The 72,089-nt window shown below is 44.9% G+C and overlaps 1 protein-coding gene across 3 annotated transcripts; it reads right to left on the bottom strand.

Annotated features, from left to right (window-relative positions):
• Positions 1-2,825: 2,825 nt before the first annotated feature.
• On the bottom strand, positions 2,826-37,843 carry PUF60 (poly(U) binding splicing factor 60). 3 transcript variants are annotated; one of them, XM_063450951.1, is made up of 11 exons: positions 37,736-37,843; positions 24,516-24,611; positions 21,265-21,354; positions 20,529-20,579; positions 14,777-14,938; positions 12,845-12,937; positions 12,306-12,519; positions 10,907-11,097; positions 5,588-5,723; positions 5,020-5,255; positions 2,826-3,511 (listed from the first exon to the last, which is right to left on the bottom strand). In XM_063450951.1, the coding sequence occupies exons 1-11, from the start codon at positions 37,754-37,756 to the stop codon at positions 3,212-3,214; spliced, it is 1,590 nt and encodes a 529-aa protein (XP_063307021.1). In that variant the 5' UTR covers positions 37,757-37,843; the 3' UTR covers positions 2,826-3,211. The 3 variants fall into 3 exon arrangements, with proteins under 3 accessions (XP_063307021.1, XP_063307023.1, XP_063307024.1); XM_063450953.1 differs by lacking the exon at positions 20,529-20,579; XM_063450954.1 differs by lacking the exons at positions 20,529-20,579; positions 21,265-21,354; positions 24,516-24,611; positions 37,736-37,843 and adding an exon at positions 15,848-15,999 and having other exon boundaries at positions 14,777-15,582.
• Positions 37,844-72,089: the final 34,246 nt, after the last annotated feature.

Raw genomic sequence — 72,089 nt, forward strand, 5'->3', positions numbered from 1 at the left:
CCTGACACTGGGAATACAGGCAGATGCACTCTGACTGAGTACTGTACTGCGAGAGTCTGCAGCAGCCACAGCAATAACCCTGCACCGGTCCCACGTAGCAGTCCTGACACTGGGAATACAGGCAGATGCACTCTGACTGAGTACTGTACTGAGAGAGTCTGCAGCAGCCACAGCAATAACCCTGCACCTGTCCCACGTAGCAGTCCTGACACTGGGAATACAGGCAGATGCACTCTGACTGAGTACTGTACTGCGAGAGTCTGCAGCAGCCACAGCAATAACCCTGCACCGGTCCCACGTAGCAGTCCTGACACTGGGAATACAGGCAGATGCACTCTGACTGAGTACTGTACTGAGAGTCTGCAGCAGCCACAGCAATAACCCTGCACCTGTCCCACGTAGCAGTCCTGACACTGGGAATACAGGCAGATGCACTCTGACTGAGTACTGTACTGAGAGAGTCTGCAGCAGCCACAGCAATAACCCTGCACCTGTCCCACGTAGCAGTCCTGACACTGGGAATACAGGCAGATGCACTCTGACTGAGTACTGTACTGCGAGAGTCTGCAGCAGCCACAGCAATAACCCTGCACCTGTCCCACGTAGCAGTCCTGACACTGGGAATACAGGCAGATGCACTCTGACTGAGTACTGTACTGCGAGAGTCTGCAGCAGCCACAGCAATAACCCTGCACCGGTCCCACGTAGCAGTCCTGACACTGGGAATACAGGCAGATGCACTCTGACTGAGTACTGTACTGAGAGAGTCTGCAGCAGCCACAGCAATAACCCTGCACCTGTCCCACGTAGCAGTCCTGACACTGGGAATACAGGCAGATGCACTCTGACTGAGTACTGTACTGCGAGAGTCTGCAGCAGCCACAGCAATAACCCTGCACCGGTCCCACGTAGCAGTCCTGACACTGGGAATACAGGCAGATGCACTCTGACTGAGTACTGTACTGAGAGAGTCTGCAGCAGCCACAGCAATAACCCTGCACCTGTCCCACGTAGCAGTCCTGACACTGGGAATACAGGCAGATGCACTCTGACTGAGTACTGTACTGAGAGAGTCTGCAGCAGCCACAGCAATAACCCTGCACCTGTCCCACGTAGCAGTCCTGACACTGGGAATACAGGCAGATGCACTCTGACTGAGTACTGTACTGCGAGAGTCTGCAGCAGCCACAGCAATAACCCTGCACCTGTCCCACGTAGCAGTCCTGACACTGGGAATACAGGCAGATGCACTCTGACTGAGTACTGTACTGCGAGAGTCTGCAGCAGCCACAGCAATAACCCTGCACCGGTCCCACGTAGCAGTCCTGACACTGGGAATACAGGCAGATGCACTCTGACTGAGTACTGTACTGAGAGAGTCTGCAGCAGCCACAGCAATAACCCTGCACCTGTCCCACGTAGCAGTCCTGACACTGGGAATACAGGCAGATGCACTCTGACTGAGTACTGTACTGCGAGAGTCTGCAGCAGCCACAGCAATAACCCTGCACCGGTCCCACGTAGCAGTCCTGACACTGGGAATACAGGCAGATGCACTCTGACTGAGTACTGTACTGAGAGTCTGCAGCAGCCACAGCAATAACCCTGCACCTGTCCCACGTAGCAGTCCTGACACTGGGAATACAGGCAGATGCACTCTGACTGAGTACTGTACTGAGAGAGTCTGCAGCAGCCACAGCAATAACCCTGCACCTGTCCCACGTAGCAGTCCTGACACTGGGAATACAGGCAGATGCACTCTGACTGAGTACTGTACTGCGAGAGTCTGCAGCAGCCACAGCAATAACCCTGCACCTGTCCCACGTAGCAGTCCTGACACTGGGAATACAGGCAGATGCACTCTGACTGAGTACTGTACTGCGAGAGTCTGCAGCAGCCACAGCAATAACCCTGCACCGGTCCCACGTAGCAGTCCTGACACTGGGAATACAGGCAGATGCACTCTGACTGAGTACTGTACTGAGAGAGTCTGCAGCAGCCACAGCAATAACCCTGCACCTGTCCCACGTAGCAGTCCTGACACTGGGAATACAGGCAGATGCACTCTGACTGAGTACTGTACTGCGAGAGTCTGCAGCAGCCACAGCAATAACCCTGCACCTGTCCCACGTAGCAGTCCTGACACTGGGAATACAGGCAGATGCACTCTGACTGAGTACTGTACTGAGAGAGTCTGCAGCAGCCACAGCAATAACCCTGCACCTGTCCCACGTAGCAGTCCTGACACTGGGAATACAGGCAGATGCACTCTGACTGAGTACTGTACTGAGAGAGTCTGCAGCAGCCACAGCAATAACCCTGCACCTGTCCCACGTAGCAGTCCACTGCCATGCAACTGGGCTATAGCCATTAAAATCTCTGCTTGCCTAAAATGGCATTCCCTGAGCAATGACAATTCCATATCCCAGGTATATTCAGACATCAAACAGGAACAGCCAGGAAAGTTTCACCAACAGAAAATCATCTTCCTATGCAAACTAGGGATTATAATAGGATCTTCTACCACTCCAAATCGAGAGATTTCAAAGCTTGTTATATGCGGTCAGAGTCAACACATTCTCTGAACAAACACCATTCTGATACAGATATAGAGTATAAGCAAACCAGTAAAATGATAATAGTTTTATGTAAAAGTCCCTACCTGAGACAAGCAGAGATCAAATATGTTCAATAGATCCCCACTGTGCTCTCTTCTAACAAAAATTGCCTTTTAAAATAATCCATATCAGCAATGGAACAAAAAATATTAAAATATACAATACAAGGTAAAATAACAAACACCTTGGAAACAAAGCAAATAATCAAACATTTAAATAAATTATTTTAATTGTTATATACTCAACCTTTTAGAGATGTAAGTGAGTGAGTTCATATCCTACCCCAGCCCAATTACAGCATGTCAAGTCTCAAATCCATTCATTGCCTTATAAAACAATCTTCTGTCCTTAGCAGTGTGCACCCATTAGTACACAGAGAGTTTAAACTACATCTCTGTGAAAGACCTCAGGAACTCGCACGCAAAAATAATGGCACATTCATCCAAAATAGAAAAAAAACAAAAAACAAAAATCACTTTATTGACCAGTTTCTACTTTGAGACAACGACAATAAGACAAATAATATAAAAGAAATAAAACTGAAATAAACAGTACAAGGACAAATGGGGAGGGAGTAAGAGTCTTGAGAGGTTTCATGCCGAAAGGTCGCTATTGTCAAACCTCTCCTGGTCATACACTTCAGCAACTACTTTCCGTCCGGCAAACCAACGACCATTCAATGCTTGAATAGCTTTGTGTGTTTCACTGGCCATTGAGAATTCCACAAAGATTTTAACAATAATTTCTGCATCTTCTTCTTCTCCTTGTTTTTCCTGGTATATGACCACTCTGTTCACTGCACCAAATTTGCCACACTCCTCTGTCACTTCGCCCTCAAGATCATCATCGATATCACGAGGGTCCACCATATTACGAAGAACCATCACAGTAGACTGAAAAAGAATATAAACATGAGGATAAAGAAGCTAAGGTCACAATTCGTGCAGTAATGAACATAAAACCCACCCTATTACACCAGTGGTTCTTAACCTTTTGATATACAGACCCAATGTTTGTGTCCCAATGCCATTTTAGTGGGGCCCTTCTTTTTAAATTATCTCAAATTAAGCACAAGCCAGGCTTCTGGGCACCGCAGTGATTACTGTAGAACCATCACCTTTGTTGTTCTTGGAAGCATTCAGTAAAGAGGTTCACAGAATTTGTTTCAGTATTGATATTACAATTGAAGGATGGGGTACTTATTTTGAACAAACTGATTTATATGTCTATTTGTATTCTGAAAAATAATCTATAACAATTCATTAGAATTGCCTGCTGTCTCCCAGCAAATTTCAGTTTAACCAAATTTACAGAATTCTCAAACAATGGTGAATTGGAACACAAGCTGAAATACTGCAAAACTCAGGCATTAGCACCATTTATGTATAATCCATAGAGGGATATGTTAACTCCAAAATTAAAACAAACGGTTTAGACTGTGGAATGCATTATAAATAACATTTTTACGCTTTGCTTACGGTTTGTGCTGCCACTGGGCAAATGTAAGATTTCTGTAGGATTGTTGTTGCATTAAAAGAGTCAAAATACCCCAAGTTTAATACCTTAGGTTGTCTTCTTTAAAAAAAAAAAAAAATATATAGATACATGTGAAGGGTTATTCAGGGATTCCTGACATATCAGTGTTACGATGTAACTTGCGTTAATTTAGAAGGAAAAAAAATGGTTTGGAAATAGCAAAGTGCTACTTGTACGTAGAGCCCTATAACTTTCAAAAAAAAAAAAAAGCTAAGAACATGTTAACATTGGGTATTTCTAAACTCAGGACAAACTTTAGCAGGGGTGTTTTTTGGCAGTTGTGTTTGCATAACAGATTTTGGGGGTCAAAGTTAGAAAAAGTGTTTTTTTGGGTTTTTTTTAAATGTAATTTTATAATTTTTTTTTAATAGTATGATGAAAATAATGGTATCTTTAGAAAGAACATTTTAATGGCGAGAAAACGGTATATAATTTGTGTGAGTACAGTAAATGAGTAAGAGGAAAATGACAGCTAAACACAAACACAGCAGAAATGTAAAAACAGCCATGGTCCCAAACAGTAAGAAATTTGAAAAGTGGTCTGGTCACTAAGGGGGAAAAAAAATAATTTGTAATTGACTCCTCAAACTCCACTCTGCATTTTGGCCCACACTGTAGAAGAATTGAAATTTAGTTATTTTAACCAAATTTTACTCATATAAAATTGTAACCACATTTGTTCTGAAATTCAGCCCTCTGAATAACTCTGAAAACTGTTAATAGAATGAAAAACCCCACATTCATCATGTAGCAAATCGAGAACACTGCTGTTCAACCAGAAGAGGGCAGTAGACAATCGCTGTCCTTGTAACACTACAGAGGGCCCCAACTAACTGCCATGTGAACCTGCTGGGGTTCTTCTCACCTCCTGCTTGCGCATGAGTTTCTGCATGACCATGTGCCTGGCACTGCTTCCAGATATGCTCATGTGTTCCTGCTCGCTCAGCATTTCTGGCCTTTCAGATTCTGGCAAGAGTTCCTCCTCTTCTTTCTCTTTCTTTACTTCCAGCTGAGCAAGTGCAGGAGGGCTTGAGAGGATGGGATTCACCAGGCCGACTTGTGGGATGGTCACTGGAAGAGGTGGGCGCACAGGAGTCACACCTGAGGAAAAAGAACCAACAGCGATCAGGTTGTATTAAGTAATCTCTACCTGCTGCAGGATTGATAGCCTTGAGTGAGTGGGAAATATTCCTCTTTTTAGCTTCAACTTAAAGTGGTGAATGTTCATGCTCTGTAAGGGTCTGGATGTTGCATAAAGATTACAGACAAAGTATATTTCAATCCTGACCCACATGAATATTATAGTGGGATTCTGTGCACATTAACTAGGAAGGATGTGCAGTATGAGATACATCAGTCACTCTGGTAAAGGGCAGATATATCTGTATGCATTTCACTAGTTATATAGGAGAATGAAGTTTAATGATCTTTACCTGTAATAACTCCTGGGGCCTGAGCTGCCATCACAGCTTGGGGCAAAGCACCCAAAGGCTGTGCCAGCGTCAGGGCTGGAGACACCAGGCCAGGGCTGCCGAGGGTCCCAAGGACAGCAGCTCCCGCTACGGCTTCCTGTAGGAAAGGGTGAGAGAAAATGTGGTCAAATTCCAAATAAACATTACACAAATAAATGAAGCAAGCCTCTGATCAGGTAGTGGACTGAAGCACATAGGCAGAATTCACATACTTATTACATCCATCAAGGCGTATAAGACTTGCATAGATGCTCACCAATAAACCTCCAAAATGTGTTCTAAGGAAGTCCCATACTAAGTAACAGTACAATATCCATACTTGTACTAGTACCAATCATTTATACCACTGATAAACGTACCTGAGACACAACAAGAATCAACTTAGCAACCAGGATAAATGCAGATTGTTTACTGCCGGCCTGTGTTGCCGTCCTGGCAAATGGGGATTTTGAAAACATAATGTTTAACGTGGGGGCTTCCTTATGCACCCCTAGTCCAGAAACATAGAATGTGATGGCAGATAAGAACCATTCGGCCCATCTAATCTGCCCAGTTTTCTAAATACTTTCATTAGTCCCTGGCCTTATCATAGAGTTAGGATAGCCTTATGCCTATCCCACGCATGCTTAAACTCCCTCACTGTGTTAACCTCTACCACTTCACCTGGAAGGCTATTCCATGCTTCCACTATCCTCTCAGTGAAGTAATACTTCCTGATATTTTTTTTCCGCTCCAATTTGTTGTGGCGAGGTCAAGAGCCTGGTATGGAAGGAGACGTGGCTAGAGGACGCATGCCAGGCGCTGTGGTGGTATACGATTCGCCATGCCCCCTGGATGTCTGAGCATGACAGGCCAGAGCATGATTATTATGATGGCCCTGGTCTACTTTGGGATGCCATAGAGGAGGACAGTGATTTCAGCCGCACGGATGAGTCTAGATTTTGGGACATCTATGACTACAGGGAGGGCATGCATGATTGGGCTGACGCCAATGAGGTTAGACGAGACCTGACCTCCCTGGTAACAATGGAGTGGGAGCTGGAGCAGGACTACCAACACCTCGTTGGCGTCAGCCCAATCATGCATGCCCTCCCTGTAGTTGGTAGCTCAGCTCAATTAGACCCTAATCTACCCAGCAGGCAGACCCAGATCTGCCACCCTACAGCTGGGAACACCTGGCTGAGGTACCCCCTGCTTCACTACCAGCTACAGAAGTAGGGGACCTCATAGACTGGTCCTAGGAAGATCTCCAGACAGCAGGTGGAGATGGGATCGAGGTCTCTCCACCGGTCCTACAGGGATGCTGTGCAACCGGCCCAGATCTCCAGCTACAGCCGAAGTTACCATAAGTAGGGACAGTCGGTCCTACTCCCCACCGTCCGATTATGTTATTGGGAGAAGATACAGTCGGTCTCTATCCCCAGTGGAAGTTTGCAGTACAGGGAGCAGAAGGTGTTGTTCTACCACCTCAATGGCAGAGCAAGTTACCGGGAGTGGGGACAACCGGTCTCTCTCCCCAGCGGCAGTATGCATTACAGGGAGAGGAGCATATGGTCCTTTATCCCCAGCGGCAGCCAGATATACCGGAGGAGGAGACAGCTGGTCGCATGGATTAAAACAAATAGATTTCAGGGGGACTTTGCCGCAAATACCCTGGAACTATTTTCGGCATGAAAACTTTGCGGCTCCCGGTCGGTTCCGCAGCGGCACTTAGCCGCGATTCTATGGAACTAATTTCAGGCCTGAAGACTTGGCGTTTCCCGGTCGGTCCTCCAGCGGCACTTAGCCGCGATTCTATGGAACTATTTTCAGCTATGGGACAATGCCTGCGGTCGGTAAAAACAATGACTTTCATAAAATGTCTGAACCCCTGAACTGATCTGGGTGATTTTTGGATATGTTGGTCACCCAGATCAGGATTATCAGGGGATGTAACTTTTGTGGGGATTTTGTGTGTATTTTGTGGGTTTTGTAAAAATGTCAGTTTTTTGTGTTTGGTGATAATCGAGTTCAGTAGAATGGTTGACTCAATTATCTCCTAAGTAAAAAAAGAAGGCACATTGTATTGTATGTGGGAGTGTCATGCATTGTAACTCTGTTATTATTGGTTTGTAAGTTTGTGTCCCTGTCCCCAACAAGGTCCATGTGGGCGTACCCGTTGCATGGGGCCTGTCATAAAAGGCCAGTGTGGCACCATTAAAATTGAGTTCCTGCTCACCCTCTGTGACGGGCCGCCTGGCACTCTTAGTGCTCACCGAGGAATTCCAGCACTCCACCAGACACCATAAGCTCTGCAGACCCCACTTCCAGCAATGCAGCTGCGCCGGGGTCTCGCAGTCCTTCACCCACCCTGGACCCAAGACCGGGATCCAGCTTCCAGTGGGCAGACCTCTCCTACTCCCAGTAAGTATATCAGGAACAACTCTTGGGGAATTCCTGGGGAGTATAGTGATATAGCAATCCCCAGGGTTGATACAGCCATTTCCCCCACACATGAGATGAGACTTTATGTTGAGGGTAAGCAGGAACAGAATTTCAATGGAGGCACACTGGCCTTTTATGCAAGTTTCCCAACAAGGGAGACACCCAAGTGGACCTTTTTGGGCACAGGGACACAAAGTGACTAAACCAATAAAAACAGAGTCATACAGTGAGACACTCCCATACACAAACAATAGAATCACTCCTCTGTGCTTGGGAGATAATTGAATCAGGAACTGTACTAATATAACCTAATTATCTCCAAGCACAGAAAAAAAAAACATACAATTTTATTAAACCCCAGAAAGTACCTTAACAACACACAAAACCCCATAAAAGTTACAGGGGTTCAGGAATTTCCTGGAAGTCATAGTTTTGACCGACCGTGCACGTGGGACTATGTCCAAAACAGTTCCAGGGAAATCAGTGCTAACCGTCGGTCAAGTTCAGTTGTCTTTTACAGGTTTCCCTGCAGGGCCCATAGTCTGTGGGCAGGAGAATGGCAAGCAGACCCCTACAAGTACAAGTGGCGAGCTTACTTTCGCCACACCCTCAACATAGAGTCTAATCTCATGTGTGGGGGAAATAGCTGTATCTACCCTGGGGATTGCTATATCTCTATACTCACTAGCTCTTTTAAGAGCTGTTCCTGCTACGCTCTCTGGAGTAGGAGAGGTTCACCCACTGGAAGCTGGATCCTGACTGTGGGTCCAGGGTAGGTGGAGGACGGCGAGTTCCCAGCCAAGCTGTAACGCTGGACGTGGAGTTTACAGTGCTGAAGGTGTCGGGTGGAGAACTCGGTGAGCACAAGGAGCATCGATTAACAAAGGCACCCAGTCGGGGTGCCAGGCGGTCCGTCACATATGTCCTCTTGTTGTGGTCGTTTTTCTTCTTTTAAATATAATCTCCTCCTTTACTGTGTTGATTCCCTTTATGTATTTAAATGTTTCCATCATATCCCCCCTGTCTCATCTTTCCTCCAAGCTATACATGTTAAGATCCTTTAACCTTTCCTGGTAAGTTTTATCCTGCAATCCATGAACCAGTTTAGTAGCCCTTCTTTGAACTCTCTCTAAAGCATTAATATCCTTCTTGAGATACGGTCTCCAGTACTGCGTACAATACTCCAAGTGAGGGCTCACCAGTGTTCTGTACAATGGCATGAGCACTTCCCTCTTTCTACTGCTAATACCTCTCCCTATACAACCAAGCATTCTGCTAGCATTTCCTGCTGCTCTATTACGTTGTCTGCCTACCTTTAAGTCATCAGAAATAATCACCCCTAAATCCCTTTCCTCAGATGTTGAGGTTAGGACTCTATCAAATATTCTGTACTCTGCCCTTGGGTTTTACGTCCAAGATGCATTATCTTGCACTTATCCACATTAAATGTCAGTTGCCACAACTCTGACCATTTTTCTAGTTTACCTAAATCATTTGCCATTTGGCTTATCCCTCCTGGAACATCAACCCTGTTACATATCTTAGTATCATCAGCAAAAAGACATACCTTACCATCAAGACCTTCTGCAATATCACTAATAAAAATATTAAAGAGAATGGGTCCAAGTACAGATCCCTGAGGTAACCCACTGGTAACAAGCCCAAGCTTGGAATATACTCCATTTACTACAATACCCATTCTACAATATTGGAATCCAAACTTAAATATTGCAGTTTATTGATTAGCCTTCTATGTGCAACAGTGTAAAAAGCCTTACTGAAATCTAGGTCAGAAATATCTACTGCACCCCCCTGATGTATTATTTTAGTTATTTTAGTTACCCAATCAAACAAATCAATAAGATTAGTTTGGCATGATCTCCCTGAAGTAAACCCATGTTGTCTTTGATCTTGAAATCCATGTGATTTTAGATGTTCAACAATCCTATCCTTTAACATGGTTTCCATTACGTTTCCCACTACTGAAGTAAGGCTTACTGGCCTATAGTTGCCCGACTCCTCCCTATTACCTTTCTTGTGAATGGGCACAACATTCGCTAACTTCCAATCTTCTGGGACTACTACTATCAATGATTGGTTAAATAAATCTGTTAATGGTTTTGCTAGTACACCACTAAGCTCTTTTAATAACTTTGGGTGTATTCCATCAGGTCCCATTGACTTATTTGTCTTTACTTTTGACAGTTGCAATAGAACCTCTTCCTCTGTAAACTCACATGTAATAAATGACTCATTTGCCTTTTTTCCTAACTGAGGCCCCTTTCCTTTATTTTCATCTGTAAATACTGATCAAAAATATTTATTGAGGCAGTCAGCTAGACCTTTATCCTCTTCTACATACCTTCCTTCGTTTGTTTCTAATCTAACTAATCCTTGTTTTTCTTTCCGTTTCTCATTATGTATCTAAAAAATGTTTTGTCCACCTTTTTTTTTTTTTTTACTGACTGTGCCATTTTCTCTTCTATGTGTGATTTGGAAGCTCTTAAAACTTGTTTAGCCTCATCCTGTCTTCCTCACTCTGGGATTTTTTATAATTACTAAATGGGAGTCAACTGTAACAGGGCTGTGTGTTCAAAGTCTCCAGAAGGAGAGACGCTAAACTATGCTGGCCGAGACTTTTCAAAACGTGGCTTGAAGTGCTTTTAATAAAACCATAATCACTGAATAATGAAAAACTTCACAGCCAATAGGACAGGAAAAAATGTGAACCAATATGTATCTGACATCATTAGATGTTGGGAAACCATGACCAATATATATGATCGTTCCAAAACAGAATTAAATTAATCAGTCAGCACAACACAGAAGCTGACACATCAGCAGAGGGGCGCTCACCTGGGCAGTGATCTTGGCAGTAGCAGCAGCTGCTGCCACAGCTGCTGCAGGGGGTAATCCTCCAGGCGTGGCAGGTGTGAGTAGAGGCATTGGTGGTGTGACAGCTTTGCCAACACGCAGGTACTGGCCACCGAGGTCAAAAAGATTCATGGAGGAGACAGCATCTTGAGAAGACTGCGCCTTATCATACTCTGCAAGAACAAGAGTGCGTAAAGCGTGATTGAAAACCAGGAAGTCCAATCTTTGACTGCTGATCTTCAGTCATTTTTCCAGCAATTAGACATCACAGAGATTTAAATAAACACGAACCACTCACACACTGAACCCTAGGAAAGCATCACCCAGCCAAAACACTGAAAATCAACATTATGGTTAGATCAACCAACACTTTCTACAATATATTAAATGCACAAATCCAGAGAGAGGTGTCAGAGTGTCACTGAGCAACGTAACAAAAAGGGAACCACCCTCAGCTCAATAACTAGTTTTCAGCCACATACGTAGAAAGGGAGGACAAAAGTCACAGCTGCATGTACTACTAAAATACATTTACAGGATGGAAAGGAGCGTGAGGATAATTACTCCGGAATTAAACAGTACAGCATCCGGTGGGAACCTCATGCCCAGTATCTAAAATACTATCAGCATAAAAAGAAAAGCAAAGAATAAATACCAGGGAAAAATGAATTGAATGTTGCACCAAAACAGAAAAGAAATGGACTGATTGGCTTGTGATGTCAATAGAGATTGTGCATCCCCTTCTAATTATAGGAGACATGGAGCAACTGGTGTGTGTTCTCTAGCGGCGCTACAGAGAATCCAGCCTTTCTACAACACTCACACCAGCAAATGCAGAGAGTAAAACTCCTTCCTCAGTGGAATAGGAAGTCTGATTAATAGCCTGAAATTTGAAAATGGGCATGAGTTCTATAAACACTGCCCTGCAGTTGTTAGAACATGAAAGAGCTCCAGTAATCAATAAGAGTGTTAAGTTAAGCAATCTTTTTTAATTAATCAATTTCTGTAATTTAACGGTTCTACCACCTATCTAGACAAAAGCTAAAATGACTTCAATGTCTGCAAGGCAGAATGACAGACAAGACGAAGGCTACTGTAAATTACACCCGGTAGTCAGCCTAATTGATAAGTATGTTTAAGAGACAATAGGGGTAGCAGATCGAGCCGTCCTTTCCTATAAAGCCATACCCTGGGATTAGTATGTTTAAGAGACAATAGGGGTACCAAATCAAGCAGTCCTTACCTATAAAGCCATACCCTGGGATTAGCATGTTTAAGAGACAATATGGGTACCAGATTGAGCCGTCCTTTCCTATAAAGCCATACCCTGGGATTAGCATGTTTAAGAGACAATAGGGGTACCAAATCGAGCTGTTCTTACCTATAAAGCCATAACCTTTGTGTTTGCCAGTAGTTGGGTCTCGTGCCAGCATACAGGACTTGATCTTTCCGAAGGCCTCAAACACACTCTTGATGTCATCGTCTGACAGATCCTGATGCACAGAAGCCACGTAGATTCTATTGAATGAGCGAGCTTCCTCAGCCAGCTGATCTATAATGGGTTGGGCTTGGCCAATATTACTGGGTCTGCCAACCTTAAAAAAAAAATGATAACTGATTACTACAGAGCTCACACCAGGTATAAACGGAACACAGGATGACATAACTAGAGATACAGTGAGCTCAAATATTGGGAATATTTAGCTAAAATAAATGGCACTTTCCCACCAAGTCAGTCTGCAGGAATAGTTATCGATATCATTATAATACTAGATTAAAAATATAAGACAATATCTTTTCTCAGGCTGTGATCTCATAAAAAACTAGGAGAAATGTGTAAGTGTAATGTATTTATTAATACAAAAACGGTTAATAAAAATAATACACCCAGACACCTACACAGATGGGTATTGTGCTTACCTTAATGTTCCTGCCGCCAAGCATGACAGAGTTCATCTGTTCCAGGGCCAGCTGGGCAGCCTCTGGTACCTCGTACTCCACAAAAGCAAAACCCTGATAAGGAGATAAAAGGTGCAACTGGTTACACGTTATGTTTTGACCTACCTTCTCCATATTGTCGTGCTAGGGCCTTTTTCTATTCGAGAGCAGAGATTGGGTGAGTAAGTGTAATACAGTGTGTCTTGGGTTTGGAATATCAAAATCAGGAAATTACCCAATTCTCGATCTTCTAAGAAAGCGTTTTTGGGATGTGTTATGACATGCTTCTATATGCTCACACTAGCAGGTCATAAAGACACAATTCAAGGGGAAATGTCTGTTACATAGATTGAAAAAAGGACTCGAGTATATAAGTTTCTGATGTTGATTGAATAAAACGCAAAAAAATAATAATCTAATGCAGAGTTTTTTGCAAGAAATAATTAAAATTCATTCTTAGCTGCAGCAATTAGATTTATTCTTCCACCAACAAGCTATCAATACATATTAACTATTAAAGCCCTGAGTGTTCGGGTGTGTAAAATAAAATTAAAGGAAAAAAAAAATCTCTATATATATAAAAAATACACAAGATCCAGCGCATTCACTATCCACTAAAAAGCAACTTCAATGTTGAAAGATTTTATTTTTATTTATTTTAAAAACACCTAATCTAGGCAAAAATAATGGGGGTTTAGTTACACTATATGATCATACATTGCATAAGCCTGCCACAAACGTCAATGTACCCCATCTTTGGCAGGTCCTACTCTCACTGACAACTGTCTACTAAATGAGCTACTCACTTGGGCAGGCTTATGCAATGTATGATCATATAACGTAACTAAACCCCCATTATTTTTGCCTAGATTAGGTGTTTAAAAAAAACGAATGAAATCTTTCAACATTGAAGTTGCTGTTTAGTGGATGGGTGAGTGCGCTGGATCTTGTGTATTGTATAATTTGGCCCCCAGCAGCACCCCATTTAAGCATGTTCAGGTGAGTGCAGCCAGCCCCTTGTTTATATATATATATATATATATATATATATATATATATATAGTTCAAGTAGAAATTGTAGCCGTATTAGTCCAGTGATGTAGATGTAAAAAATAGATAAAATTCGTATCTTGTAATACCTTTTTTAACCCCTATATCACAACTCAACTTTGAATTCTATGTGTCGTCTTGCTCAGAAATGCTTCAGACTTGAGAAAGGGAGGTTATCCCGAAAGCTTGTCACTAAAAAATTCTGTTAGTCCAATAAAAAAGGTATTACAAGATACGAATTTTACACAAATACACACATATACACACACACACACATATACGTATACATATGCAAAGGCACAGACATTGACCCAATAAGTGTTCCTAGACTGGCCTCTGTTCAATTCCTTAGTGATTTCTAATGGATATTACTAAACTGTGTTACATATCATAAATCAATGTTTCAACCCCACCAGGTCTTTTTTAAGATCAAATGCATTAATATAGAAAAAGAAAAGGGAGCACAGGTTACCCTCTCTAGATTAGTGGCAAGAACATCACTAGTGAGTTCACTCTTCAATTTCTATATTAATGTGTTTAAATATGATGCATTTACCTTGAAAAACACCCACCGGGGTCGAAACTCAAGTAGGGTTTGCTGTAACACAGTCTAGTTATACCCATTAGAAATCACAATTTGTCACAAGCTCAACACCGAGTCTATATATAAATTCACTTGCACACTAGTAGCAAATGGAAATTCTGAGCCAAAGGTCAAGCATTTCATAATTAGTATGCACGGTTGTGGATCCAAGAAGGCCCAATTAGACTTAAACGGGTAGTGATACACATTATATTAGGTGGTTACAAATGGGCCTGATTCATTTCATTTAGGAGCAGGGTCAAGGACATTGCAAAACCAACCTTGTGCTTCATGGTAACTGAGTCCCAGGACATATCGATGCTCTTAATGGGCCCAAAGGGAGCAAAGGCTTGGCGTATGGTATCTTCTCCCAGCTCATAGTAAATGGAGCCAACATACACACGGCACATAATGGCAAGAGCTCGCTGTCTCTGAGCCGCCATCTGCAACAAAGAAACCTAGGCTGTTAGAGTCAAGGATGTTGACTGAGCTCTGCCAGTCTCACTACAAAAACAATTCACCTGCCTCAGGCCCCACCACATCCCACACCTAAGGCCACTGCATCCCAATGTTCTCACCACTTCCCAGCTTCAAGCACTGCCAGTGTTGGGCAGCAACTGGCCACATCTAGGCCTCCTGACCTGCAGGGGGAGGAAGCTGGTTACAGTGACAGTGAACAGGATCAATTACCTGCTGGCTCTGGGCTTCTCCAGCTGGACAGTGCTCTATGAAACTCTTACAGGCCGTACACTGCTATTTCAGTCTAAAGAATTTTTCACAATGAGGCAAGGCATACAGATGCAACACTGCGCTGGATAGGCTTCAAGTTCAGAGACTCACACAATGCAGACAGTTCATGTCCCCAGATATGCAGACTCTAAAAAAACAGTCCCATCACCCAAAGTAACTTTTACATGTGGACTGCTATAAGAAGTGAAATCCTGTTTATTACTGCCAAATTTTAAAAGGGCAATGCGTGTATGGATAACCATTCCTTTAGATTACAGTTCTGGAATGTAAACTCCTTACCCCATTTCTGCCCAACGATAGCTCTCCTTACCCTAACCACCAGTATCACAGCATGTCCCTGTAGCCTCCTAGCGAACCACCAGTATCACTGCATGTACCCCTAGCTAACCACCAGTATCACAGCATGTCCCTGTAGCCTCCTAGCTAACCACCAGTATCACAGCATGTCCCTGTAGCCTCCTAGCGAACCACCAGTATCACTGCATGTACCCCTAGCTAACCACCAGTATCACAGCATGTCCCTGTAGCCTCCTAGCTAACCACCAGTATCACAGCATGTCCCTGTAGCCCTGCTAGCTAACCACCAGTATCACAGCATGTACCCCTAGCTAACCACCAGTATCACACCATGTACCCCTAGCCTCCTAGCTAACCACCAGTATCACAGCATGTACCCCTAGCTAACCACCAGTATCACTGCACGTACCCCTAGCTAACCACCAGTATCACAGCACGTACCCCTAACCAACCACCAGTACCCCACCATGTAACCCATAGCCTCCTAGCTAACCACCAGTATCACAGCATGTAACCCTAGCCTCCTAACTAACCACCAGTATCACACCATGTACCCCTAGCCTCCTAGCTAACCACCAGTATCACACCATGTAACCCCTAGCCTCCTAACTAACCACCAGTATCACACCATGTAACCCTAGCCTCCTAGCTAACCACCAGTATCACACCATGTAACCCTAGCCTCCTAGCTAACCACCAGTATCACACCATGTACCCCTAGCCTCCTAGCTAACCACCAGTATCACAGCATGTACCCCTAGCCAACCACCAGTACCCCACCTAGCTAACCACCAGTATCACACCATGTTCCCCCTAGCCTCCTAACTAACCACCAGTATCACACCATGTAACCCTAGCCTCCTAGCTAACCACCAGTATCACAACATGTAACCCTAGCCTCCTAGCTAACCACCAGTATCACACCCTGTACCCCCTAGCCAACCACCAGTATCATTCCATGTACCCCCTAGCCAACCACCAGTATCACACCATGTACCCCTAGCCTCCTGGCTAACCACCAGTATCACAACATGTAACCCTAGCCTCCTAGCTAACCACCAGAATCACACCATGTACCCCCTAGCCAACCACCAGTATCACACCATGTAACCCTAGCCTCCTGGCTAACTACCAATATAACACCATGTAACCCTAGCCACCTGGCTAACCACCAGTATCACACCATGTACCCCTAGCCTCCTGGATAACCACCAGTATCACACCCTGTACCTCCTAGCCAACCACCAGTATCACACCATGTACCCCTAGCCTCCTAGCTAATCACCAGTATAACACCATGTACCCCTAACCTCCTAGCCAACCTGCAGTATCACACCATGTACCCCCTAGCCAACCACCAGTATCACACCATGTACCCCCTAGCCAACCACCAGTATCACACCATGTACCCCTAGCCTCCTAGCTAAGCACCAGTATAACACCATGAACCCCTAACCTCCTAGCTAACCACCAGTATCACACCATGTAACCCTAGCCTCCTGGCTAACCACCAGTATCACACCATGTACCCCCTAGCCAACCACCAGTATCATTCCATGTACCCCCTAGCCTCCTAGCTAATCACCAGTATAACACCATGAACCCCTGGCATCCTAGCTAACCACCAGTATCACACCATGTACCCCCTAGCCAACCACCAGTATCACACCATGTACCCCCTAGCCAACCACCAGTATCATTCCATGTACCCCCTAGCCAACCACCAGTATCACACCATGTAACCCTAGCCTCCTAGCTAAAAACCAGTATAACACCATGTACCCCTAACCTCCTAGCTAACCACCAGTATCACACCATGTAACCCTAGCCTCCTGGCTAACCACCAGTATCACACCATGTACCCCCTAGCCAACCACCAGTATCACACCATGTACCCCTAGCCTCCTAGCTAACCACCAGTATCACACCATGTACCCCCTAGCTCAGGGATAGGCAACCTTCGGCTCTGCAGATGTTTTGGACTACACCTCCCATGATGCTTTGCCAGCATTATGTGTGTAAGAGCATTATGGGGGATGTAGTCCACAACATCTGGAGAGCCGAAGGTTGCCTATCCCTGCCCTAGCTAATCACCAGTATAACACCATGTACCCCTAGCCTCCTAGCTAACCACCAGTATCACACCATGTACCCCTAGCCTCCGAGCTAACCACCAGTATCACAACATGTAACCCTAGCCTCCTAGCTAACCACCAGTATCACACCATGTACCCCCTAGCCAACCACCAGTATCACACCATGTACCCCCTAGCCAACCACCAGTATCACACCATGTACCCCCTAGCCAACCACCAGTATCACTCCATGTACCCCCTAGCCAACCACCAGTATCACTCCATGTACCCCCTAGCCAACCACCAGTATCACACCATGTAACCCTAGCCTCCTGGCTAACCACCAGTATCACACCATGTAACCCTAGCCTCCTGGCTAACCACCAGTATCACACCATGTACCCCTAGCCTCCTGGCTAACCACCAGTATCACACCATGTACCCCATGCCTCCTGGCTAACCACCAGTATCACACCATGTACCCCTAGCCTCCTGGCTAACCACCAGTATCACACCATGTACCCCTAGCCTCCTGGCTAACCACCAGTATCACACCATGTAACCCTAGCCTCCTGGCTAACCACCAGTATCACACCATGTACCCCTAGCCTCCTGGCTAACCACCAGTATCACACCATGTACCCTACCCTTCTAGATAACTTGTATAGGCACCTTTTTTTTGCATTATATACAGAGCCTGATAGGGCTCTGTATCATGTGAGTTTGGTTCCATTTGTATATACAATTGTACTCTCATAACAGTTTAACACTATGCTGGCTCTATATACATTATTTTAGGCTGATCATTGGTTTTTAAGATTCCTGCTATTTAACAACATAAGTATATTAATTTTATGTGTGACACTTATGTTTTATTGGTACCTATCTTTTTACTATTTTAGCTAACCACGAGACCACAAAGTGCATTGCTAATCCCCTAATGAACAACCGCACAATAAGTAACAGTCACTGCATCTTGTCATCAGACTGCTAACAGTTAATCAGTAATGATGGGGTATATACCCAGACTGGGCTGTCCAATCTACCAGAAACATGGTTCAGATGTGGTGACAATGCCATTTCTACTTATATGGTCTTTAATAACTAAGTGGAGGCCCAGTCGCGATCCAAAGCTCAATAAATAAAATCAGATATTCCACCCTTTAAAAACATGCTGTACAGACTGCTGGGATTATGCATACAATAGTAATTTGGAAACCCAAAGTAAAAAAATTAAAATAGAGCAATCAGCGGGGCCTTCCACTGGTTTCCATGGTGACCGCTCCACTTTCAGAGTTTTCTCTCAGAATTACTCTTTATACTTTACCCCATATTTAAGAGAAGATACTGGTGGATAAACAAGAATAGAGCTATCAGTTGGTAAAAGCGAGTCCCAGACACAGGAGAAGATGAATGGGATGCGGAGAAACCTGCACTACCTAGAACTAGTTCAAAATCAGGTAACCGTTACAGCTGGGAGACTTAAATGCCCAATAATCTGCTTTTTTTCCCCTGGGATTCAAATGGATAATTAGGGCAACTGTACGTAGTGATAAAGGCAGCATTTAAAGAGGTAACAGCATAGAAGACTGGATATAGCATATAGTGCTAGTTAATTTACTCGTCTAGTGCACTAATGACGGTAAGATGACTATGGCTCAATCCCTTATACAGCCGAAATCTACTAATGAGACATACTACAGGGTCAGTCTACACATAACAGAGATACCTGTATATGGCTCAGTCTCTCATAGGACTAAAAGGTAAGGATCTGTTAGGAGGAAATAAACTTCAAAACAATTGGAAGCACCATATAAACATATATCCGCCCTCATACCACAGATTAAGTTAAATGGCTTTTTTTTTATAAACATATATCCCTTTTGTCAATGCAAGCAAGTACAAAGAGGATACGTTATATAACATTTTCTGCCATTAAGAAATTAGATTGTAAGCTCACGGCTATCTTTCCAAGTACTTTAAAAATAAATATAAAAGAGCTTCACTGGTTAGATGTCAGCTCACGGACAGGGCCCTCTTTACCGTTTGTATTGGTTTGTGTGTTTTTTTTAATGTCTTTCCCCCCCAATTATACAGCACTGCTAAATATGTTAGAACTTTATAAATGGCAGTAATATAAATAATAAAATAAGAATGTTATTTGGTGAGCAAGTTAGCAACCACAAAGTTTAAGTACAGAGCCCCCTTCAAAAAAAAAAATGTAAAAAAATGAGCCCACAGAATGACAGCAAATCTATATCAATGTGTGGTAATGACAAGGATATGTTCACGGATCAGTGTGGCCAAACAGTTCATATGTAACTTTATTCTAAAAACCCCAATAGTTCTTGCCTTTCTTGGAATGTTTTGAGGATGTAATGACAGTCTTTTATCCCATACCTTCACTGCTCCTATGAAAAGTAGTTGGTATAAAATGCAACCTTTTCATGGAAATATTAAAAAATGTAACATATAAACAGTCACTAAGAAAAAAATATGTCAAATCCCAATTTAGTTTTTTTCTGAACATAATTCCAATTGCTCACTAGCAATAAGTTAGACAGACGTGTTTGGAGGCGTACACAAATTGTGTGTGCTCCGGAGGATGAGCAATATATCATTTGTGGATTTGCACAGCCTGCTGACAACCCTGGTTGAATCACTGGCCACAGAACTGAGGAGAACACAGCAGCCGCAAATCTCCACTTGGGTTTTCACATCACTAACTATATTCTGTCTTTTGGTGGACCTGTACCCATACAGGATGCCCCATCAAGGACCAATGGCTCCCCCCTCCCTCAGCAGGCCTGGGGAAAACAAAAACAGGAAAAAGGTAAACATCCCTCCTCCACCACCCTCCCCTTCCTCCCACACAGGTTGTGCCCCAGAAGAAGTGAATATTTCTATTGACCGATTGTAAAGGTGAGAGAGGGTCTCCAAAGCTCATTGTCACTGCTGCCATCTGAAAGACAGTAAAGACAGAGTTCAGTCTGTTGGAGCTCAGAAAACTCAGCTTTCTTTTCTGTGTGCGATTTAATTGCTCAATATGGTCTCTGTTCAAGATTCAGACAAGAGTAACAGAGTACCTGCAATGAAATAAAGGGAGCAGCTTATCTTCCCACTTGGGTAATGGTTTTACTAACATCCATTGTCACAAAAAAACAAACAAATTTGGTGAAAAACTAGGAAAGGGACATAATGGGGGTAACATTCTTGGGGGCAACCAAAAGTGAGCTCAATATACTTCAAACATGGGAGCTGCAGCCATTAAACTAGTGCTCACAGGGAACAGAATATAATAATGTCTGAATTTCTAAAGGGGCTAGCAGATGTGACAGACACACCAAAAGGGGCGACTGTCAGGGAGGGGAAGGGCACACTTTCTATGGAAAGGACAATCTAGCTCCAGACTTTGACTGTTGAGAAGTTTCAGTTAAAACAGCATTACAATAGAAACATTTTCATTCACAATAAGGAGAGAAAGCACAAAATAAAATAAAAATCACTGTTTTGCTATAAAAAGCTAAATATTGAGTTATAAAGCATGGCACTATCTGAATAGAAGGCAATTCACTGGACACTTGGCACCCAGCAACAAACAAGCCAAACACAGACTCTGGAATGAGCACCAATATCCGCCATCATACCTGTAGGTTGGTGAGCTGTTGGTGTTGATGTGCAATAGTTTGTTTGACCAGCACACTCTTGATGCTCTGTTCCATAGCATATTTCTTGGCCTAGAGAAAAGCCACAAAAGTGAAAGACATGAGACCAATGGAAAATGCTTTTAGGCTGGATCAACATCTGTAAATCACAAGCACAATTCGTCTTACAACATCAAATCTAAACCAAGAACCAGAAGTCAGACAGAACCCATCCAGGGTGAGGAAGAGTGGGTGTGGAGTTAGTCTGTGTCCCCCCGTGTGCCTGCTCACCTTACCTCTACTTGGCCAGGAGGCCTGGTCACCTTTCCCACTCACGGTGCTGGTCCAACAGTGGGAGAGACTCTATAAGATAGAAGCGGGAGAAGCCTACAAGGTTCTGACGCTTGTGTTCAATCCCTCCCCCTCCCCCAAATGTGGTTTCAGTCAACCATTACTAATCATACTCCAGCTATAAGGCTTACCACAAAAGCACAAGAGATGCCACAAAGTTTTATGGTGCATTTAAAGGTAACTGCGCTAACTCAACTACTTTGCAAAGCGGGCCTTTTCTCTTTATGTGCCCTTTCCGCTCCAATCACACGTGCAAGTCTAGAACAAAAAGACAGTTTCCATTTTCATTAATTGCTAAAAAAAATAATTTGGGAGGCATTATTTTCATACCAATAATTTAAATCCACTAGAATACAATTGCACACCTCATTTGAATGGTTACTACCTTCAAACGAGCAGTTTTGTTTAGTATTGGTCAAGCGATAGAATGCATGAGAACATGGATTTAGAGCAGTGTGCCACAAACCACATCAAACACAGATTTCAAGGTTGGAATTGGCTGACTGCCGTCATTATTATGTATTTTTATGGGTGTCTGCTGCTTAAGGTACAATATTGGAAATTTCTATGTCACAGAGGTGTGCCCTGCTCCAAACAAATGTTAGGAAACAAGACACTTATGACATCAAGGTGGCGGGAATTTCTTATTTTCAGAGCAGAACAAAATGATGTAACGACGCATCATGAATGTTCTCGTTGCTATAGCAATAAAATAATAGTTTTTCCTTTTCCACCATTTTCTTTAAAGGCATTTAGAATTACAATAGGACAAAGGAGTAACTGCGTGTCAATTTGAAGCCGATTATCATGTGTAGCACATATAGAGGGCTCATAATGTCTACTTGCCACTAGCCATTGGGGAGTGTAGAAATTCACTTGACGGTACATTCTGACAGTGGCAAGCAATGTTAAGGCCTGGCTGCTAGGACTACAAACTTCGAGCACTGTATATATAATCTATTATTTGACAGAACTTATTGTTGTGTTTATGCTCCCATACAGAGTACAGTAACTATACACATTTAAGAGAATGTCTGTGCTCTCACTATTAGTACAGTACCAGCAAGGATGATATCAATTAGGTTTTACACATTGCAGGATGATATATTTAAAGTTGCATCGTCACTCAATTATTACAGAAAAGAATCTCCATGACATGCTCACATCGACTTCGCTGGAAATTCCTTGAAATCAAAATATATCAGAGTAGGAACCACTTTGTCAGGCTTGAAAATCTCCAAAAGACAAAGGAGGACTTTATGGCGGTGTTTTGTCATTAGTCAGCAGCCCTCATTACGCCATGCACCATCACCACTTAGACATGAAGTACAAAGTATAGAGGTAAACCCCCCCAAAGCTGAATTACCATATGTTCTTTTTAAACCATACTGAGTATGGACAGGAACACAGAACATGTAATGGCATCGAGAAGTCTAACTCCACACCTGGCAGTGTCATTAGCCAGTCCAGAACAAGGAGACCAAAGCTGGCTCGCTTGGCCATTTTGTGGATGTTGTTGGTGGCCAGAGTGTGCCTGGAGTTTAAATAAAATCTAATCAAGGATGCTGCTGCAGAGGTGAATAGTAGAGATCATAGCTACACAAATAATGTATTATAAATTATATTTTGGCCATCCCAATGTGGCTACTAGACTGTCACTCCTCTGCTTTTATCTTGCAATACATGTTATCAGATTTCAGTATGTACAATGGAAAAACTTGTTTTTTTGCATGTTTGTTTTCCAAACTAAGTGGTGTATAAACACAGGTAAAATTCAAAGGGGAAGCTCTCAATTACTTCACTAATAAATTGTGAGGTTTATTCTGAAGAAACAGAGAATTTGCTAAGGCTGTCTGCTGACACGGTTTCATCACAGATGTTAAAGTGTAGGCCCAATGGATAGGAACACAGCGTTTTGTATCAGTATAAAAAAGGAAATTAATGGGGTACACCAAACAAAATGCTAGGTCTTGGCCTTGTTAATTATCTGTATTTTTGTATGAGCCACTGACAGTACTGAATGAGCTAAACTGCAGGAATCCCATCAGACTGCATAAGCAGGTATGTCACTACGTCTATTACTTTGATGTGAACTGGGTGAAGCAGCTTCAATATATATTATAGGACAGGAAGCAGCAAGAATCCAAAGTGGGTTACTGGAAACCAATGTTAAAGCACACAGCAGTGAGGGGCAGTGCCAGGTGCTTGCTGCCCATGCAATATGACACATTCGCTAAGGTGCAGAGGAGATTGACACAATGTTTTATTATGCATGAAGTAACACTGTATCGAGCAGAGAACAAACTCTGGCACCTACATGCAATGTGTAAACAACTATTCTTCCTGAAACAAATTAAAACAAATTAGAAATCAGTTGGCAAATTGATGCAATAAATAGCATTTTAGTCCCCATAGGGGAGAATGTGCTTTATAGAAATAGTTTATCTCAGAAATGTGAGCGAATTCACAAATTAACAAATTTTGAAAACAACCATTGAACTGAGCAATACATTTCTGTGTCTAAATAAAAAATGGCAGCACCTCTCTGTAAGTAAAATGCAGTACCTAGGGCAGGCCCTGTCCAACCTGCGGCCCCCCAGATGTTGCCGAACTACAACTCCCATGATTCTTTCAATGAAACAGATAGCCAGGGAATCATGGGAGTTGTCGTTCAGCAACATCTGGGTGGCCGCAGGTTGGACAGCCCTGACCTAGGGTAATAAAAGTAAGCTCTGCATCAAAGAAATATTGAGCAAAGCACACAAGGTTGTTTCGCAGGGAAAGACGACATGTAAAAAAAACTTTACTGGGAACAAGAGAAATCAGTGGAGCAAGAATTGAAAGTCAATAATTTGCACATGGACAAACTGAGAAACCTAGCATTAACTTAGAGGACAACTCACCTTCTGCAAGGCCTCTTGCTGTTCCGGGGTGAGAGGAGGAAGGCCCAACTTAGAGGACGTACTCTGCCCATTTTCTAATTTGATGGAGTCAACACCCTGAAAGGAAAATTATAAATCATTGGAAACAAACAATAAAAAAAAACTAAAAAAAAGTTTTATTCATTCAACCTCATACATACTAAAATAATGTGTCACCAACATGTGTGAAAGTGATGCTCACATTCAGGAAGGTATAGATTTCGATACACCGTGCAAAAATCACCAGTAAAAGTATAAAAGTATAGATTAAAAGATGAATGTTATACCCAAAGATTCTTACCTCCCCCTCCAAGATGGACACTGCGATGGTGTGTATTTAGCCACTACATGTTGCTTCCCAAAATTCTTTGCATGTAACTTCACATTAGGAATTGTGGTTTCTATACAGAGACTGCTGTGGGAGCTGGACACCATATTTTTGGTCTTTAGTTTTAGGCAATTTTAGAAAGTAATAAATGTAAAATTAAGAGAATTAAAAAAGGCTATATCTGCATGTCCCTGTACTGTTTCCCTGCAAATATTCTCTGTATATTAATATTGTATTTGTATTTTATTGTGCGCTAACTGTAACAATGCATTGATTTGTGGACCCAGGACATAATTGAAAACGAGAGAAATCTCAATGTATCTTTCCTGGTAAAATATTTTATAAATAAAAATAAATAAATAAAGGTGTCCCACGCAATTAGTGTTAATTGAAACATGAATAACTATAATTTATAATAAAACTAGACATTGGCTAACCGTTTTCATAACTGAATGTATCGATGGAATGCCTTAGCATTTGTTTCATGACATGCCCCGCCAGCATCATTCTGTTAGTTCCTACTACTTCTAATGGGCCAGAGATTGGATTGCCAACATTCCTCCACGGAGTCAAGGAAACCCTAATCTTCCCCCTCCCAATGTCTGGGAAAGGTTAATAAAGGTTTGTATAATATAAAACCAAAGCAGACACATTTAAAAGGGCATTCATAATACCGTATGGTTCAATGGGCCAAAGGCCTCTGCCAAACATTACCAAGAAAGTCCACTAGATGGCGACAGTGTTCCAGGTATCAATTGAGCAATGCTTTGTTTTGCCATACATACAGCAAGTTACTGGAAGCCGTCAGGAACAGAAACCAGCATTCCTCTGGTGAACACAAGCTGTGCCTGAACCACAAATGGTGACAATAAACTAGATTCAATCCACAAGCCACCATTATACAAAGGTGATACGTGCAGTTAGAGAATATGAGCAGAGAACCATAACAGCCGCAGGATTCGAGAACCCCATTAAATAACACAGGCAGCCGTGAGATAACAATCTCCAGGTAAAATGAAATGGGATTTATTATCAATTACATGAACAAAAGTAGGTCTGTCTGTATTGAACATCAAAATGACAAATTAACACGAAAATTGAATAGTTGTGATAACTCCACAGAAACCACAAACAGGAACTCTGCCTCCTTATTCTGTATTTCTCTGAAAAGGCAGTGTTTACATTAAAATGCCGACAGGGACAGGCAGTAGACACCAGAACAATTACATTAAGATATATAACGTACATCACGCTGTATACCGTACTTCACGCTGTATACCGTACATCAAGCTATATACCGTACATCAAGCTATATACCGTACATCACGCTGTATACCGTACATCAAGCTATATACTGTACATCAAGCTATATACCGTACATCACGCTGTATAACGTACATCACGCTGTATACCGTACATCACGCTGTATACCGTACATCACGCTGTATACCGTACATCACGCTATATACCGTACATCACGCTATATACCGTACATCACGCTATATACCGTACATTACGCTATATACCGTACATTACGCTGTATACCGTACATCACGCTGTATACCGTACATCACGCTGTATACCGTACATCACGCTGTATACCGTACATCAAGCTATATACCGTACATCAAGCTGTATACCGTACATCAAGCTGTATACCGTACATCAAGCTATATACCGTACATCAAGCCGTATACCGTACATCAAGCCGTATACCGTACATCACGCTGTATACCGTACATCACGCTGTATACCGTACATCACGCTGTATACCGTACATCACGCTGTATACCGTACATCACGCTGTATACCGTACATTAAGATATATACCATACATTACGCTGTATACTGTACATTAAGATATATACCATACATTACGCTGTATACTGTACATTAAGATATATACCATACATTACGCTGTATACTGTACATTAAGATATATACCATACATTACGCTGTATACTGTACATTAAGATATATACCATACATTACGCTGTATACCGTACATCACGCTGTATACCGTACATCACGCTGTATACCGTACATCACGCTGTATACCGTACATCACGCTGTATACCGTACATCACGCTGTATACTGTACATTAAGATATATACCATACATTACGCTGTATACTGTACATTAAGATATATACCATACATTACGCTGTATACTGTACATTAAGATATATACCATACATTACGCTGTATACCGTACATTACGCTGTATACCGTACATCACGCTGTATACCGTACATCACGCTGTATACCGTACATTAAGATATATACCATACATTACGCTGTATACTGTACATTAAGATATATACCATACATTACGCTGTATACTGTACATTAAGATATATACCATACATTACGCTGTATACTGTACATTAAGATATATACCATACATTACGCTGTATACCGTACATCACGCTGTATACCGTACATCACGCTGTATACCGTACATCACGCTGTATACCGTACATTACGCTGTATACCGTACATTACGCTGTATACCGTACATTAAAGGATCACTATAGGGTCAGGAAAACAAACATTGTTTCCTGACCCTATAGTTAAACCCACCATTTAGGTGGCTTGCCCCCCCATAGCCCCCTCAGAATGGGTTAAAACTCACTTTATTTCCAGCGCCGTGCAGGTCCGCCGGCGCTGGCCCCTCCCCATCGGCGACATCAAAATTGCAGATTTTTAGTCAATCCAATGCTTTCCCATAGGGAAAGCACTGGATTGGCTAAAATCAGCAAGGGGGTGGTGCCAAACGCCAATTTAGCCTATCAACACCTCCTCACAGAGATGCACTGAATCAATGCATCTCTATGAGGAAAATTCAGCGTCCCCTGTGCAGCCCTGAGCCAGGAAGTACCTCCGGTGGCCATCTAAGGAGTGACCACTTGGAAGTATCCCAAGGGGCAATGTAAACACTGCCTTTTCTCTGAAAAAGCAGTGTTTACATGAAAATGCCTGAAGGGAGCTATTATACTCACCAGAATAACTACATTAAACTGTATACTATACATTAAGATATATACTATACATTAAGCTGTAGTTCTGGTGACTATAGTGTCCCTTTAGGCTGTATACCCTACAATAAGCTGTATACCGTACATCAAGCATGTCAAACTCAAAGGCTAACATGGGCCAAATAAACAAGGTTTTAGTTTACGTGGGCCGCAAAAAAAACAAAAACGAACAAAAGTAGGTTTATTTAGAAAAGTAGAGTATAACAAAAATAAACAAAAGAGCAAATTTATTTAAGGAGACGTGCATTTGCATATAACCAATGTTTCAGTCCAACTATCTTGACATATTAAGAAAGTTTGGTAATGGGACTGAAATGGTGAATGTATGCCGTTACCCAGCTGTAAAAAACAAATGACGTTATCTTGTTGATTTTGAAGTCCTATGAGTGTGTTCTTCACTTGGGATGAGATCATCAAACTTGAAAGCATTGGGAGGCTATTGTGCATGTGTGGCAAAAAGCTGTGCGGCTAATCAGCATCTCCATTGGGAGCGTTCAACGCCTCCATGCAGACCCAATCTAATACTCTGTCCATCCCCATTCTAATACACTGCCCACAAATCTAATGCATTGCCCCCAAATCCAATCCGCTGCCCCTCCTCCCAGCACTCTAATTTAATAAACTGCACCCCTCCCACCCTCAATGTAATACACTGCCCCCACTATAGTACACAGCCTCCCTTCCTCAATTTAACACACTGCCCCCACTCCCACCACTATAATACACTGCCTCCCTTCCTCAAAATTAACACACTGCCCCCACTCCCACCACTATAATACACTGCCCCCACTCCCACCACTATAATACACTGCCCCCACTCCCACCACTATAATACACTGCCCCCACTATAATACACTGCCCCCACTATAATACACTGCCCCCACTCCCACCACTATAATACACTGCCCCCACTCCCACCACTATAATACACTGCCCCCACTATAATACACTGCCCCAACTATAATACACGGCCCCCACTCCCACCACTATAATACACTGCCCCCACTCCCACCACTATAATACACTGCCCCCACTCCCACCACTATAATACACTGCCCCCACTCCCACCACTATAGTACTCTGCCTCCCTTCCTCAAAATTAACACACTGCCTCCCCTCCTCAATTTAATACACTGCCTCCCTTCCTCAATTTAACACACTGCCCCCACTCCCACCACTATAACACACTGCCCCCACTCCCACCACTATAACACACTGCCCCCACTCCCACCACTATAACACACTGCCCCCACTCCCACCACTATAATACACTGCCCCCACTATAATACACTGCCCCCACTCCCACCACTATAATACACTGCCCCCACTCCCACCACTATAACACACTGCCCCCACTCCCACCACTATAACACACTGCCCCCACTCCCACCACTATAACACACTGCCCCCACTCCCACCACTATAACACACTGCCCCCACTCCCACCACTATAACACACTGCCCCCACTCCCACCACTATAACACACTGCCCCCACTATAATACACTGCCCCCACTATAATACACTGCCCCCACTCCCACCACTATAATACACTGCCCCCACTCCCACCACTATAATACACTGCCCCCACTATAATACACTGCCCCAACTATAATACACGGCCCCCACTCCCACCACTATAATACACTGCCCCCACTCCCACCACTATAATACACTGCCCCCACTCCCACCACTATAATACACTGCCCCCACTCCCACCACTATAGTACTCTGCCTCCCTTCCTCAAAATTAACACACTGCCTCCCCTCCTCAATTTAATACACTGCCTCCCTTCCTCAATTTAACACACTGCCCCCACTCCCACCACTATAACACACTGCCCCCACTCCCACCACTATAGTACTTTGCCTCCCTTCCTCAAAATTAACACACTGCCTCCCCTCCTCAATTTAATACACTGCCTCCATTCCTCAATTTAACACACTGCCCCCACTCCCACCACTATAACACACTGCCCCCACTCCCACCACTATAACACACTGCCCCCACTCCCACCACTATAATACACTGCCCCCACTCCCACCACTATAATACACTGCCCCCACTCCCACCACTATAGTACTCTGCCTCCATTCCTCAAAATTAACACACTGCCTCCCCTCCTCAATTTAATACACTGCCCCCACTCCCACCACTATAACACACTGCCCCCACTCCCACCACTATAACACACTGCCCCCACTCCCACCACTATAACACACTGCCCCCACTCCCACCACTATAACACACTGCCCCACTCCCACCACTATAACACACTGCCCCCACTCCCACCACTATAATACACTGCCCCCACTCCCACCACTATAATACACTGCCCCCACTCCCACCACTATAATACACTGCCCCCACTCCCACCACTATAATACACTGCCCCCACTCCCACCACTATAATACACTGCCCCCACTCCCACCACTATAATACACTGCCCCCACTCCCACCACTATAATACACTGCCCCCACTCCCACCACTATAATACACTGCCCCCACTCCCACCACTATAACACACTGCCCCCACTCCCACCACTATAACACACTGCCCCCACTCCCACCACTATAACACACTGCCCCCACTCCCACCACTATAACACACTGCCCCCACTCCCACCACTATAACACACTGCCCCCACTCCCACCACTATAACACACTGCCCCCACTCCCACCACTATAACACACTGCCCCCACTATAATACACTGCCCCCACTATAATACACTGCCCCCACTCCCACCACTATAATACACTGCCCCCACTATAATACACTGCCCCCACTCCCACCACTATAATACACTGCCCCCACTCCCACCACTATAGTACTCTGCCTCCCTTCCTCAAAATTAACACACTGCCTCCCCTCCTCAATTTAATACACTGCCTCCCTTCCTCAATTTAACACACTGCCCCCACTCCCACCACTCTAACACACTGCCCCCACTCCCACCACTCTAACACACTGCCCCCACTCCCACCACTATAACACACTGCCCCCACTCCCACCACTATAACACACTGCCCCCACTCCCACCACTATAACACACTGCCCCCACTCCCACCACTATAATACACTGCCCCCACTCCCACCACTATAGTACTCTGCCTCCCTTCCTCAAAATTAACACACTGCCACTATACCTCCCCCAAATGAATACACTGCCTCCCCCCTCCCCAATTTAACAGACTACACAGGAAGGTCCCCCAAGACCCTGTTACACTACCTTAAGATGAGTCCCTCCTCAAGTACCAGCCCTGCTCTTCTTTGCTCAAGCAGGGCAGATGCTCCTCTGGCACTGCGAGCAGGAGGGAAGGGGGAGTGGCTGGCCTGCGGGAGCACGCGATTGGCCATTGGAGGGAAGACAAGAATCAGACAGGAAATATCTTTCCTGTCTTGCGACTGGTCGCAGCCACAACACAAAGTGGCCCCAGGGCAGGTGGGCCGCAAGTTTGACATGCTTGCCGTACATTAAGCTGTATACCGTATATTAAGCTATATATTGTACATTAAGCTGTATACCGTATATTAAGCTATATATTGTACATTAAGCTGCATATTATACATTAAGCGGTCATTCTGGTGACTAGAGTATTTTGCCCTCCAAGAAACAGTCAATTTATTCCCCAAAATGAGCACTGTAGGAATTAAAAAAAAAGTTATTTTTAAACCAAAGTAGCTGAATTGGAAGCACAGCTAACTTGGAGAATATTTCCCGGTCAGTTATTTTGTGACAATTCTCACTTTAGTTAAAGGGACACTATAGTCACCTGAACAACTTTAGCTTAATGAAGCAGTTTTGGTGTATAGAAAATGCCCCTGCAGTCTCACTGCTCAATCCTCTGCCATTTAGCAGTTAAATCCCTTTGTTTATGAACCCTAGTCACACCTCCCTGCATGTGACTTGCACAGCCTTCCATAAACACTTCCTGTAAAGAGAGCCCTATTTAGGCTTTCTTTATTGCAAGTTCTGTTTAATTAAGATTTCTTATCCCCTGCTATGTTAATAGCTTGCTAGACCCTGCAAGAGCCTCCTGTATGTGATTAAAGTTCAATTTAGAGATTGAGATACAATTATTTAAGGTAAATTACATCTGTTTGAAAGTGAAACCAGTTTTATTTTCATGCAGGCTCTGTCAATCATAGCCAGGGGAGGTGTGGCTAGGGCTGCATAAACAGAAACAAAGTGATTTAACTCCTAAATGACAGGTAAAGAGGCTTCATCTATTCAAGACCAACGATCGCTAGATAGTTTATTGAAGGTATCAAATTGGCTTACAAGGTCAGTAATCGTGACACAATCGTACAACGTGACACTGCCTCATTCTGTTAAGTACCTACAGACGTTCCTATCTGCACTGATATGCTGAAGCAACAGCTCACACTTCAGCATAAGCAAATTAAATTTTGAGCAATTTCTAACAGCATTAACTAGTTAAGAGTTCTCACTTTGAGTTAGTTAATAATTTCCAAAGCCTCCATCCCTCACACCCAGCCAGTATCCCCAGCCTCCACCCCCACACACTCAGTATTCCGCACTCTGTGTCCCGCCCCTCACACACTCAGTGTGTCCCCCCTCCCTCTCACACTCGGCATCTCCCTCCCACACTCGGCATCTCCCTCCCACACTCGGCATCTCCCTCTCACACTCGGCATCTCCCTCTCACACTCGGCATCTCCCTCTCACACTCAGTGTGTCGGCATCTCCCTCTCACACTCAGTGTGTCGGCATCTCCCTCCCACACTCGGCATCTCCCTCCCACACTCGGCATCTCCCTCCCACACTCGGCATCTCCCTCCCACACTCGGCATCTCCCTCCCACACTCGGCATCTCCCTCCCACACTCGGCATCTCCCTCCCACACTCGGCATCTCCCTCCCACACTCGGCATCTCCCTCCCACACTCGGCATCTCCCTCCCACACTCGGCATCTCCCTCCCACACTCGGCATCTCCCTCCCACACTCGGCATCTCCCTCCCACACTCGGCATCTCCCTCCCACACTCGGCATCTCCCTCCCACACTCGGCATCTCCCTCCCACACTCGGTGTCCCCCCCTCCCTCCCACACTCGGCGTCCCCCCCTCCCTCTCACACTCGGCGTCCCCCCCTCCCTCTCACACTCGGCGTCTCCCTCTCACACTCGGCGTCTCCCTCTCACACTCGGCGTCTCCCTCTCACACTCGGCGTCTCCCTCTCACACTCGGCGTCTCCCTCTCACACTCGGCGTCTCCCTCCCACACTCGGCGTCTCCCTCCCACACTCGGCGTCTCCCTCCCACACTCGGCATCTCCCTCCCACACTCGGCATCTCCCTCCCACACTCGGTGTCCCCCCCTCCCTCCCACACTCGGCGTCCCCCCCTCCCTCTCACACTCGGCGTCCCCCCCTCCCTCTCACACTCGGCGTCTCCCTCTCACACTCGGCGTCTCCCTCTCACACTCGGCGTCTCCCTCTCACACTCGGCGTCTCCCTCTCACACTCGGCGTCTCCCTCTCACACTCGGCGTCTCCCTCTCACACTCGGCGTCTCCCTCTCACACTCGGCGTCTCCCTCTCACACTCGGCGTCTCCCTCTCACACTCGGCGTCTCCCTCTCACACTCGGCGTCTCCCTCTCACACTCGGCGTCTCCCTCTCACACTCGGCGTCTCCCTCTCACACTCGGCGTCTCCCTCTCACACTCGGCGTCTCCCTCTCAACTCAGTGTCCCCCCCTCCCTCTCACACTCAGTGTCCCCCCCCCTCCCTCTCACACTCAGTGTCCCCCCCCCTCCCTCTCACACTCAGTGTCCCCCCCCTCCCTCTCACACTCAGTGTCCCCCCCCCCTCCCTCTCACACTCGGCATCTCCCTCTCACACTCGGCATCTCCCTCTCACACTCGGCATCTCCCTCTCACACTCGGCATCTCCCTCTCACACTCGGCATCTCCCTCTCACACTCGGCATCTCCCTCTCACACTCGGCATCTCCCTCTCACACTCGGCATCTCCCTCTCACACTCGGCATCTCCCTCTCACACTCGGCATCTCCCTCTCACACTCGGCATCTCCCTCTCACACTCGGCATCTCCCTCTCACACTCGGCATCTCCCTCTCACACTCGGCATCTCCCTCTCACACTCGGCATCTCCCTCTCAACTCAGTGTCCCCCCCTCCCTCTCACACTCAGTGTCCCCCCCCTCCCTCTCACACTCAGTGTCCCCCCCCCTCCCTCTCACACTCAGTGTCCCCCCCCTCCCTCTCACACTCAGTGTCCCCCCCCTCCCTCTCACACTCAGTGTCCCCCCCCTCCCTCTCACACTCAGTGTCGTCCCCTCCCTCTCACACTCAGTGTCGTCCCCTCCCTCTCACACTCTGTGTGTCGTCCCCTCCCTCTCACACTCTGTGTGTCGTCCCCCCCTTCCCTCTCACACTCTGTGTCCCCCCTTCCCTCTCACACTCTGTGTCCCCCCTCCCTCTCACACTCTGTGTCCCCCCTCCCTCTCACACTCTGTGTCCCCCCCTCCCTCTCACACTCTGTGTCCCCCCCTCCCTCTCACACTCTGTGTCCCCCCCTCCCTCTCACACTCTGTGTCCCCCCCTCCCTCTCACACTCTGTGTCCCCCCCTCCCTCTCACACTCTGTGTCCCCCCCTCCCTCTCACACTCTGTGTCCCCCCCTCCCTCTCACACTCTGTGTCCCCCCCCTCCCTCTCACACTCTGTGTCCCCCCCCTCCCTCTCACACTCTGTGTCCCCCCCTCCCTCTCACACTCTGTGTCCCCCCCCTCCCTCTCACACTCTGTGTCCCCCTCTCCCTCTCTGTGTGTCCCCCTCTCCTCTCACACTCTGTGTGTCCCCCTCTCCTCTCACACTCTGTGTGTCCCCCTCTCCTCTCACACTCTGTGTGTCCCCCTCTCCTCTCACACTCTGTGTGTCCCCCTCTCCTCTCACACTCTGTGTGTCCCCCTCTCCTCTCACACTCTGTGTGTCCCCCTCTCCTCTCACACTCTGTGTGTCCCCCTCTCCTCTCACACTCTGTGTGTCCCCCTACTCCCTCTCACACTCTGTGTGTCCCCCTACTCCCTCTCACACTCTGTGTGTCCCCCTACTCCCTCTCACACTCTGTGTGTCCCCCTCTCCTCTCACACTCTGTGTGTCCCCCTCTCCTCTCACACTCTGTGTGTCCCCCTCTCCTCTCACACTCTGTGTGTCCCCCTCTCCTCTCACACTCTGTGTGTCCCCCTCTCCTCTCACACTCTGTGTGTCCCCCTCTCCTCTCACACTCTGTGTGTCCCCCTCTCCTCTCACACTCTGTGCGTCCCCCCCTCCCTCTCACACTCTGTGTCCCCCTACTCCCTCTCACACTCTGTGTCCCCCCTCCCTCTCACACTCTGTGTCCCCCCCCTCCCTCTCACACTCTGTGTCCCCCCCCTCCCTCTCACACTCTGTGTCCCCCCACTCCCTCTCACACTCTGTGTCCCCCCACTCCCTCTCACACTCTGTGTCCCCCCACTCCCTCTCACACTCTGTGTCCCCCCCCTCCCTCTCACACTCTGTGTCCCCCTCTCCTCTCACACTCTGTGTCCCCCTCTCCTCTCACACTCTGTGTCCCCCCCTCCCTCTCACACTCTGTGTCCCCCCCTCCCTCTCACACTCTGTGTCCCCCCCTCCCTCTCACACTCTGTGTCCCCCCCCCTCCCTCTCACACTCTGTGTCCCCCCCTCCCTCTCACACTCTGTGTCCCCCCCCTCCCTCTCACACTCTGTGTCCCCCTCTCCCTCTCACACTCTGTGTCCCCCCCTCCCTCTCACACTCTGTGTCCCCCTCTCCCGCTCACACTCTGTGTGTCCCCCTCTCCCTCTCTGTGTGTCCCCCTCTCCCTCTCACACTCTGTGTGTCCCCCTCTCCCTCTCACACTCTGTGTGTCCCCCCCTCCCTCTCACACTCTGTGTCCCCCCCCTCCCTCTCACACTCTGTGTCCCCCCCCTCCCTCTCACACTCTGTGTCCCCCCCCCCTCTCACACTCTGTGTCCCCCTACTCCCTCTCACACTCTGTGTGTCCCCCTCTCCTCTCACACTCTGTGTCCCCCTACTCCCTCTCACACTCTGTGTGTCCCCCTCTCCTCTCACACTCTGTGTGTCCCCCTCTCCCTCTCTGTGTGTCCCCCTCTCCCTCTCACACTCTGTGTCCCCCTACTCCCTCTCACACTCTGTGTGTCCCCCTCTCCTCTCACACTCTGTGTCCCCCTCTCCCTCTCACACTCTGTGTGTCCCCCTCTCCCTCTCTGTGTGTCCCCCTCTCCCTCTCACACTCTGTGTGTCCCCCCCTCCCTCTCACACTCTGTGTGTCCCCCTCTCCCTCTCTGTGTGTCCCCCCCCTCCCTCTCACACTCTGTGTCCCCCCCCTCCCTCTCACACTCTGTGTCCCCCCCCCTCTCACACTCTGTGTCCCCCTACTCCCTCTCACACTCTGTGTCCCCCCCCCTCTCACACTCTGTGTCCCCCTACTCCCTCTCACACTCTGTGTGTCCCCCTCTCCTCTCACACTCTGTGTGTCCCCCTCTCCTCTCACACTCTGTGTCCCCCTCTCCCTCTCACACTCTGTGTCCCCCTCTCCCTCCTCTCACACTCTGTGTGTCCCCCTCTCCCTCTCTGTGTGTCCCCCCCTCCCTCTCACACTCTGTGTGTCCCCCCCTCCCTCTCACACTCTGTGTCCCCCCCCTCCCTCTCACACTCTGTGTCCCCCCCCTCCCTCTCACACTCTGTGTCCCCCCCCTCCCTCTCACACTCTGTGTCCCCCCCCCCCCTCTCACACTCTGTGTCCCCCTACTCCCTCTCACACTCTGTGTCCCCCCCCTCTCACACTCTGTGTCCCCCTACTCCCTCTCACACTCTGTGTGTCCCCCTCTCCTCTCACACTCTGTGTCCCCCTCTCCCTCTCACACTCTGTGTCCCCCTCTCCCTCTCACACTCTGTGTGTCCCCCTCTCCCTCTCTGTGTGTCCCCCCCTCCCTCTCACACTCTGTGTGTCCCCCCCTCCCTCTCACACTCTGTGTCCCCCCCCTCCCTCTCACACTCTGTGTCCCCCCCTCCCTCTCACACTCTGTGTCCCCCCCCCCCTCTCACACTCTGTGTCCCCCTACTCCCTCTCACACTCTGTGTGTCCCCCTCTCCTCTCACACTCTGTGTCCCCCTACTCCCTCTCACACTCTGTGTGTCCCCCTCTCCTCTCACACTCTGTGTGTCCCCCTCTCCCTCTCTGTGTGTCCCCCTCTCCCTCTCACACTCTGTGTCCCCCTACTCCCTCTCACACTCTGTGTGTCCCCCTCTCCTCTCACACTCTGTGTCCCCCTCTCCCTCTCACACTCTGTGTGTCCCCCCTCCCTCTCTGTGTGTCCCCCCCCTCCCTCTCACACTCTGTGTCCCCCCCCCTCTCACACTCTGTGTCCCCCTACTCCCTCTCACACTCTGTGTCCCCCCCCTCTCACACTCTGTGTCCCCCCCCCCTCTCACACTCTGTGTCCCCCTACTCCCTCTCACACTCTGTGTGTCCCCCTCTCCTCTCACACTCTGTGTCCCCCTCTCCCTCTCACACTCTGTGTGTCCCCCTCTCCCTCTCTGTGTGTCCCCCTCTCCCTCTCACACTCTGTGTGTCCCCCCCTCCCTCTCACACTCTGTGTCCCCCCCCTCCCTCTCACACTCTGTGTCCCCCCCCTCCCTCTCACACTCTGTGTCCCCCCCCCCCTCTCACACTCTGTGTCCCCCTACTCCCTCTCACACTCTGTGTGTCCCCCTCTCCTCTCACACTCGGTATCCCGAGCTCTGGATGTCGCTCAGCGCTGGAACTCACCAACATGACGGCGGTCGCCATTCGATCCTCGGACAGCGCTCTGCGCCTGCTACAAACCTCGCGAGAGAGAGAATACAACGAGATGGCACGGGATCTCGCGAGACTTGGAGGGCCAGGAGGTGAGATCTCGCGAGACTTAGAGTGCCAGGAGGTGGGATCTCGCGAGACTTGGAGGGCCAGGAGGTGAGATCTCGCGAGATTTAGAGTGCTAGGAGGTGGGATCTCGCGAGACTTGGAGGGACAGGAGGTGGGATCTCGCGAGACTTGGAGGGCCAGGAGGTGAGATCTCGCGAGACTTAGAGTGCCAGGAGGTGGGATCTCGCGAGACTTGGAGGGACAGGAGGTGGGATCTCGCGAGACTTGGAGGGCCGTTACGTTACACTGTGAGGTCCATAGACATGGTGAGATGGGATCCCGCGAGAGCAGACGCATGGTGAGAGGCGACCCCGCACGCTGATGACGTACTGACTGTGTCATCAACAAAGCAATGTTTATAAATAAAGCTTCGGATTGTAACAACCCAATAATAATAACACAAATAATACCCAATAATCACAATAATAATAATAATACCCAATAATAATAATACCCAATAATAATAACAATAATAATAATAATACCCAATAATAATAATAACAATAATAATAATACCCAATAATAATAATAATACCCAATAATAATAATACCCAATAATAATAATAATAATAATAACAATAATAATAATACCCAATAATAATAATAATACCCAATAATAATAATAACAATAATAATAATACCCAATAATAATAACAATAATAATACCCAGTAATAATAATAATAATAATAATAATACCCAATAATAATAATAATAATAATACCCAATAATAATAATACCCAATAATAATAATAATAATAATAATAACAATAATAATAATACCCAATAATAATAATAATACCCAATAATAATAATAACAATAATAATAATACCCAATAATAATAACAATAATAATACCCAGTAATAATAATAATAATAATAATAATACCCAATAATAATAATAATAACAATAATAATAATACCCAATAATAATAACAATAATAATACCCAGTAATAATAATAATAATAATACCCAATAATAATAACAATAATAATACCCAATAATAATAATAATAACAATAATAATACCCAATAATAATAATAATACCCAATAATAATAACAACAATAATACCCAATAATAATAACAATAATAATACCCAATAATAATAATAATAATAATACCCAATAATAATAACAATAATAATAATACCCAATAATAATAACAATAATAATACCCAGTAATAATAATAATAATAATAATACCCAATAATAATAATACCCAGTAATAATAATAATACCCAGTAATAATAATAATAATACCCAATAATAATACCCAATAATAATAATAATAATACCCAGTAATAATAATAACAATAATGATACCCAATAATAATAACAATAATAATACCCAATAATAATAATAATAATACCCAATAATAATAATAATAATAATAATAATACCCAGTAATAATAATAATAATAATAACAATAATGATACCCAATAATAATAATACCCAGTAATAATAATAATAATAATAATACCCAGTAATAATAATAATAATACCCAATAATAATAATAATAATACCCAGTAATAATAATAATAATAATAATAACAATAATGATACCCAATAATAATAATAATAATACCCAATAATAATAATACCCAGTAATAATAATAACCAATAATAATAACAATAATAATAATAATACCCAATAATAATAACAATAATAATAATACCCAGTAATAATAATAATACCCAGTAATAATAATAATAACAATAATAATACCCAATAATAATAATACCCAATAATCACAATAATAATAATACCCAATAATAATAATACCCAATAATAATAACAATAATAATAATAATACCCAATAATAATAACAATAATAATAATACCCAATAATAATAACAATAATAATACCCAGTAATAATAATAATAATACCCAATAATAATAACAATAATAATAATAATACCCAATAATAATAACAATAATAATAATACCCAATAATAATAATAACAATAATAATACCCAGTAATAATAATAATAATACCCAATAATAATAATACCCAATAATAATAATACCCAGTAATAATAATAATAATACCCAATAATAATAATAATACCCAGTAATAATAATAATAACAATAATAATACCCAATAATAATAATACCCAATAATCACAATAATAATAATACCCAGTAATAATAATAACAATAATAATAATAATAATACCCAATAATAATAATACCCAATAATAATAATACCCAGTAATAATAATAACAATAATACCCAATAATAATAATACCCAATAATAATAACAATAATGATACCCAATAATAATAATCACAATAATAATAATAATAATAATACCCAATAATCACAATAATAATAATACCCAATAATAATAATACCCAGTAATAATAATAACAATAATAATAATAATACCCAATAATAATAATAATAATAATAATAATAACAATAATAATGATACCCAATAATAATAACAATAATACCCAATAATAATAACAATAATAATAACAATAATACCCAGTAATAATAATACCCAGTAATAATAATACCCAGTAATAATAACAATAATAATAATAATACCCAATAATAATAATAATAATAATATAATAATAATAATAATAATAACAATAGTGATACCCAATAATAATAATAATAATAATAACAATAATAATAATACCCAATAATAATAATACCCAGTAATAATAATAATAACAATAATAATACTCAATAATCACAATAATAATAATACCCAATTATAATAATACCCAATAATCACAATAATAACAATACCCAATAATAATAATACCCAATAATCACAATTATAATAATACCCAATAATAATAATACCCAATAATAATAATAATAACAATAATGATACCCATTAATAATAACAATAATAATAATACCCAATAATAATAATACCCAGTAATAATAATAACAATAATAATAATAATAACAATAATAATACCCAATAATAATAATAACAATAATAATAATACCCAATAATAACAATAATACCCAATAATAATAATACCCAATAATCACAATAATAATACCCAATAATAATAATACCCAGTAATAATAATAACAATAATAATACTAATACCCAATAATAATAATAATAACAATAATAATACCCAATAATAATAATAATAACAATACTAATAATAGCCAATAATAACAACAATAATAATAATAATACCCAATAATAATAATAATAATACCCAGTAATAATAATAATAATAATACCCAATAATAATAATAATAATAATAATACCCAATAATAATAATAATAATAATACCCAATAATAATAATACCCAGTAATAATAATAACAATAATAATAATAATACCCAATAATAATAATAACAATAATAATAATACCCAATAATAATAATACCCAGTAGGGGGCGGGGCCTGACTGCAGAAGGGAGCAGACGCATGTCGCTGCTGCTCCCATGGCTGACCCGATCTAAAGCTGATTTTCGACAAACGGAGGCCGCGATTAGACTCCTGCTGGATCCCACTCGGCTGGGGAACCCGAGACCTACAAATAGACACCACACGCGTGGATCTTGACAACGGGTCAGAGCCCCCTAATGTTGCGGCCTACAAGCATGGCGGCGGTGGGGGAGACGGCCGCTCTCCCGCCGTCCACAACCACAGCAAAGCTAAATCTGGACTCCCGTTCCCCCCCCTATGGACCGGCGGGGGTTATCCTGGTCCAGACCAAGCGGACACGCGCAATCCATCGTCCTGCAGCTGCACACTTAAGCCTGGGTTCTGAACACTCCAGACCCGGCGACATGGCGGACGCAACCCAGCCCACGAGGCCAGCGCCCACGAACCCGCAACCCACGAGCCTAGACCTGGCATTTCAGCAATTCTGGGACAGGTGGGAGCAACTCTTAGCGAGACCCTTCCTTTTACCTGAAGGTCCGACAGGGGACACGGTGAAGCAGAGGAAGAGCGGGCCTACTCCGGGCAATGCTCACCCTCCTATCCCGACAACGACCACCGGCCTAACACCCGGCCCGAGGGTCAACGGGAGATCACCTCCACGGCATCGACCACACCGCCGGAGGCCCGACCGCCGCTGGCGGCGCAGAACCACCAGGGCTCTCCGTGGCGCCCCTCCAGGGAAAAACTCGGCCTACAGGTACACCCGAGTTTGTGGCACCGAGATGCAGACCCCATGTGAGGCCTGGGATCAGGCGGAGGTCCTCACACCCATGCAACGCACCTGCACCCTGCGGATTCTTCCAGCTCCAAACACCACAAGACCACGGGAAGGGATCGGCTGAGGAAACGGGCCGAGACCAGCGACCAAGCCAGGAGCTGTACACCCCGCCTGGACTGATCCATAAGGTCTATGACACCGTCTCTATCGGGATACCCTGACCCAATGATGCTCCCATATCCCAATATGACATTTAGCCGGACTCATAAATATCATTGTTGTGCAAAACTAGTGCATCTGTTTGGCATTGTAAACCCTACTGCTAGCATTTTCAATGAGACTTAGATCGTTACCTATGCCTTTATATCTAATCCGTCAAACTAGTCTTCAGACCGTGCCTACTTAGGATCATTATACATGTTATATTATACGTTCATAGCACTGGGCATGACCTGGATATTCCCGCCATACTAATTGGCTTTATATAGCTACCCTCTGGTGCCACATAATTTTTAACGCTGTTATGGGGTTAGATTGGCTTCGCGCCACAGATATAATCGGGGTATGTCCTGGTATGTTATGTTACTTTACTGTTTTGTTTTATTTTGCACGCAGCAACTGACCCTCGACACATAACGTGCTAATGACGAGCACATTTAATCCTCGCACACGCCATGTTGGCCACAGCTTAGCCTTACTCTCCCAGCTACCTTATCTGGGCTAGCCTGCAAAGCTGCTGAAAATTCTATCGCTAGGCTGCCCTGTTTAATAACCGTCTAGTCTTGCTCACTTGGTATCCAATGGGACAGCCCTGCATAGGAGTCGTTGTACCGTGTCACTGTGTAGCCTGTATATTTCAACTTTACACAACTCTTAGATACCTTAGCCTGATCTTAGCATGTACTTCAATTTACTGCATCTGTATAACCATCTGACGATTATCTTACACATAAACTGAGGCTAACACCATCTAGAGACAATATGCATTGCATTGTATTACCCCCGAATTGTTTGATACTTTATTGTCTCCTTTTCTACATTCTGTACCCACATAACTTTATGCCTCAATAAAAAAGAGATTTACAAAAAAAATAAAAATAATACCCAGTAATAATAATAACAATAATAATAATAATACCCAATAATAATAATAATAACAATAATAATACCCAATAATAATAACAATAATAATAACAATAATAATAATACTACCCAATAATAATAATAACAACAATAATAATAATACCCAATAATAATAATAACAATAATAATAATACCCAATAATAATAATACCCAGTAATAATAATAACAATAATAATAATAATACCCAATAATAATAATAATAACAATAATAATACCCAATAATAATAACAATAATAATAACAATAATAATAATAATAATAACAATAATAATACTACCCAATAATAATAATAACAATAATAATAATAATACCCAATAATAATAACAATAGTAATAATACCTAGTAATAATAACAATAATAATAATACCCAATAATAATAATAATAATAATAATACCCAATACCCAATAATAATAACAATAATAACCAATAATAATAGTAATAATAATAACAATAATAACCAATAATAATAGTAATAATACCCAATAATAATAACAATAATAATAATAATAATAATAATACCCAATAATAATAATACCCAATAATAATAATAACGGGGGCGGGGCCGGGCCGCCGAGCTGAGCGGTCGCAGGACAGCTCGGCTCCTGCAAACAGGGCCACAATTAGCCTGCAAATCGCACTATTGGTGGGAATTACCGGCAATTTTCTGCGACCATCGTTGTACCCGGGCTGCCCGAGCCGAGGAGAGGCTTGCTCTCGCAGTTTTAGTCCCTCGGAGGATGGGGCCTGCTGCACCAGGCGGGACCTGTACTGGCGGTGAGTGAAGCGGCGGCCGCCGCAACGCTATCCCGCCCGACGGAGCCCGACACGAATGAAGAGCCTGCGGACCCGGTCCTGCTTCCCCCCCCACTGATCCCGGTCCACATAAAGCTAAGCCAGACTCCACAGCTTTCTGAGACACAGCTGTCGTATAGCCAGTGACCTACACACAAAATGGCGGAGACCATGCGCATACTACAAGCAGCCCAGAGCACAGGCCTACCAACTGCCTTCATTTATATCTGCACACAGGGCTATGCCACACGGAGGCCCTCACACCCGAAGCTACCCCTGGCACCCGACACTCACCAACTACCACGCCTGTGGATGCCACGGTCATGGGGCCCGCTCACTCTTCTTCTGAGCTGGGCGCTCACAGGGAGGGAACCCCCCACAGCCTGCCATACACCCAGGGAGAAGCTTGGGACCCGGCGGAACCCTGGGCCCACGGACCTGATGATGGGCCCAATGGCACAGGGCAAGAGCACCTACACAGGCCTCAGGCCGAAGACCAGCGGCCCTCGACCGCAGAGAAACCACCGCAGGGACCGTGGCATGGCATCGCCCGCCCGCAGCGAACTCCAATGGATTCGGGGCGCAGACACTCCAGACCCCAGTGGTGACCGAGCTTACGGCAAATCAACACAGGCCTCCTGACCAGCCTAGGCCCAAAGTGACACCCGTATCATTGCCTGATATGCAGCAAGACACTGCAACCCAACATCGGACACACATTATGTGCCCATCAGCGGGCTGATGCCGCAAACCTGCAAGCCTGGAACCGGCATGGGCCCAGGGGGACTGTACTGTGGACTCGGGGTACCTTTACTCTTTGCGCCTCACTGTAAGGACTCCCTCCAACTCACGCTCCGGTCAGCCAGAATATGCCACCTCACACCGGCTATGAGAGGGTTACTATAATGAAACCTGCTACCACTTATGTCTCTCTGCTTAATGCATAGCCTACTGTTGTTTATGTTGATGAGATGCTGTCCCTAGCTAGCCTAACGTAATCTTACATTTTAACATGCCCTGATGGGATATCCATCTCACCCTATTATCTGTTATGCACTATTTGTTATGATACCGGAGAAACTGACGGAAGCCAAGCACAGAGAGATGGACACAGGTTTCTTCAGGAAGGAAGAGATTTTTTATTCGGATCACCGATCGGGACTCAGAGGGACTAATGTCACCAAAATACAGCAAGTTCTGAGCCCCGGACAATAGTGCAGGCTCCTTATATAGGCACATAACTCCTCCCATATTAAGCTCCACCCGCACATTCTCTTGACCAATCAATACAAATAAGAATTAACTTCCTGCTTGACCGCATGGCCTGTCCAGCACAATGGAGGAGGGGAATACTACATCCTGTATTCTTGCACATGCTCCGTACACTACTGATCGTATCTTGCCTCGTGCAACCAACTGATCGATACGTCAGCATGTGCACGTACACATGCCACGTGGTAATCTCGGCCTACTAAATTTATTCCACCACATTCCCCCCTTTGATGCCTCTTGATATTTCACAATTACTTGAGGCATCACTTAACCTTGGTTTGCATACACCGCAAGTTACCATGAACCAGACCAGACTAGTCTATGATGTGAATCTTTCAACATTTTCATTTTTCTTTCATCTTCCTGCATTGGTTCTCCCTGATCTAGAGCCTTATATTTATAAATTGCCATTATCTGTGCAGCAGCCTTCCTCTCTGCTATATTTTCTATCAGGCTTTGCACAGACCTAACTACTAAGGGTATAAGACATGGCAGGAGTAGACACAACATTAAAATCAGTAGGACTCCACCTACCAATGCCTTAAGCCCTCCAAACTGCTCATACCAGCGACCAAACCAACTACTTGGATTGTAACCTTTCCATACCTGAGTAGGCACATGCGCTAGTTTAACCATATGGCTAGTAAGCTCAGCTATTGCTTGCCCTTCGTCATCTATTTGAAGACAGCAATTGCTCAGGTTAAACTTCCCACATACACCTCCCTCTACTGCCAATAGGTAATCCAAGACTAATCTATTTTGGTATACTGCTGTCCTCATCCTGGTATTATGCTTCGCTAGAAGATTGAGCGCTTGTGAGGTCTCATTAGTAATAATCTCAACCACCGCCTGTAACCTTATAATACGGTTGAGCATATAAATTGGGGTTCTATAACCAAAGGTACCATCCTCTGCCCACGTGGCTGGCCCATAATAATCTATAATACACTGGGGAGGCCATTCATCATCTTCCCAGGCGCCTATCTCTATGGGTCCCCTTTTCTTCCTATGATTGACATCATACACTTTAACACCTAAAGTCTCACCTGTTTCGATAGGTAACAAGAAGAAGGATGGCTTGAGCATACCCAACACACATGCCCCTTCCCAGTCCTGTGGCAACTCCGAATAGGCTTTCTTACCACAGATCCAGTACAAATTTGCTGGGGCTCTCCAACTAGATGTGATGGATAAATCAAACCATACGTCCTTTAAATTGGCATATCTTGCAAACGGGTTAGATGGTTCTGAGACATTTGAAGCCGACCACCAAGTTGTATTCTTTGTATCATCATCATAAGCTTTTTGCCCTAGACAAGTTAACTCTCCTACAGAAGTATTATACATCATTCCTTTCCTTGCTATGCAAACATAACCTATGATGGAGGTCTTTAATCTCCACTCAGATTTACCTCTAACACTCATCTGATAATCGGCTTGTGAAGATATTAATTGTTCAACTGCCTCAGAACCGGACATTACCTCCTTTGCTTCCCAAGGCCATTGGTCTCCCATGTTAGTACCTCCACACACATAGCAGTTGGTAACATTAAGACTACCGGCAATACTTTCAGCTAAATCAATGAACAGGTTTTTAGCATTATGGGGGATCTTATTATCTATACTCATTTCTTCATAGAAGGAATGGTATACCTGATGAGTTTGGGAGGTTACCGTATCGGTCTCTATCCCTATAAACAATACTGTCCCAGAGTCTAAACCCGTCCCATATATTTGAAACCCAAATAAATTACCATATTTATCTAAGAACTTGTCGGGGTTATTTATAAGTATATGGACTGGATTGCATTCCATAGACTTACAGTATGGATTGGTAGGCAACTTAGTCACAATCATGTCCTTGTCTGCTGTCTGTCCCCAAGTTGCCCACCCCACACAAGACCAATATGGGCAAAAGTTATAATCTCTATTTGGGCATCTAGGACTCACATACTTATTTTTACTGCTGGGAAAAATATATTTATCGTTAGACCCATACGTTCTCTCCCATCTAAGATCCCCGCATACATTCCACGGCTTTCTACCACTTGATATCGCCTTACATGCATCAAATAGCAGAACACCCGAAGAATGTACGGATTCTAATACCGTTTTGTTAATTAGGGTCCCCTGAGGATCTCCATTCCTGAGAGTCAACCAAATTGTACGGGGTTGATACTCTGGACTGAAGCACTTAGGTTCTCCTACTCCTAAATTGCACACACTATATTCTATATTTAAGTATCTACATCTTGATACATCTCCTTTACACTCGTATTGCGAATGCCAAATTAGGGTCTGGGATATATGGTTACCTGTTCTTGTAGTCTTAATGCATACCTCACAGCTAGGAGTGTCGGTACCTCTACCTTCCTGAATATAAAAATACACATATAAAAACATTATCAGAAACACATCTTTCGTCGTCATCCTCAGTCTTCGTCCGTGCGATGGCACCTCAGCTTCCAGGATGTAAGGGCTGCAGGGAATGGAGTTCTGCTCGTCTTCACAGGGGTCTCTTCGAGACTTTTCCTGACTTTTAAACTACACGTCGGTGAGTGGACAGGCTTTATTATGGCCTTCTCACTCACTTACCAATCTCTGAAACAATAAAATTTTTAATCCACAAGGTTCCTCGTCACTCCGACTGAGTCGTGCGCTTGAACCGGATCTTGCAGGGATTCTCTGGATCTGCTGTAACTTGCCAAGAATCGACTGCTGCTGGTTTAACTCTGGAGTGATGTATCCACGGAGTCACTTCGGCCACTTTTATCGCTGTAGGGGTAGACAAAAGAACAACATAAGGACCTCTCCACTTGGGCCCTAACGGTACATTATTCCACTCTTTAATCCACACTTGGTCTCCTGGGTGGTAACTATGAACTGGGGGATAAATATTCACAGGTAATCTATCTTGTACCCATTTCTGTACCTCCTCCATAGTCTTACCCAACTCTACAACCTGCTGCCGGGTAATTCCTTCTCCCAACTGACTCAAATCCCCCCTTAAGTTACCAAGTACGGGAGGTGGTCGCCCATACATGATTTCAAAAGGAGAGAGGCCCATCCTTCTGGTAGGTGTACTGCGGATTCGCAATAGAGCTATGGGCAAAAGAACGTTCCACTTAAGTTGGGTGTCCTGACACATTTTTGCCAACTGGTTCTTAATAGTTCTATTCATTCTCTCTACTTTACCAGAACTCTGGGGTCTATATGCCGTATGAAGCCTCCACTTTATACCAAGCATATGAGTCAGTTGTTGTAGGCACTGATGAACAAAAGCTGGACCATTATCCGATCCTATAGAGCAGGGTAGTCCATATCGGGGTATTATTTCTCGTAGCAGGAATCTCACAACTTCTCCTGCTTTCTCTGTACGAGTAGGACATGCTTCTACCCAGCCTGAATAGGTGCACACAACTACCAGTAGGTAGCGATGTCCACCAGATTTAGGCATTACTGTATAGTCAATTTGTAGATCGGACATGGGGAGTCCCCCCATAAACTGAACTCCTGGTGGCTTTACTGGTCCTTGCCTTGCATTATTTCTAGCACACGTTACACATCTTCGTACAATGGCCTGAGTCAAGTTGGACAATCTTGGTATGTAGAAATGTTTTCTGAGAGATTCTTCTGTACTATCTCTCCCAGAATGTGTCCCGTTGTGATAGTTTTGGACAATTTCTACCGCTAGTGATGCTGGAATAACTATTCTCCCATCTTCTAACTGATACCATTTGTTCTCCAAATACTTTCCAGGTTCAGTCTTTAACCACTCCTCTTCTTGAGCTGCATAAACTGGAGTCCATTGAGACAGTGGAGTTGGTATAAGAGCAGCTGTATGCTCCACATATTCCTGTCTTTCTGATTCAGCGGCACGCTTAGCTGCATTATCTGCCATCCGATTTCCTTTGGTTACATCACCATCTCCTCTCAGATGCGCTCGACAATGTATGATACCGACTTCTTTCGGCTCCCACACTGCTTCCAATAGTTGTAGGATTTCAGCTGCGTACTTGATTTCTTTACCCTCTGAATTCAATAGTCCTCTTTCTTTATACAAAGCTCCGTGGGCATGAGTGGTTAAAAACGCATACTTGGAGTCCGTGTAGATGTTCACTCTTAAACCTTCAGCCAATTGTAACGCTCGTGTCAGTGCTATCAATTCTGCCTTTTGTGCTGATGTTCCTTTTGCCAGTGGCCGAGCTTCTATCACCTTGTCTATTGTTGTTACTGCATATCCTGCATAGCGGATCCCTTCTTTCACATAACTACTGCCGTCGGTGTAATATTGAACATTGGGGTTCTGGATGGGAAAATCACGAAGATCTGGTCTACTTGAAAATACTTCATCCATCACTTCCAAACAATCATGTTGACTTTCAGTAGGTTGTGGCAAAAGGGTAGCTGGATTTAAGGTATTTACAGTCTCTAAATGCACTCTTGGGTTTTCACACAACATTGCTTGATACTTGGTCATACGGCTGTTACTAAACCAATGATTTCCTTTGTAATCCAACAACGTCTGTACTGCATGTGGAACTCGTACATAAAGTTCTTGACCCAGAGTGAGTTTATCGGCTTCAGCTACTAGCAGGGCGGCTGCAGCTACGGCTCTTAGACAAGGTGGAAGTCCACTGGCCACTGCATCCAATTGCTTAGACATATAGGCAACAGGTCTTTGCCATGATCCCAAGTACTGTGTCAATACTCCCACAGCCATTCTTCTTTGCTCGTGTACATACAGGTAGAAGGGTCGTGTGTGATCAGGTAGACCTAATGCTGGGGCACTCTTCAAAGCCTTCTTTACATCTTCAAATGCCGTTTGTTGTTCTTGAGCCCATAAGAAGGGGTCGTGCTCTGTACCTTTGATAGCTGCATACAGAGGTTTTGCCAGTATCGCGTAACTGGGAATCCATATCCTACAGAAGCCTGCTGCCCCCAAGAATTCTCGCACTTGTCTTCTATTCTTGGGTATCGGTATTTGGCACACAGCTTCTTTTCTCTCTGGCCCCATTATCCTTTGACCTTCAGAGATATGGAATCCCAGATATTTGACAGTTGAGAACTGTCAAAGAACTGAGCCTTCTTTCTAGACACCTTGTATCCTGCCTTCCAGAGAATGTGGAGTAGCTCGTGTGTTGCTTGCTGACATATTTCCTTTGTAACTGCTGCTATCAACAAGTCATCTACATATTGTAACAATACACACTCTCCTGGGATGGACTCAAAATCCAGTAGATCTTGACTTAGAGCTGAACCAAATAGGGTAGGTGAATTTTTAAACCCTTGGGGCAGTCTTGTCCAGGTCATTTGGCGTTTTGAGCCCGTTACAGCGTTTTCCCATTGGAAAGCGAAGATACATTGGCTTTCTGCGGCAATTCGGAGGCAAAAGAAGGCATCTTTGAGGTCTAAGACTGTAAAATAGGTAGCCCCGCCCGGAATTAAAGCAAGCAGGTTATACGGATTGGGCACAACTGGATGTATACTAACAACCGCATCATTGACTGCTCTCAAGTCCTGCACAGGTCGATACTCATCTGTACCGGGCTTTTGAACAGGCAGCAATGGGGTGTTCCAGGGGGAAGTACAGAATTTTAGGATACCATACCGTATGAACTTATGATACCGTATGATACCATACCGTATGAACTTAGTCAATAAGATTAAATGTTCTTCTTAGCCTTCTGCAGGATGTGATATTGTCGTAGGCTTACTGGATAAACCCCAAGTTTTAGTTCGATTTTAATAGGTGGAATATTGCGGGCCAGTCCTGGTGGGTTGTTCTCTGCCCAAACTCCTGGTATGTTGAATAAGGATTCATCACTCCTAGGGTTTTGGCTAGTCAACGCTGTATAAAGTCGCCACTCTTCTTCCTTTGGTACGGATAATGTCATAATACCTGAAGGTCCATTAAACTTTAAAGATGTTGTTCCGTTTGGTAGGAACGTAATCTGCGCTTGTAATTTGGAAAGCAAATCACGTCCCAACAATTGGACTGGACATTCAGGCATGTAAAGGAACTGATGTTTTACTACGTGGCCTCCCAATGTACAGAGTCGACTTTTAAGAACCGGTTTTGCAGCACTTCTTCCAGTTGCTCCTATTACGGTAATAGTTCTTCCAGATGGAGGAGCAAATAGGTTAGTCACCACCGAATGTTCAGCACCAGTGTCGATCATGAATGCACTCCTTTTTCCCCCTATTGATACATCGACCATAGGCTCCGCTCGACCAAGGGGGATGGAGCCCGGTCGGTATCAATAGTCCTCCATGACCATGTCAGCCAATCCTACAAAGTCCCTACCTTCTCTATCGCGGGACCTTTGCGCTGCGGGATAATACCTATCTTCTCTTACACTTCCTCTGTTTCCATTACTTCCTCTATTACCATTACTCCCTCCGGGGCCTCCTCTACCTCTCGCTCTGCCTCTAAAGTTTCCATAACCTGCCCTGGGTGGATCTCTCTCGTACTGCTCTCTTTTTCTCCAATGCCCTTCTTCTCTGCAATACGCGCACTGATTCCTACTCAGGGGCTCCCTATTCCACCTACTATCGCCTCTATCTGGGCCCCGTCTATCTACGCCTGCGATCGCTACCGCTAGCATATCCGCCTTTTTACGCATCTTGCGCTCTTCCTCTTTCTTACTTTCTGACTCCCTATTCATGTACACCTTATTTGCTACCTCCATTAGTTGGGTGATGGACATTCCTGCAAACCCTTTTAACTTTTGTAGCTTGCGCTTAATATCCCGGTAGGCTTGGCTGACAAAGGCGGAGTTTACCATTCGGGAATTATCAGCGTCTTCCGGATTAAAGGGGGTATACAAGCGGTATGCCTCCAATAATCGGTCATAAAAGACACTGGGCGCTTCATCACTTTTCTGAATCACCTCAACTGTCTTCGACATATTAATGGCTTTCTTCCCTCCGGCTTTCATGCCAGCAATTATAGCGTCTCTATAGGCTTTTAGTTGACGCATGTCTGCGCCATTAACGTTCCATTCGGGATCGGTATTAGGATAATGCGTTGCGGGCCATGCTGCTGGATTAGCTTGATTTAAAGTACGGGCTTCATCCTCTAGCGCTTTAATGGCCGCTTGGTTAATCCTAGTCCTTTCCTCATTATTGAACAATGTCATTAATAACTGCTGGCAATCAGCCCATATCGGATTATGTGTCTGAACTATCGAGGTGAACAGATCGGTCATAGCTTGTGGTTTCTCAGTGTACGAGGAATTGTGGGTCTTCCAATTCAAGAGATCGGTAGTCGTGAACGGGACATATACGAAGACTGGGTCAGCATATACCATTTGACCTGTGGCATCGAGATAGGCTGACCCAGGATTCAAACGAAGAGGCATCTGATAATGTTTGGGTTGTTGGGTACCGGTCAGTTGTCGGGTTAGTATAGGGCTACGTGGAGGGGCGTCGGTTATGGGTTCCGGTCGGGGGGTAATAAGGCGTGGGGATGTAGAGGCTCTATTGTGGGGAAGGCCGGTGAATAAAATATTCCGAGCCGAGCTAGAAGAAGCTTGACCGGAATTTTGAAGTGGCGCCAAATCAGGATAATTGGGTTTAACGGGGGTTGGTTCCGGAAGGGGAGGTTTAGTAGGGCGGGGGGTGGATTCTGAACTAGAGGAGGAAGCGGAAGCGGATGGGGACAATGGGGGAAGGGGTGTAGAACTTCCTGTACTCGTATCACTTCCCTCTACAGGGAAGTAAGGGGGCGGCATAGGGATCTCGGACTCAGGGGGCGTGTCCAAAATGGGCCTAACCGTAGTCCTAGTGGACAAACAAGTTCTGGCCACCATGAGGCGACATTGCTCCTCGTGGCATATCCGAATCCATCTTGGCAAGTCGTTTACGGCCTGTCTCCAACAATCAATATATGGAAACTGTCCGTAAAGTTCAGGCCTACCTGACACAGCCACGTGTACACGCTGTACCAGAGTTGGATCCAAACTGCCACGTGGCGGCCATGCCGCAACCAAAGTAGGCCACTCCCTAGTGCACAAAGTGACCAAACGTACAGGGGACATTTTAACCCCAAAATCACATGTTGTAAATCCCTTTTTAAAATTCTTTACCATACAACCTAAGGGATCCAAAATCGTTGACTCCGACGCGCCCATACTTATCAATGGAGCGTCGTTGACAACGAATACTATGCACACGTTCTATTCAACAGTCACACCCGTTTCTTCTGGCAACAGCACCACGTGGTACAGTTACCAAGTGAAACGTACACAATAACACAATAAACACTCAGGGAATTCCCGTACACGCACAGCTGTTACACCAGTCACTAAATAATCAATATTATGCCCTTTGGCGAAACTATACAGTCACCCACTCTATAATTCTCTATATATGAATTACCCATCTATAACACACCCCAGTAACATCGTCTTTTACAAACAGCGGTTACAGTACGGTTAGCATAGGTCAAAGCACAATTTAAGGTCACAATACAATTATTAGTGGTTATGGTATTAAACATGCATTAGACGACAATGATTAGTACTTATATACAGTGTCAGTAAATATACAGGGTTATGGTACCGTGCACTATAATACAGCAACACACTATTAACACTCTCGCTAGACGGCTGAGCTCGCGCTATCTAACAAGATATACACTTTACTAACAATCTTTTACACATATACAATCCCAACTAAACTATTGGCCAGTACCTTGATGGACTACCTAAAACTATCTACATCCGTTTTGGTTAGCCACACTGCCCAAGCACCACATATAGCGAACTAGAGGGCGGAATTTACAACAGAACCCTTTTAGTCTTTCTACTCTATCAATAGTCTAGTGGGTTCCAAATTTACACGCCTTCCCACTTAGCCAAGATAGGTTGAGATCTAGCAAACGATAATGTACATCAGAGTCTGCTTAGTCTCCCGGTCCCTCTGACCTAGCGAACAAATTGTACACCCTAGAACGCTAGTCTAGACAAGACACCGGTGTCCGGCTAGGGCTATTTACACAGAACCCCGCCTGACTCCAAACCAAATCAAACGGTCTTACTAAAGAGCGTTCGATTGAGCGGTGCGCCTTCGCTCCTTCCCTCCGACAGAGGGGGCAGATTCCATACACAGATTTAAACCCCTTATGGGCCTACCGCACAATCGGTATACCCCTAGTGGGTCCGCCGTCTAAAACAGCGGTCGTCTTACCTCCTCGTTCCTGAACCTGAGTTCACACTCATCGACGGGGACACCCCAGCACTTCTTACGTAGAGGCCGATGATCTCCTGGACAACAGACCAGTGGCGCCGAGACGAAGGGAGGTCCACGCAGAAGTTTAGGGGTGCAGCCGTAGAGAACGTGGGCAAAGATAGACCGTCTCACGCCTCTGCTTCTCAGCTACCGTTGAACGATGAGCTTCCCGGCCAATGCACCAAATGATACCGGAGAAACTGACGGAAGCCAAGCACAGAGAGATGGACACAGGTTTCTTCAGGAAGGAAGAGATTCTTTATTCGGATCACCGATCGGGACTCAGAGGGACTAATGTCACCAAAATACAGCAAGTTCTGAGCCCCGGACAATAGTGCAGGCTCCTTATATAGGCACATAACTCCTCCCATATTAAGCTCCACCCGCACATTCTCTTGACCAATCAATACAAATAAGAATTAACTTCCTGCTTGACCGCATGGCCTGTCCAGCACAATGGAGGAGGGGAATACTACATCCTGTATTCTTGCACATGCTCCGTACACTACTGATCGTATCTTGCCTCGTGCAACCAACTGATCGATACGTCAGCATGTGCACGTACACATGCCACGTGGTAATCTCGGCCTACTAAATTTATTTTTACCGAGATTCCACCACAGTTATGCATTATTATTTGCTATAGCTTAGTGGGACTAGTGGGGCTAGTAAGACTTATTTCCATCTCGCAACCCTCGTGACGTGTTAAACAGACTGAGCCTAATTATAATGTGCAAACTAAGCTCTACACGTCCATTTTGAACGTATGCATGCCCTACTCACCGTGTCTGGCAACTTGTAACTAATATAACATGTGAGAAGCTTCAACCTGTCTATAATCTGCAAATTAAGCTTACATTCTCAACCCTAGCATTTAAAGGGGGCTATCCCCCATACACTTGGTCTCCAGCCTGTAACTAACCGTAACCTTCTATGTGTACTAGAAATGTATGTTTAAAGCCTGTAATATCACGCATAGCTTAGGAACATTGTGATGCTTGAATAGCCTATAAATCCCTTATAATTAATCGAATGCATCATTGTAGGCTGGTAGTTAACCTGTACTGTCAGTAACACTATGTCTCTTCATGTTTTAACAAGTAAAGATCGCAGTCCTTCCTAAGTGTGAAACACAACCAGCCTGTCAGCATTAACGTGTGTTATAATGATACCTACTAGCCGCCATTCTTTTACTTTAGTTAATGTTGTTTTACTTTGTGACACTTAACTTAACCTGAAACGCTGTGTTTATTCATATTATAAAAAAAAATAAAAATATGGCAGTCTTTCTTAGGAGTGTAACACAAGCCATCCTGTTAGCATCCACGTATGTTATCCCTATGTACCTCCTTTTTCTATTCTGTACCCCATAACGCATATGCCATAATAAAAGAAAGATTTACAAAAAAAATAATAATAATAACAATAATACCCAGTAATAATAACAATAATAACCAATAATAATAATAATACCCAATAATAATAACAATAATAATAATACCCAGTAATAATAACAATAATAATAATAATAATAATAATAATAACAATAATAATAATAATAATACCCAATAATAATAACAATAATAATACTAATAATACCCAGTAATAATAATAATAATAATAATAATATCCAATAATAATAATAATAATGCCTATTAATAATAATAATAATAATAATAATACCCAGTAGTAATAATAATAACAATAATACCCAATAATAATAATACCCAATAATAATAATAACAATAATAATAATACCCAGTAATAATAATAATAATAATACCCAATCATAATAACAATAATAATACTAATAATACCCAGTAATAATAATAATAATAATACCCAATAATAATAATAATACCCAATAATAATAATAATAACACTAAGAATAATAATACCCAATAATAATAATAACAATAATAATAATACCAAATATTAACAATAATAATAATACCCAGTAATAATAACAATAATACCCAATAATAATAATAATAATAATACCCAACAATATTAATAACAATAATAATAATAATAATAATACCAAATAATAATAATAATAATAACAATAATACCCAGTAATAATAACAATACCCAATAATACCCAATAATAATAATATCTTGTAATAATAACAATAATACCCAATAATAATAATAATAATAATAATATCCAATAAAAATAATAATACCCAGTAATAATAATAATAATAATAATAATATTATCCAATAATAATAATAATACCCAATAATAATAATACCCAGTAATAATAATAATATCCAATAATAATAATAATAATAATAATAATAATAATACCCAGTAATAGTAATAATAATAATAATATAATCCAATAATAATAATATTGCCTAGTAATAATAATAATAATAATAATAATAATGATAACAATAATAATACACAATAATAATAACAATAATAATATCCAATAATAATAATACCCAGTAATAATAATACCCAATAATAATAATAATAATACCCAGTAATAATAATAATAAAAATATCCAGTAATGATAATAATAATAATACCCAGTAATAATAATAATATCCAGTAATAATAATAATATCCAATATTAATAATAATATCAAATAATGATAATATCCAAAAATAATAAATAATATCCAGTAATAATAATTTCCAATAATAATAATAATGATAATAATAATAATAAAATAATATCCAGTAATAATAATATCCAATAATAAAATTAATGCCCACTAATAATAATAGTGGGCATTATTAGATATCCAATAATATCTAATAATAATATCCAATACCCACTAATAATAATATCCAATCATTATAATATCCAGTAATAATATCCAATAATAATAATAATAATAATAATAATAATAATTTTCAGTAATAATAATAATAATAATAATATCCAATAATAATAATATCCAGTAATAATAATATCCAGTAATAATAATATCCAATAATAATAATAATAATAATAATAATAATAATAATAATAATGCCTAGTAATAAAAATATCCAATAATGATAATACCCAGTAATAATAATATGCAATAATAATATCCAATAAAAATAATAATATCCAAAAATAATAATACTAAGTAATACTAATATTCAATAATAATAATAATAATAATATCCAATAATAATATCCAATAATAATAATTGTAACGGAGCTCCCTGTATCCCTGGCTGGGTACCTCCGCCAAGGACTGCTTCCAAGCTGGAACAGGGGACAAACCGCAGCATTTCTGCCCACAGTCGTCGTGGCTTGACTGGGGCCCTGGAACTGCTCCTTCCTGGAGCCAAATGAGGAATTAGCTCTAGACACCCCCAGGCACTGGACGACACTCAGTCCTGGGAGCTCTAGTCTTTACAAGGAATTTCTCTGTTGAATCGCATGCAAGCTGACAGCAACAGCAGACACAGGAGTAAATCTTCTTTCCCTCCAATAACAGGATGACACATAGTTTTGCAGTGTAACTGGCCTTTTATGCAAGTTTCCTAACAAGGGCGACACCCATGTGGACCTCGTTGGGCAAAGGGACACAAAGTGTACAAACCAATAAAAACATATACAGTCATACAGTGAAACACTCCCAATAGATTCCCACCTCTGTGCTTGGGAGATAATTGAATCAGGAACTATACTAATCTAACCTAATTATCTCCAAGCACAGAAAAAACATACAATTTTATGAAACCCCAAAAAGTACCTTAAAACCACACAAAACCCCATCCCCTGATAGCCCCGATCTGGGTGAACAACATATCCAAAAATCGCCCAGATCAGTGCAGGGATTCAGGAATTTCCTGGAAGTCATAGTTTTGACCGACCACAAGCATGGCCCCATGCCCAAAAAAGTTTCATGGAAATCAGTGTTAACAGTCGGTCAAGTTTGGTAGTCTTTTACAGGTCTGTTCTCCCAGGAACGGCCTTCCGTAACTTCAGTTGTTCCCATTGGCGCTGGTCCGTGGTCAAGAGAAAGTCTCTCCCCAAAGGTTGAATCTCTTCAAGGTTGACCTCCAGAGGTCGGTTCGGAGCGCCACCCTCCATTCTGGTACACTCCTGGCTGGGATAGGGTCATCATTACTCCTCAGGACATCCAGGAACAGCTGCAGGAGTCTTGTATCAAAGTGGGATACTGCACGGCCTTCCATACTTCAGTAGTGCTGGTTTTCCCAAGGCTAGGATGCCATTCCACCACTTGCCAATAATTGTAATGGAGCTCCCTGTACCCCGGCTGGGTACCTCCGCCAAGGACCGCTTCCTAGCTGGAACAGGGGACGAACCGCAGCACTTCTGCCCACAGTCGCTGTGGCTTGACTGGGGCCCTGGAACCGCTCCTTCCTGGAGCCGAATGGGGAATTAGCTCTAGACACCCCCAGGCACTGGACGACACTCACACCTGGGAGCTCTAGTCCTTACAAGGACCTTTCCTGTTGAATCCCCTGCTAGCTGGAACAGCAGACACAAGAGTAAATCTTTCCCTCCAAGAACAGGACGACACACAGTTTTGAGTGTAAGCTGGAATCAGGGCCGGATTTTCCTATAGGCTAACTAGGCTTCAGCCTAGGGCCTCAAGATCAAGAGGGGCCTACATTAAAATTGTTAGCAAAATTAAAATTACACTATTCTAAAAACAGTGAACACTAAAACGCTGAACCGAAAATAAGGAGAAATTCTACGCATATGATATGACCAGTGGCATACTAAGGGGGGGCGGTCCGCCCTGGGTGCCACTTACTAGGGGGGGTGCCCGGGGCAGACTGCAATGCCCCTCCTGCCGCGATTGCCGAGACCGGCGGTCTGCAGCTCTGCAATGTGCAGAGCTGCAGACCATGGATCTCGCGTGCACTGCCCAATCAGAGCGTTGCCGCGGGTATAATCCACGGCAATGCTCTGATTGGGTCTGGCGAGATCCATGGTCTGCAGCTCTGTGGAGCTGCAGACCAGAAATGAGGGCCACCGGACCACCAGGGATCCCACCGGACCACCAGGCAGCCCCCACTGGACTACCAGGGATTTAAGGTAATTTTTTTAGTCACCCCCCCCTCTCCTCATCACCCCCTCCCTCTCCTCATCACCCCCCTCCCTTTCACAATCACCCACCCCTTTCCTCATCACCCCCTCCCTCTCACAAGCACCCCCCTCTCCTCATCACCCCCCTCCCTCTCACAATCACCCCCCCCCCCTCCTCATCTCGACTTTTTTTTAATTTATTATCCGTGCCACATTTTTTATAAAGGTTAGTGTGGCAAACCTAGCCACTTCTGGACTGTGATATATCGAGGTTGTCCGTAGGCTGAAAGGGGGGACTGTATCTTATATATTGTATGTGTATTCTCTAGGACCGTTCGCATGCTGGCAGCCCTAAGCTACCAGCATGCAAATCCTTCGTTTGACGAATTGCGGCTCTCCGGGCCGTTCGCCAACCGAATACGGGCTCCCCAGGTAGACCACACACTCAGAGTCGTGTGGCGCTCATTAACCGATTGCAACAATGTTGCAATCGGTAATTAAAGGCTCTCCTAGGTGGCCGTCGTTCGACTACCGACCATGCGGCGATCGGCCATCTTGGATCCTTTGTCTCTCCAGCGGTGTTCGGTCGTCGAGCGCCTGGTACTAAAAACGGCTACTCAATGATACGAACACCGCCGGGCTTCCAGAGCGTTCGGGAGTTCTGCGTTCATCACATTGTGTTCCCCATCGGTGTTCGGTAGTTTTAAACCAAACTCGATGGCTAAGTGTATTTCATGCGGCGTTCGGTCAGTTCAGCTGGGAGCCGAGCGGTATTCTCCCAAAAGATGCGCTCGGATCCCAGCTATCTACCGAACGTTCGGTCACTTAAATCTGCCGAATAAAACGTAAAAAACTTATTTTAAAACAGATTGTCAGTTCTGCTGCACGAGGGGATAATCCACTTAATCGTCCATTTTAGTGGGAGTATCCTTCTCGTGCAGCACAGCCTGTTGGGAAAATTACATTGCATGCTGGGAGAAATCCCCTGGATTCACTGTATGGAAACCCCTTGCAAGGGGAACTGCATAAATATGGAAGTCTGTGAATAAAGCAAGTTAGTTGACTCCCAAACTGTGTTTCGTCCGGTTATTGGGAGGATTGGGGATATTGCCTTACTTTTCAGCGCTGACTGTGGATGTACCTGTTATACCAGCGGAGATCGTGGATTTTAATATTGCACTCCGCTACAATTGGTGGCAAGCGACGGGATCCAACCTTACAGCCGAAAAGCGCAATTCGTGCAATTGTAACTGCCGAATAAGAAGAGGAAATGGCAAGCAGAATACAGCGAAAGAACTGACTACCGAAAGTGAATGGAGACAGATTATTCTACGCTGAAGAAACAAACGTTAAAGGAACTGCTGGAAGCCAGGGGTAAGATAGCCAGCAACAAAACCAAGGCTACCCTAATTGCCGAGCTGATGGAGGGAGACCGAGGCCGCAGCGCTACACCCCCAGCAGTTATGGAAGAAACGCTCTATGAGAGAGAAATGAGGACCAGGCTAGCATTTTTGTCGCAGCCTGTATCGGATGCCATGATGAACCTGGTAATGGCAAATGTGCAGGAATATGTAATGGCACACAGCCCGCAGCACACACTAGCTCGAGCAGAGTCCGCAACCGGGTCCCTCTACAACCCGGTAAAAGCCAAAATCCCGTATCAGGCCTTCAAAGCATTTTGCGAGGAAAAGGATGAGATTGATGGGTACTTGCAGGACTTTGAGAGACTGTGTGATTTGCATGAGTTAGAGCGGACAGTATGGGTGCAACTGCTAGCAAGCAAGCTAGCAGGTCGGGCAGCCGAAGCCTACCGTGCTGTGCCCAGTGAGGACAGCAAGGATTACGAGAAGGTGAAGCGAGCCATATTAGAGAGGTATGCCATTACTCCAGAGGCATACCGACGCAAGTTCAGACACTTGCGCAAACCAGCACGAGATTCGCACGCTGAATGGGCGCACAAACTAGATCAGGCCTCCCAAGGGTGGATACAGGCCAGCCAAGCCACCACCATGGAGGAGTTGCGCCAGCTGATGTTGCTGGAGCAGTTTTTTGATGGACTATCCCCTGAGACACAAGAATGGGTGCGGGACAGGAAAACCCTCACCCTAACTGAAGCAGCTAGATTGGCCGACCAACACTTTGATGCACGGAGACACCATGGACCTATAGCCAAAAGCTACCCTCGACCCACAGGACTACCTAGCGCTCTACCACCTCCAGCGCCCACAGCCTCCCCGTTTCGTCCTTCCCAAGGGAATTTACCTCCACCTTCCAGATATAACGGGCGGGCCAACATCCAATGCCACTCCTGCAAACAATGGGGGCATATGGCCCGGGAATGCACCCAAAACCGGGGCAAGCCCGCCTGGAATCAGGGGCGCCCAAACCCGGTACCCAGGGCGGCTGCCCATCATTATCAACGGGAACCGACCACTCAGGAGTTGTGGAGTGTTCATGCAGAGGAACCTCTGGGTATATTACATGAAGTAATGTCAGTCCGAGCCACCGATAACCGGCAGCATCACCGGCAGCTGGTAACCCTAGAGGGGAAAGAGGTTCAGGGGCTGCGGGATTCGGGAGCTACCTTAACCCTGATAGCACCCCATTTGGTCTCCGAGGAGACACATACTGGCGGATCTGTGGCAGTCCGGGTAGCCGGGGGAGCGGTATACCGACTGCCCACTGCGAAAGTACATTTGAATTGGGGAGCGGGAGAGGGGACAGTAGAAGTGGGACTAATGCAGAATTTACCGGCAGATGTTGTTCTGGGGAATGATTTGGGCCAGATGACCTCTGCTTTTGTCCCCCAGGCTCCCTACCAGGAAGCCCATCCAGTGACCACACGGCAACAGGCTCGCACCATGGCTCCACCAACACACTCTGAGGCTCAGGTAAGAGACCAAGACCCCCACCCGACACGGTTATCCTGGGATACCCCGACTAAGTTTGAGGCCGAGGTGAAGTCAGATCCCACACTACAGATATACAGGGACCGGGTACACGCGGATCAGACAGGGTCAGAGGGGGAGCGATACACGTGGGAAAAAGGGCTACTGTATCACATTGCTGAACGGGAAGTAGGAGGGTCGGTCACAGTCACGACTAAACAGTTAGTGGTACCCCAGAAGTATAGGCAGGAATTACTTAGGATTGCACACGACATCCCCCTGTCTGGACATCTAGGGATGACCCGTACTCGATATAGGTTGACCCACGCTTTCTTCTGGCCAGGGATTTCTAAGGACGTGAGACAGTACTGCACTTCCTGTGACATCTGCCAGCGGGTAGGCAAGCGGGGAGACCGCCATAAAGCCAAACTCTGCCCCCTTCCCATCATCGAAGAACCCTTTAGTCGGGTGGCCGTAGATATAGTGGGGCCCTTACCAAAACCCAGTCCCTCCGGGAAAAAGTACATTTTAACGGTAATAGACTATGCCACACGGTACCCCGAGGCTATAGCCCTCGGCAATATTCATGCCGAAACAGTGGCAGAGGCCCTAATGAAGGTATTCTCCAGGGTAGGATTTCCCCAAGAGATCATATCCGATAGGGGCACCCAGTTTACCGCTGAGGTCACCCAGCAATTATGGAAATTATGTGGCATTAAGCCGATAGTCAATTCAGCGTACCACCCCCAGTCCAATGGCCTATGCGAAAGGTTTAATGGTACACTGAAACAGATGCTCCGCACATTTGGAGAGGCCCATAGAGACTGGGAAAGGTTTTTACCCCATTTACTGTTCGCATACAGAGAAGTGCCCGAAGAGTCCTAAGGGTTTTCCCCGTTTGAATTGCTGTTCGGGAGGAGGGTACGGGGCCCGCTAGACTTAATCCGGGAACACTGGGAGGGGGAGAGTAGTCCCGATGGGACCCCTATTGTATCTTACGTGCTGGAGTTTAGGGACCGACTGGAGGCGCTAACTCAGGCCGTGCGCACCAATCTCCAGGCCGCCCAACAACGCCAGCGCCGCTGGTACAATAGGGGGGCCAGAGACCGCAGCTTTCAAGTAGGACAAAAGGTTTTGATTTTAAAACCAGTCCGCACAGACAAGCTGCAGGCCATCTGGCAGGGCCCATACCAGGTGGTGGAACAGAAGTATGACACCACCTATGTGATTGGCCCCTGCTCAGGGGTAGGGAAAAGACGCATGCTCCACGTGAACATGCTCAAACCCTACCATGAGAGGATAGAGGATGTGGCGGCGATATGCGCCTCTGCCTCAGAGGATCAAGAGAACCTGCCCCTACCTGACCTCTTAGAACCGGAGGAACAGACCGAGCCCTCCAAGGGGGTTCAACTGGGGGAGCGGCTAAGCCCTCAAGAGCGTGCCCAGGTACAAGCGCTGATTGTAGCTAAAGGGGCTACCTTCTCCAATTTACCTGGGTACACTCCGCTAGCCACCCACCGAGTTGAAACCCAGGGACAGCTACCTATGCGGCAGGCTCCCTATCGTGTCCCCGAATCCGTGAGGACACATATGAAGACTGAGCTGGACGAAATGTTGCAGCTAGGGGTTATCGAGCCCTCCGATAGCCCCTGGGCATCGCCGGTAGTGCTGGTACCTAAGAAGGACGGCACGACACGTTTCTGCGTCGACTACCGGAGGCTAAATGACAAAACCGTGTCTGATGCCTACCCGATGCCCCGGATAGACGAGCTGCTAGATAAGATGGCCCGTGGTCAGTATCTCACTACCATAGATTTGTGTAAGGGATACTGGCAAATTCCCCTAGCCGATGATGCCATCCCCAAGTCGACCTTTGTCACCCCGTTTGGCCTGTACCAATTTCGGGTCATGCCATTCGGGATGAAAAACGCTCCGGCAACCTTTCAGCGGATGGTAGATCGGCTACTGGACGGTTTCCAAAGTTATGCATGTGCGTACTTAGACGACATTGCCATATTTAGCCAGACCTGGGAGGAGCACTTACAGCATATAGGGGCCATCCTAGACCGGATTGGGGAGGCAGGGCTAACCCTGAAACCCAGCAAGTGCCATATCGGGATGGCAGAGGTGCAGTATTTGGGTCACCGGGTGGGGTGTGGGCAGCAGAAACCCGAGCCGGCTAAAATTGAAGCCGTGGCCAAGTGGCCTACCCCCAGGACCAAAACTCAAGTGTTGGCATTTCTCGGTACCGCAGGGTACTATAGAAAATTCGTGCCCAATTACAGTGCCCTGGCCAAACCCCTGACTGACTTGACCCGCAAGAACCTTCCCCGACAGGTTGTCTGGGCCCCAGAGTGTGAGCAGGCATTCCAACAACTCAAAACTGCTTTGACTAATGCTCCCGTACTTGCCGCTCCTGATCCAACTAAAAGATTTCTTGTTCACACAGACGCTTCAATGTTTAGATTGGGAGCAGTGCTGAGCCAAGTAGGAGCAGATGGCGGAGAACATCCCGTAGCTTACCTGAGCCGAAAGTTGTTACCCCGGGAAGTAAGCTACGCCGCCATTGAAAAAGAATGCCTGGCCGTGGTGTGGGCCCTCAAAAAGTTGCAACCTTATTTGTACGGACAACCCTTTTCTCTACTCACAGATCACAACCCGTTGGTGTGGCTGAACCGTGTGGCTGGGGACAATGCCAGGCTGTTGCGCTGGAGTTTGGCGCTACAGCCCTTTGACTTTACGATCCATTATCGCCCAGGGAAGCAAAACGGTAACGCCGACGGGTTATCTAGACAAACTGAACTTGAAAAATGATCTGTGAGTACTCCCCCAGACATCCCCAAGCCGATCCGTTGGGATCAGACTGTGTATGCCGGCTTGGTTCTGGGGGATCATTGTGGCAAACCTAGCCACTTCTGGACTGTGATATATCGAGGTTGTCCGTAGGCTGAAAGGGGGGACTGTATCTTATATATTGTATGTGTATTCTCTAGGACCGTTCGCATGCTGGCAGCCCTAAGCTACCAGCATGCAAACCCTTCGTTTGACGAATTGCGGCTCTCCGGGCCGTTCGCCAACCGAATACGGGCTCCCCAGGTAGACCACACACTCAGAGTCGTGTGGCGCTCATTAACCGATTGCAACAATGTTGCAATCGGTAATTAAAGGCTCTCCTAGGTGGCCATCGTTCGACTACCGACCATGCGGCGATCGGCCATCTTGGATCCTTTGTCTCTCCAGCGGTGTTCGGTCGTCGAGCGCCTGGTACTAAAAACGGCTACTCAATGATACGAACACCGCCGGGCTTCCAGAGCGTTCGGGAGTTCCGCGTTCATCACATTGTGTTCCCCATCGGTGTTCGGTAGTTTTAAACCGAACTCGATGGCTAAGTGTATTTCATGCGGCGTTCGGTCAGTTCAGCTGGGAGCCGAGCGGTATTCTCCCAAAAGATGCGCTCGGATCCCAGCTATCTACCGAACGTTCGGTCACTTAAATCTGCCGAATAAAACGTAAAAAACGTATTTTAAAACAGATTGTCAGTTCTGCTGCACGAGGGGATAATCCACTTAATCGTCCATTTTAGTGGGAGTATCCTTCTCGTGCAGCACAGCCTGTTGGGAAAATTACATTGCATGTAACTGTACTAATTCTAATCCAATTAACTACAAGCACAGAAAAAAACATACATTTCTAAAAAGTTCCAAAGGTACCCCATAACACATGATATCCCCACAAATGTTACATCCCCAGATAGCCCTGATCTGGGTGACCAACATATCTAAAAATCATCCAGATCAGTTCAGGGATTTAGGAATTTCCTGGAAGTCATAATTTTGACCTACTATGCACATGGTCCTATGCCCAAAACAGTTCCATGAAATCAGTGCTAACGGTCGGTCAAGTTTGGTAGTCTTTTACAGGTAGTAATAATAATACCCAGTAATAATAATATCATGTAATAATATCCAGTAATAATAATATCCAATAATAATAATACTGTCAGGTCCTCTCACCGCGTGCCTGCCTCCTTGTCCCCCTGCGAGTGGTGGCTTCTGGTAATCTAACTCAGCGTGCAAATATGATGTCACAGGTCAAAGTGGAAGGCCCAAGTACCTTCCACGTGTCATAATTAATTCCAATCGAAGGTTAGCCAATCAGAAGCCTCCTAAGCATTTTTAAACCTACCCTATTGTGGTCTTCTGATAGCCCAATAAACGTTGTCTGATTGTCTGGTTACAGATTTTTGACTTGTCTCACTTTTATCCTGCTTTCTCTGATCATTGACCTCAGCTTGTTTTATCGTTATCCTGTCCCTCTGTTTCCCCTTCTGACTTGTATTCTAACTTCTCTCTGTTTGCATAGCCCGGCCATTCTAAGGACTGTTACTGCAATTCTTGTGTCTGTGTTCTGTCAGCGTGTCTGGTTCCGGATATCGTGACAAATACCCAGTAATAATAAACTGAAAAGAAACAAAGGGACTTGGAAATTAGCTGTTCGTCATTATTATTAATTATTGCTATTATATAGCGCCAGTCTATTCCGCAGCGCTTCACAAAAAGAGGGGAATTTAGCAAATGAGACAATAACATTTCTGTAACAGGAATAATAGGTAGTTCAGGATAAATGCATTAATTAATATATATATAGTCAAATATTGCCACTAGGTCCAAGTGTCTTTGGAGGACCAGTGGATGCAATTCCCCTTGGGTGTTCGTCAATAGACGCAATAAGGATTATAGCAGGAAGGGTGATCCTGAGATAGTTCCAGTAAATCCGGACACCATGCTTGACTCTGCCATCAGGAAGTGACGAATAACAGAGTGAGCTTGTGGATCCGCATGTGATGAAGGACTCTCACCAACCTGGAGGACGGAGGAAGAGGAATGTCCAATTCCGAAGTAAAGCGTCCACTGCCTCATACTCCGGATCCGGAAGCCAGCTGAAATAGCTCTGTAATTGCCTGTTGGACCGAGGTGCAGATTATTCATCTGGAGCAGAGCCCGCAGAGTCCTCAGTGTGCGGAATATTGAGATGTTCAGTCTCCATCCGGTGACGTCCCTCCAGAGTCAAGAAACCCAGTCCGCCCATAGGTTGTCAAATCCTGGTAAGCATACTGCTCGTAAAGTGGTGTTGCGAGGCAGGCAGAATCGGTATATGTCCGTTGTCGCCTCTGTGAGATCCGGGATCATGCTCTGCCCAAACGAATTATGTATCGAATTGCCGATATGTAGCCAATCCATGCCTGCATGTGAAGTAATCAACAATGGAGTTCGGGCCTTCCTTTCGGCGTTACTGGTATCCAATGGCCGTAAGCATGACCCGTCCGCAGATAATGGGCTTACAGTCAGTGCATAGTTCTGTAGTGTAGTAGTAGACCAGGAAATCACCTGGATGGATGAGGACAGGAGTCCCACCACAGGAGCCAGGATTTGGTTAGGTAAAAGGACACATTTGGTCAACTTGATCTCGAATCCCGGGAATTGTATCACCTGAGGTGGTGTCATGGAATTATTAAAACCTTTATTAAATTTCTCATTAACTCCATTTTTTTTTTTATATTCTTTATTTTAGTTGTGCATATAATTATAACATTTGCTTGTGAGGTACCCCAAAGGCAGTCCTCTAGCGCGTGGTAAACAATGTATACATAGGGGTAGACAGTGGATCTAGCACATTTTTTAGGTAAATAAGGTTATGAACAGTATATATTCACGTTGCTTAGGCCTTTTAGTACATAACCCGAAATAACATCGCTTGTAACTTTCAAGATAGTGGGTTTTTACGTTGTGTCATAAGCTAGTCAAACATAAAATAATTATACGAACCATACATGCTTCGGATATAGTAACACTTTGCTTCTTTGGAGTTTGCACAATATATAATCCTTGCAGTAAATCATGCTAGGCTAAGTGTGCGCTCACCACAGCTAGTCGTGTATATGATTTTAGGTGTATTGCACCTTTTTTATAGTGCAGCACAATTTTATAGGGCAACATGAGGCTTACGTGCGCGCATGAAACAGTATTAGTAAATCGGTTGTTTGTTGTGATACAGGCTGGTGGGTTAATTGCGCTACACTGGGTAAAAGTACAATAAGATTAAGTTGGGTAGCCAGGGAATATAGGCTAGTTCTTCATGTCTAAGCTATAGAACTTATGTAGGTAACTCAGAGAGGCTGGCTAGACATGAAGGGTAAAACATGATAATAAAATGTATTTGACTACTCCCCATTCCCCTCTCTAGTGCCAGGGTATTGTCAGTAGCCAATGTGGGTTACAATTGAGACTATACTGGGGAGCAAAACATTTCAACATTTCAACATTTAAACATTTTAGACATGAAGTGAGACTTAAAGAGGGTTATGTGTCCTCACACCAGTCTCGTTCAGCCCATGCCGGTTCGTGGCAAGCAGTCATCAAGGGCGTGCGGGTAATGTGTCAGCAATAAGTCCAGTTGTGGGGGTCTCAATGGTAGGAACTCTCGTCCATCTGGGCATGCTTTCTTTCCCCTCTGTCCACTTCTCCCGCGTGAGACTAGATGGGCCGAATGGTTCTTATCTGCCGTCACATTCTATGTTTCTATGTTTCTATGTGAGGTAGCGCCGTGCTTGAGAAGAGTGTTTGGAGCCGCTGAGGGATAAGCAGGTCGTGCTTGTTGGTAAGTCCCATTCTGAGGCAGGGGGATGTGAGTATTGGTGCCCACAAACTGTGGTGTTATTTCCCTCCGTGCAGGTCTCCGTTTTCTGCACAGTCTAGGGGCAACCTTGGGGGTGCGAGGGGGAGTCCCGCCTATGTGGTGCCGGGTTGCCGGGCGGATCCATGCCGCCACTTCTTTTAGCGCCATCTTGAAGGCCTGTCTTCGGGCCGAAAGTTTAGTCCACAGATTGGCATATAGCTTGTCGTAGAGCTCCTCTGTGTTCTTGGGCGGTTGGTGGAGCATGCGGTTCGTCACAGGCTGTGTCTTTCCCTTTAGTCGTCTGGGGGTCAACTCTACCGGCGGGGATCGGGAAGTAGTGTCCGACCATGCAGGCTCGAGTCTGAGTCGCATGGTTGAGGTGCGCGTGTCCGCCATTTTGGAGGCCCCTGCCCCCGTACTGCTTGTGGAGGCCGCAGGCTTGTTCGGAGAGTGCCGGGTGCTGGGTTCTCCGACTGGCGGGGACCGGGATGTCCCCCACCGGTCCATAGGGGGGGGGGAAGGTAGTGTTCCCAGCTTACTTTTGGATGTGTGCGTCTGGCGGGAAAGCGGCCGCCTTTCTCCGCCTCCTCCCTCGGTCCGCTGATGCAGTACCCGGTTGTCCCAGACATCGGATTTGGCAGCTTAGGGTTCGGGTCGGCCACCCCGGTCCAGCGAGCCCACTTACAGGAGGGTGAGCGCACTTTATCCCGAGTTATTTGATTTTTTCGTGCTGGTTTGCCAAGAGCTGTTGCAGAGCACGTCTTCTCTGCTCGCTGGTCAAGCTCCGCCCCCCCTCATTAACTCCATTTAACTTCATTATATGACAGATTTTCCTAACAGCATTTAGAATATTAGAAAGAGAATGTATTGTATGTATTTTCTAGAAGGATATGACTAACACCGGAATCATCAAGTTCCTGTAATATGAAACAAAGTATATCATAGCTAGCTCATGAGAAACTGCTCTAATGAAATGTCCATTCTCTAAAAAGCCTTGAACCTAACCTCGAATATAACATCACTAACTACTCAAAATGGCGCCTAAAGCCCCCCTCCCATCGAGTAAAGCCTCGTGCTAAGTAAGATGGCGCCTGAACCATCGTGTCCACACCCGTGTCCAAGATGACGCCACCTCTCGGTGGGAGGACACTTAGCCAGCCACTTAGTACTTGAGCCAATTAATAATATGGATGGGTGGACATTGACATAGCCACTTAACACTTAACCCAATTAATGATGTTTATTTGTTGTTATCTTGATATTCAATGATGATGTAATTTTGCTCTTATAAGGGTCTGCGAGCCCGCTTTTTAACCAGATGCCATTAAATTTTCTCGAAGTTTTTTTAACCTGAACTCCGTGTGTCAGTGTGAATTTACTTCTGCGTATACGCAATTTAATCATCTCAGATTGGGACAGGAACAGATAGACATTCAAACATATTTGTTTGCTTAAAATAATCTATATCAATTGGCGCATCCAACGTGGGGCATCGGGTTATGGCCTTTGGCCGGTAAGCCGTCCTATGAAGACGCTGGACGGAGGAATCCTGGGGGAAGGAAAGGAGACTGATCACCTCCCAGTACACGGTAGAGACTACTGCAGAGCCTAGCCGGTATGTTCCAGCCCCTTTGATTGACCCGTCCCAGTGTCTGTGACTGCTGCCGGGAGGACATCAAAGACAGGTAATATCTTGCCCGGTGCCTTATTGTTACCCACCTGTTTACCTGCATTTTGCCTATCTGTTGCCTGGGTGTGTTTGTATTGGTCTGTCTCTAGCTTGAGTGCCCGGGTGGAGTGTTTGTCTGTTTACCCCTTTTGGGATAAGGGGGGGTGGACCTGTGGTAGTTTGCCTGGGGGTCCTCTGTTTGTCTGTTTGCCCCTTTTGGGATAAAGGGGGGTGGACCTGTGGGTGTTTGCCTGGGGGTCCTCTGTTGCCTGTTTACCCCTTTTAGGAGCCACGTGGCTGTGGCTGTAGGGAAAAAGGGGGGTGGACCTGTGGAAGTTTTCCTGGGGGTCTTCTTTTGCCTGTTTACCTCTTTTAGGTGCTGGGTAGCTGCAGCAGTAAGGAAAAAGAGGTGGGGGGAGTCTGTGGAAGGGTGTAGACTCATTGCTTCCTGGGGATTCCCCATGGTGTCACTTTGATAGCCTAGCTAGCCTCATTGTGTACATTGCTCTGCTTGCCTCCAGCCTCAAGCGCTGAGGCTGGTGGCATTCCAATTTTATTTGTGGTGCGTGGATTCGGGCAGGCATTGCTGTCTCCATCACCACGTGGTAGTGAGACTTACGGGTGGGTCCATAGGGGCGCTACGAGAGTGAGGGAAGTGGTGGTCACGTTTATCGGACCGCTGTAACGGGGGAGGCATACGGATCTCGGGCCGGTGTCAGCTGTTTTCCGTGGCCGCTGGTAGTGAGACTTGAGGAAGTCGTTCTCCGAGCGGAGACACTACGGGGTTGAGGAAGGTGGGTCTTGGCCACATGAGTAAAGGAAAGGGATTACTGTTGAATTTATTTGAACTGTGATGCATGCACTGTATTTCAATTGAATTGTTGTCTTAATTGGGAGTCATTCAAACTCCGGTGTCTGTCTCTACTTTCACTTTACTTTTACTCTACTTCCTGTGTTATTTACACTTTCCCCTCCTATTTCTCTTGTGAGAGAAGTGATTGGTCACACACTTCTCACCTCGCTCCAATCCGTGGCTACCTCGGGTAGGCGGAATAAGTGACTAGTCTATGTTTTGGGAAGACGCACGTAGGGACCCACCCCTCACGTGGCAGTCGAGCATTGTAGACACTCTGTTTCATCTTCCTTCCTCTATATCTGGGACGCCTTTTATAGGGGGAATGGGACAGGGATTAGATAAGCCCAGTAAGGGCTGGTTAGTGTGTGATCTAGTTGAAGACAGAGAGGGTGAAGAGATGGTTAAATGAGTTGAAAGAATTGCTAAGGTGTGTAGGATTGCAGTACCTTCATGTGGTAGATTACAGCCAGAAAGCTGGCGTAGATTACTTACAGAGAAGAAAGGCAAGCTTACAGATA

This window comes from Pelobates fuscus, chromosome 4 (genome assembly GCF_036172605.1).
Source record: "Pelobates fuscus isolate aPelFus1 chromosome 4, aPelFus1.pri, whole genome shotgun sequence".
NCBI lineage: Eukaryota > Metazoa > Chordata > Amphibia > Anura > Pelobatidae > Pelobates > Pelobates fuscus.

Bases quoted from the DNA above. Each gene is read 5' to 3' on its own strand.
- PUF60 (XM_063450951.1), bottom strand. From the start codon at position 37,756: ATGGCGACCGCCGTCATGTTG. The intron at 12,938-14,776 runs GTTGGTTTTGCA...TCTCCTTATCAG, and splicing joins CAGTTACCATGAAGCACAAG to GGTTTTGCTTTTGTGGAGTA. The intron at 12,520-12,844 runs GTAAGCACAATA...TTTTTTTTTAAG, and splicing joins TTGGCGGCAGGAACATTAAG to GTTGGCAGACCCAGTAATAT.